This window comes from Eptesicus fuscus, chromosome 22, assembly GCF_027574615.1.
Source record: "Eptesicus fuscus isolate TK198812 chromosome 22, DD_ASM_mEF_20220401, whole genome shotgun sequence".
NCBI lineage: Eukaryota > Metazoa > Chordata > Mammalia > Chiroptera > Vespertilionidae > Eptesicus > Eptesicus fuscus.
Genome location: NC_072494.1, coordinates 29,767,644 through 29,818,368, shown reverse-complemented (window position 1 = coordinate 29,818,368; position 50,725 = coordinate 29,767,644). Strand labels below are relative to the sequence as shown.

Genomic DNA, 50,725 nt, shown 5'->3' with positions numbered 1-50,725 from the left:
AAAACCAGGGACCACAAAGATATTCTCTCTCTCTCTCTCTCTCTCTCTCTCTCTCTCTCTCTCTCTCTCTCACACACACACACACACACACACACACACACACACCAATAATACAAATGAAAATGTGATGGTGGCCTTGGGCAGTGTTCAGAGAGGAGGGGAGGTCTGAGCAGAGCGATGCAGGCTGAGCAGAGGGGATGGCATGACAGAGAAAGAGAAGGGTTTGTGAGATTAGGGGTTTGGGATGTTCACAGACAACAGACAAGTGCAATGTGCCCAGGGGGTAATGTGCTTGGGGGAGAAAGTGGGTGTGAAGAGGGTGAGAATGGCCTGAGAAAGGAGGCTGGAAATAGAGGGGAGGTCAAGACATGACGACAGGGCCAGTAATCCAGGGCTGAGGGGGATACAGAGCTGGACTCTTGGGGAGCAAAAGGGCAAGGGAAGCCAAGACTCTTCCCCTTTGCCAGTTAAAAAAACTTAAAATGTGTAATGGAGGCACGTGTCTTCCCACACATTATCCAAGTAGATGTTTTCCCACAGGTGTGCCAAGGTATTGATACCCTCATCCCAGGGGCACCTGGAGGACCAGGCCAGGCTTTGGCTGTCAGGAGCCCCATCTGGTACCTCAGTGTGCCATTCCTATGTTGGCATTTTCTACATGTGCCACGGTCTGCAAAAGGCCAGGAAGCATCTTTCTAGATATGTACATGCATGCACATAATACAGTTTGTATGTGAACTACGGGGTGCAGCAGCAGCAAGGAGCAGCATGCTCCACAAGGCTTCATTTGATGCTGACCATGGCACCCCGTTTAAATCTGGGCTGGCCTCATGACTTGCTCGTACCCAATAGAATGTGGTAGACGTTATGCCAGGGGACTTCTGAGACTCAGCCAGAAGCAGCTTCCACTTGGTTATCTAGGGACACTTGCTCTGAGTGCCCCAATTCTGCTCCTTGTTGTATCTTTCCCATTGACACTGTCATAGCCCCCAGGACCCTGCCATTATGTAATTTATGCTGGTCCAAGGAGAAATTAGAAAAATAAGAAAAAAATAGTAAATTTTTCATAAAGCTAAAAAAGCTTTTTAAAAACCTATCCTTGCCCTGGCCAGTGTTGCTCAGTGGTAGAGCATCTCGGGTTCAATTCCCAGTCAAGAGCATGTACTTGGGCTGCAGGATTGTTCCCTGGCTGGTCAAGGCATGTGCGGAAGGCAACCAATCAATGTGTCTCTCTCACATCCATGTTTCTCTCTCTCACTCTTCCCACCCTTTCCCTCACTTCCACTCTCTCTAAAAATCAATTACAAAAATATCCTTGGGTGAGGATTAACAAAATAAATAAAAATGAATAAAAACCTCTTCTTAAAAAAAACACTATCCTTTGCTTTGAGATCATGTCCTGCCTTCTGTTTAACGTTTTGTTTTGAAGTATAACATGTATACAGAAAAGTGCACAAGTTGATGCCATTTCACAAAATAACAAGCACCTGATGAACAATGAGAACATCCCCACATTCTTAGAAGTCCCCTCATTTTCTCTTTCAGTCACTATACCCAAGGGGAACCACTATCCTAACTGCTAACACCATGGATTCATTTTGTTTGTTTTTTCAACTTTATATAAATCGAATCACATAGTATATGTATTCTTTGATTTCTTTTTCTTGACATCATATTTATAAGATTTGTCTATGGTTTTTCTGGCAATAATTCATTAAAATTACAATAATTTGATCTGGCAATAATTCAATACATGATACAGTAGTCCTTTGTGTGAATATATTACAATTTATTTATTCGTTCAGCTGTTGATGGGCATTTGGTTATTTCCAGTTTGGGACTAGTAGGAAGAGTGCTGTTATGAGCATTTATATACAGATCTTTCAGTAAAAATATACGTAGACTTCTGTTGAGCATATACTTAGGAATGGAATTGAATATCTGCATATGTTCCGCTTTAGAGGATACTGCCAAGCTATTTCCCAAAGTTGGCTGTGCCATTTTACCCTCCCAGCAGGAACATCTGAGAATTCTGGTTGTTCCACACCTTTGCCAAGATTGATGTTGCTCATCTCTTTCATTTTAGCCATTCTGATGGAATATACTGCCTTTTCTTTCTTTTTAAAAAAATATATTTTATTGATTTTTTACAGAGAGGAAGGGAGAGGGATAGAGTTAGAAACATCGATGAGAGAGAAACATCTATCCGTTGCCTCCTGCATACCGCCCACTGGGGATGTGCCAGCAACCAAGGTACATGCCCTTGACCGGAATTGAACCTGGGACCTTTCAGTCCGAAGGCCGATGCTCTATCCACTGAGCCAAACCAGTTTCGGCGCCTTTTCTTTCTTTTTTCATGACAAAATATACTTTTTAAAAAATTTTAATATATTGAAAATAGTAGTTTTGCTGTAATGTCCTTAATAGGGAAAATTAAAAGTTGGCATCCAAATTAGTTTTGAAATCTCAAACATCTCCAAAATCTTAAGTCTTATTTATACTTTTTAAAGGGTTTTCATTGCAAGTGGACTTATATTTTCAAATCTTTCATATGATCCTGTTCCGGTACCTTTTGCCTTACGACAAACTACCCCAAAACTTTGTGGTTTAAAACAACAGGTTTTTTTGTTTTTATTTTACTTTTGCCCTAACTGGTTTGACTCAGTGGATAGAGTGTCGACCTGCGGACTGAAGGGTCCCAGGTTTGATTCCGGTCAAGGGCACATGCCTGGGTTGTGGGCTCAGACCCCACTGGGGGCGTGCAGGAGGCAGCCGATCAATGATTCTCTTTCATCACTGATGTTTCTATTTCCTTCTCCCTCTCCCTTCTTCTCTGAAATTAAAAAAAAAAAAAATTTTTTTTAATTTATTTTATATTTCAGTTGCTTCTACATCAGAAGTTTGGACAGGGCTCAGCTGGGCATCTGCTACCCGTGGAATCAAGTGAGCTTGATCAGTACTCTGGTCTGGAGAGTTAAAGATAGCCTCAGTCACAGATCTGACGCCTTGAGGGAAATGGCCGGAAAGTGGGACTCAGCTGGGATTATCAACAGGAATGCCTGAGTGTGGCCTCTCCAGCATGATGGTCTCGGGTGGTCAGATTGGCTTCCCTCAAAGCAAGTGTCTCAAAATACCCAAGGGTAAGCTGCTTCTGACTGAGCCTCAGAAGTCACCCCCCATAACTTCTCCCACATTCTATTGGTCACCGCCCAGATTTAAAGGGAGGGGACCTAGCCTCCACATTTTCATAGGGAAATGGCAAGATCACAATGTAAAAGAGCATGGGGGTAGGGGGTGACAATATTATTGTGGTCCTCTTTGGAAAATATAATTTGCCACCCCCCACTCCCAGCCTAACAAAGTAAACCTGGCCAGTATGTCCCTGAGAAACCCGGAAGTGTTTATGGTAGCCACCTCTATCTTTCATACTTTCCCAGTCCTGATCTCCCTCTCCTACACTCTTCCCTCTTTCCTCTTTCCACTTTATTTTTTCAAATATATTTTTATTGATTTCAGAGAAGAAGGGAGAGGGAGAGAGATAGAAACATCAATGATGAAAGAGAATCATTGATCCACTGCCTCCTGCACGCCCCCTACTGGGGATGTGCCCTTAACTGGAATCCAACCCAGGACTCTTCAGTCCACAGGCTGACACTCTATCCACTGAGCCAAACCAGTCAGGGCTCACTTTATTTTCTTAATCCCTTCTCTTTTGCCCCACTTTCAGTTAACTAAACTCACAGGGACTCCACTGCGCAGGTCTTAGCCCCTTCCTCCCCACTTCTCCCCACATATTGACAAGCTCTTTGACCCCGGACGATAGATTACTGGAGGCACCTAGAACAACAGCATGTCAGGCAGAGAAGGGTCCTGACTAATCCCTGAAGCACTTTACATATGAGGAAATTGAAGCCTAGAGAGGAGAGGGATTTTCCCAAGGTCCTACTTCAAGTAAGTAGCAGAATTCTGGCTAGCACAGCACAAAATATAGCTCACAGTGGGTCACAAAGAATGTCAACACCTGCTTTCCATTTCTGACTTCCTGAAACTAACGCCACTTGTTTCTGTTTCACATTCATTGCCTCAATATTACAATGTCCTTTTAGCCTCTTGGTCAAGGAGCAAAACCAATACAGGCAGGTTTCCTGCCCAGAGAGGCCTGCCCCAATCCTGGCCTTCAGAGATGGTATGAGGAGGGGGGATGCTTGCAGATGGAGGAATGAGCCCCTCTCCAACCATCTCACTGCACCCCAGACATAAGTAGGTCCTTTCTTTCTGATCCTGAAGTCCAAGAATTCTCTGAACTCAAGCACCAACTAGCAGCCGTTTTTTAAAATGGGGGCGGGGGGGGGGGGCGCAATGGGGGAATCCGGAGATGGTGAATTTAGTTTAGGCCGATGATGACTGAAGTCAGGCTGAGGATAAATCTGTGGTGAACACAGGGCAACAAGACAACTGTACAAACAGGCCCACAAGACAGTAATCCTGGTTATGTTAACATCTGTTTCCTTTGATAACTCCAAACAGGATGAGGCAAGGGCCCAGAGTGGGTATCCTACCAGACATCCCATCGCTATGGGGCTGGATCTTGAGGGAAAAGCAAGGGCTGGAGAAAGCACAGGGGCTGGCACATTGCTCTGGGATCTGAATAGTAATGAGATGGAGAATAGCCTGCTAAGAAGCCTCTCAGAGTTTTTGTAACCCACCAGCTCAGCGCTTTCTGTCACAAGGTATTCAGCTCTGCAAATCCATGTGCTGTCAGGGAAATCACCTTGGGTCAACAGTGAGAGTCCCCAAGGCTGTAGAAACAGCAAGAAGGGATTGAAATAATTATTTTAATTGGTATAGCCTGTAACCTCCGTTAGGGGAGTAGCCATGTCTTATTGTTTCTGGGTCCCTAGGTCTTGCCCAGAGCTTGGCACATATTAGAAGTTTCATAAAAGTTTGTTATGAAGACCTACAGACATTCCCCTGCATCTAGGCACCACGCCGCCAGGATATTCCTTCCTTCCATGTATCCCCTCCCCTGCCTCCCCGCAGCCCTCTGCCAGCTCTCACTGATGGGAGGCCCAGCACGTAGAGAGACACCACTAATGAGGTTTAGTCCCTCCTTGCCCACAGATGCCAGACTAGCACCTCCTCTTCAGCAGTCCTCTATTGGGAGTGGTAGAAACAAGTCATGAGGGTCCCATGCCTTTCTTCTTGCTGAGGTCCCTCCCTCCAGCCTGAGTGCTCCTTCTTGCCAAACAAATAAAGGAGCCATTTCTTTCCCTCCATATCCCCCCTTGGAGGAAAAATCCCCACACAATCAGCTACCAGAGTCATTTCCCAGCCTGTGGTTGGTCAGCGCCCGTGCCTGGCCCTCATCCACACAGCCTGTTGCTGCGGCTGCATCAACTTCAGTAGAAATGGTAGGAGCAGCTGCCACACCAGGCACAGTGCCAGGAAATTAGGAGCCCATCCCATGTTTCTCTCTAAGTTCTTCAATCTTCTCGTTGCATGTTATTTGGGACTGCTGTGTGTAATAACAGTGGTATCTATTGAGTGCTTCCTCTCTGGCAGCCACTATTCTAGGAACACTAAAGGGATTATTGGGTTCAGAACTTTTCCCACAACTATTTTAAGTAGGCATTATTATTCCCATTTTACAGGTGAAGAAACCAAGGCACAGACAAGTTCAAATAACTTACCCAAGGCCCCACTGGTGGAGCCAGGATTAAATCCCACTGTATCCCACAGCCCTGACCCCCACCTTGGGTTGACGCCATGGAGTGCCTGGCCTTAGAAGGTATCTGAGACTACACCTGGTGAGTGGCCAACCTACAGTCAGCTGTCAATAAACTCCATGGTTAGAACACTGGGCACGGTATCAGGTACCACCCTCTCCTCTGGCTGTGGGGACCACTCCATTTCCCTCCACTCCTCTGCAATGGGCAGCACCTTTCACTCAGGCTCAGCAGTGCCCTGGCCACTGGGGGAATGAGCTGCATGTATGGACACAGCAGTGTGTTCCTTCTAGAAAAACAACCCAAAGTTCCATCTTCCTGTCGTGTCTCACCTGGAACCACTTTAAAATCTGTCATCTGTACATCTTAGAAAGTCCCTTGACAGACCCAAGAGATGACATTCCAGGCCCCAGCAAGACACCGCAATCTAATACCAGCCTGGCAAGGAGAGACGGTAATGGTTCCTGGGAAACCACCTGGCCACAGCCTCACATTCTCTAGCTTGATCACTAACTTCCTAGATAACGAAAGTCCACACTCTAATCTAACTAGCCAGGCAATGCTTGCCCATCAACTTGCCTCTACTTACCCATCCACTCTTGTTACTTCTTACCTCTGCCTTCTCTCTCCTTTTCCTTCCTCAGGGCTCCCCTCCACATGGGCTGTGTCATCTCCCGTAAGACTCTCTGTCCCCCTTCCTTCCACCTCTCTACTCAGATCTGGGGATCCCTCCTCACCCAGTTCCTGTCACACTGAATCTAACCCTCACACATGGCACACGATGCCAATCCCCTCTCTTAGGCTCCAACACATTAAGGATAAAGCATAAGCTTCAGCACCCAGAAAAGAGAGGATCCCTTGATAGAGTTCTCAGTGGGCCCAGGGTGGGGTGTGTTCTGCAGGCCAAGGGAATGAGGGGACCACCTGTCTACAAGTCAGGGCTTTTCTCTCTCTCTCTCTCTCTCTCTCTCTCTCTCTCTCTCTCCCCCCTCCCTTCCTCCCTCCCTCTCCCTGTCTCTGTCTCTCTCAGGCTGAGGCCTTCCTCTATCACTTCCCAGGAGCACAAAAGCTGGAGCCCATTTGCATTAATTCTCTGGGTTGCTTAGACTCTGAGTCCAGAACTCCTATGGCATGCTAATTTATGCAAACTGAATGCAAATGAATAAAGAAAACTATGTGACCCTGGATTTACTGGAAATCAGAGATTCTCCTGATGGGAAGACTTAGGGAATTTCGAAATCTACTTCCCAAGAGGAATTTAAAAATAGAGTGGCCTCCAGTTGGGGGTTGGAGAGGGATGTGGCTGGAAGTCTTTCAGAGGAAGGAGCACAGTCCGAGTTCCATGTCATTTCTAAGTGACACAGCAAAAGTCAGAGGAAGAGAAAGCATCTGGCCACCAAGCCATCGCCCCTTCTCTTCTGTTGTCTCTGAGCTCTGGTTCAGCTCCGAGCTCTGCCAAAACCACTCCACAGTGTACGTGCTGGAGAGCAGAGCACCCAGGACGTCCCGCATTTTTGGAAATGGGCATTTGAGTCACATCCCACTTCCCATGGCAACACTCCGCTATACTCCTTTCCTTTTGCATCTCCTATTTTGACTGTTCTGCTTGTCCCTCGTTGTGTATACCTGGTCAAGTGAACAAGATGTTCTGGAACCTGGCCAGGGGTGCTAGGCGGTCTGGATGTTCACATAGAGAAGACCTCAGAGGCTAGCTGGCAGGTAAGTCAACCCAGGCACAAAGCCTTGGGCACCTCATTTCCAGGAGGAGGGGAGGGAAGGACCACTTCAAGAAAGGACAGGAGAGAGAAAGTTGGCCCAGAAGCAGCAGCCTAGTCTTCTGACCCTAAACTGAGATGTGATGAAAACTCCAAGAGGTAGCAACTGACCTTTTCTTCAAGATTTCAAAAGAAAATACTATTTTTTCAAAATATTTCCAAGAGTCCACCAAGTGTCATCAGAACTTTTTACCTGTATTAACATAAATGCTGAGTGCTACCATGGAAGTCATTTTCTCTGGTTCTTTCCATCAACCAGAGAACAGCTATTCCTGGCTATTATGGTAATACTCCAGCAAACCCTTAACACATGCAATGAAAAGATCTTAAGACAAACCTCCCCAAGACTGAGGGATCACCTCATCACTTCTCTGAGAGACGATCACCCAAACAGAACCCTCCACCCCCACATGATAGGGAGCATTATGTATTGATCCTTGTTCCCCTAACTAGATAGAAAACATGCTGAGGGCCAACTTTCAACCTGTCAGTATTTGGGGTTACCCAGAGGAAGAAAAAAGTGATCATTTGTACATTTAAAAGGGAAGGGCATCCTGTGTATCAAGTATGTTTTATATACTTTTTAAGTCTTACAATAGTCTCACTAGAGATGTATCATTTCCATTGGCAAATGATGAAACCAAGGCTAAGAGAGTTAAAGTCATTTGCCCAAGATCACACAGTTGATGAATGGTTGTGGAAGAACCTTCTATTACTCATCAGTATCCATTTCTCCTTTTCTATTTTTCCCCAATGATTTTTTAGAAAGAATGGAAGGGAGGGAGAGAGGGGAAAAGAAAGAGAAACATCCATTTGAGAGAGACACATTGATTGGTTGCCCCTGCAAGTGCCCTGCCTGGGGCCAGGGATAAAGCCTGCAACTAAAGTACATGTCCTTGACTAGAATCGAACCCGAGACCCTTCAGTCAGAGGGCCGATGCTCTAACCACTGAACAAAACCAGCTAGGGCTCTCCTTTTCTTTTTAGGTACGTGTTAAATGACATTTTCCAGCCTTCTTGTGTTAAAGGCCAGCCATGTGACTGAGCTCTAGCCAATGAAATAGGGGCAGGAGTGATTTTTGTCACTGCCAGGTCGGCCCATAAAAATCTTGCAAGTGGCACTTCATCTTCTTACCCATCACTATCTGGAGAACCCAGGGCACCACGAAGCCACCTGATTAAGATGGGAGGAGATTGGTCCCTGAATGACTAGGTGGAGCAGAGACCCTTCACCCTGCCCTCTGCCACCCGTGCTGGACTGTTATTTAACTCGGATGGAATAAAGCTTTACTGTGTTAAGCCACTGAGATTTTAGCTTACCCTGACTAAGAGCATAGCAAAGACAAGATCTGAAACCAAGTCCATCAAACTCCAAAAACCATCTTCTCTCCTTAAGCCATATTGCCACACAATACAACAGAAATATGTTAGCTAATCCCATAGTTCACCTCTCCCCCTCCTCCATGCTTCTCGCACAACCAAGAACTAGAGTCCTAAAGATTTTAGAGAAAATTGGGTAAACTAAAACATAAAATCAAGCGAGCAATCAACAATCAATCATACTGCCTGCTGAACATACACAACACTATTTTTGTTGTTACCTCATGTCTGGAGAAAACCTTCTATCATTCATGCCAAGAAGGGTTCTCCCTGCCACCTTCCCCTGAGACCTACCTCCACCGTGAGTGTGGGGTGACAAATGTGAAGCACGTGGACTACAGCCATGGTCATCACAAAAGCAGGCCAAGGCCATTATCAATGATTTGCAGCTCACCACTGCATCCTATCTTCTCTACCCCAAGCCAATAAGAATTGAGTCATTATCATATAAAGGATCACAGCAAAAGGAAATATATGTAATCAATCAACCTAATATAAGTTAAGATTAACCAACAGTTTTGGCATGATAGAATCAGCCCAATCCGATTTTTAAAGGAGAGGGAGGCAAAAAATTATTGGTAATTATGTGGTGTCTCTCAGAACAATCCACACCAAGGGAGAAAGGAGTAAAGGGTTTTAAATTTTTCCAATGAGATAGGGATTCCTACAAGTGTAATTTGCTGGGGCTAGAAGACTTCTCCTGTTCCCTCCCCACCCCAAACATTTCCATCAAGATTTTACACTAGAGAATTTGCTCTTGGTCTTAACACTGTCTCTTAAAATGATCTCTATGGAAGAGCAATCCACAATTGTCTGGTTAGTCAGTTATATCTAATTGTAACATGACTGGATGGGAACTGATATTTATTGAGTCCTTATCATGTGCCAGTTATGGTTCCAGGATCTTAAAGAGCATGAGTACCTGGTATACCATGGACATGGCCCCATAGCAGTGACCAAGAAATAGTAGGTACCTGCCCATGTCCAGTCACTCCTGGCACAACAGCAGCTCGGCACCAACACTCATGCCAACCAACACTCATGGCACACCTGGAGTCCCTGAACCTATGCCCCAGAGACAAGCTCTGACAAATGACTGGTTGTGGCAGGCACTATCATTGACCCACCCAACAGCCGCTGCACCCTTTTCTTGCTAACAAAACACCAAGTTTTCATTTGTTCATACATCCACCTGGCCTGAGTGGGTAGATAATTGGTCAGTCCCTGCCCCTTGTCCAGGGATTAATTTAATGCTAGACCTGTGACCAGTTCTGGCCAAAGAGACTCAAAAGAAAACTACTAGGAGCTTCTGGTAAGATTTTCCTCACTGATTGCACCCCTATCCCATTTATTCCTGCTTGAGAAGCTGCTCCATGAGAAGGAAAGCTTGGAGCAACTGCAGCCACCTTGCCACCATGAGGGGAGACAGCGGCGGCCAGGAAGAAGGCCGAGAGAAAAGGTGGAAGAGCCACACCAATCCCATAATCACCTCCCTCTCTCTCATCTGCAGTTTCCTGTGATGACTTGGCCTCTATCATTTAGTTCTTTATTCCAAGCATTTTGTTATTTGCAGCTGAAACATTCTGGTATACTGATTCACTGTTTTCCAAAATAATTACTTGTTGGAGCTAGAAGAGACCTGGGAGATCAACTACATTTGAGTCTCTTTGTAATAGAAGAATCTGATCCTCAGATGCAGAGGCAGAGCCACCAGGAGAACCTGGGGCTCCTGAGTCTTAGCTCATGACAGATTCCTAACATCATAAAGTCGGAGAACCCAGGGCAGGGGCACAGGTGGACAGCCAGGGGTCAGAGTGTGGATCCTGGCATCTGAGAGTTGTGGGCAAAAGAAGGGCAGAGTGGGCTGAGCTTGGGCAAGGCTGTAGCCAGAGATACCTGAAACACCAGAGCCTGAGGAAAGGCAAGTTGTCACCCCCAGCTTTCTGTTAGGGCACATGCACACACACACACACACACACACACGCACACGCACATGCACATACACATGCACACGCACACAGACCTTTGCCCTGGGCTCCATCTCCCAGGCTCGCCGAGTCTCTGGGACCTCCTGTTTCCCCACTGGCCTGGCAGTGAGATCCTCTTCCTCACACAGATGAGGGCTTTTTGTGGTTTTTGTTTGGTTTCATGCCCTATACTTGGACCAAAGAGATGCTGAGGAGAGGCTAGAAATGAACTCTTGTACTCTGCAAAGCTACAAAACATTGAATCAGACCTAGTGGAAACATGCATCGTGGAAAGCAACAAGTGGGCAGAGATGCCAGTGCTGTGATTTCTTCAGAGGCTTCAGAATACACCCCACCACTCCTACCCCAGCCTTGTCCCCAAGTCATACTTCCTTTGCCTGGGAAATCCATGCTAAAATCCCACCATCAGAGATACAACATAAATATTCCTGGGACACAAAATGCCCCATACTATTCTTCAAGGTGGATGAGTTTTTATGACCCTTTCAAGTTTTTATGATCCACTCTCATAAATTTTATGTGTCAACTCAGCTGGGCCATAGGGTGCCTAGATATTTGGTCAAATTGTCCCAAAAAATGTATACGTACTTTGAATAATTATTAATTCCAATGGGTTAAATCTGAAAAGAAAGAAACATCAATAGAACTATCAGAAAAAAATATGTATATATTTTTTGGGGGGGCACCCTGTATATTCTGGGTGTTTCTACAAGGGTGTCATCTCTCAATCCTCACTTTTATCCTCCAGTATCCCCATCCTGGGCTTCTCGACTTCCTATTCACTCCTAAAAGAAAAGAAATTAAAGAAACCATATTGATCCCTCTCCCCTCCACGCCTGCTCCATGGCTGAGTCTGCCCATGGAACCCCTGCTCTCAGTCCCCCAGGCACTATCTTGGATGCCTCCTCCTTCCACATCCCACATCCCTGCAGGAGCCAAGTCCAGACCAATTAACCTCAGACATTTCTCCTTCATCAGGCCTTCCCTGTGACCTTACAAGAAAGGGGGTGAGCATCGGGAACCTGGAGGAAAGTTCCTTCTCCTCTTTCTGCAGCCTCACTCAGGATCTGGCAAGAAGTGTGGACAGGTAGGAGGTAATCCACCTTCGGTCCTTCCCCCTTCAGTCTGTTTTCCTCACCCATGCCAGTATTCCCAGGGCCCAGCACATCCTGTGTTCCTGCCAAGTGTTTGTGGAATGAATGAATGAATGAATGAATGAATATAAAACCAAAGGTGCCCAGAGCAGAGACTGCTGGATTGAGGAGCTTCCAGTCTTCCTGGCTAGCACAGCAGTGAGTCAGGCGGCTCTTTACACCTCCAAGGCAGTGGTTGGCAAGTTGCGGCTCGCGTGCCACTGCGGCTTGTGAGCCTCAGTTTGCCGCTCTGTTGACTAATGAGTTTGCCGACCACTGGGATAGGGGCTTAATCACAAGGAACAACAACAGCCTGTAATTATTGGAATCGAAAGTCTAGGTCAATGGTCGGCAAACTCATTAGTCAACAGAGCGGCAAACCGTGGCTCGAGAGCCGCATGTGGCTCGCGAGCCGCAGTTTGCCTACCAGGGCTCCAAGGCAAAGCTCTGAAAACCATTAGCAGGCCATTAGCTCTGACCAAGCCCAGCTGGCAGGAAGCGGACTTTAGTTGCCAGGCTGCAGAGTTCACACACTGGGTGCCCATCCCTTGGACCAGTAGCCTCACCTCCCATACCCAATGCCCCCAGCCAGATTCAATCTCAGACTTCTGCCATTGTCCTATTTGGACAAGGGTGTGGGTGGAAGCCCCGGCAGGCGGGGACTTTGGCTCCCTGCCCATGCATCCCCAGGAAGAGGCTCACCATAGGTGGATAAATGTCAAAGGAAGGAAAATGGGGTTTTAACTGCTCATTAGGTGCCAGCATCTTGAACACATAGAAGTCATTCTGGCTGCAGAGCAGTTCTGAAAGATGGGTCCTACTCAGCCCATTTTTGCTGAGAGATGAGAAAACAAACACACACAGGCAAAGAAGTTGAGAGACTTCTTTAAGACGGCACAGCTATTTTTGTCGCAGAGACGTGGGGTTGATTCATATCGGGTCTTCTGCTCTAAAGGCCATGTTCCTTCCACCAATCATAAAAACTAAAATGAACTTGGGACCTGAAGGAGGAAACCCTGGTGCCTGGAGTCCACACAGTTATTGTTCCTCCTCTCTCTACCCCCAGGCTGAGTGGGGGAGGGTGGCAGTTCCTTCCAGGCGTCAAGGAGGCTCACTACTGAGGCCTCGCTAAGGCTGGCTCTCTGTGTCCTCTCAGATGCCCAGGATGGGGAAGGGGTACTCCTTCGGAGACATACCGGGTATGGGGAGGGTTTAATTGCCAAGGATGGGCCTCCAGGTTCTACCCCAAACCCCGAGGCCCTCTTCCCTTTACTGGAGGCCTTGGGGCCCATGGCAAACTGCCAGAGGCAAAACAGAAGCTGCACTTGGAAGGACCGAGTGTCCCACAGGTGAGGTGACAGGCAGAGCCAATGAAGCTGGCAAGGGGACACCAATTGGCACTTGACCTCAAAGCAGGTGCGTGGGTTAGGAGAATGTGCTCAGGCAGAGAATTCAGTCAAGATAGAAGCCATTGGAGGGCAGGGGAGAGGCAGGTTTACATTGGCCCACCCAGCCTCCGTGAGCATGCTCCGTTCCAACAGGCAGCTGACTCCAGTGGAGTCTAGGCTCTGCCTTCCAGAGCTCTGTGCCCTTGAGCAAGTCACTTGACCTCTCTGAGAGCCCCTTCCTCAAGGTCATCATACAGTTCAGAAACATCAAATGAGAGGTGCAAGTGAGAGAAGCACTGCCCAACAAAGCGTAGGAGACCAATGGAGAGAAGACACTCAATCACCATTTGTTAAACGGGACTGTTCTGAGTTTGCAGCTTTTATCTGATTGGATTTGGGTTACAATTCCCCCATATCGCCTCATTCTCCCTTTTGACTTGTTCTTGGTGGTTTGGGAATGAAAATGAACATTGAAGGTCTAGTATGTGCTCCATTAGTCCTTCTCTAAGTTGGGTCCCTGGGCAGACTGTAGCAAACATCTCCTGAAATGCAAATGAGAAATGCAAATTCTTGAGCCTCAGACATACTGATTTAGAAACTTTGGGCGGGACCCAGGGACTAGTATTTTTAATAACTTCTCTGGTGATGCTGATGCAAGCTAAATCCACTCAGCTAGTGTTTTACATGAATGTCTCGTTTAGTTGCATAAAAGCCCAAGGAAGTGGGGATTAACATCTCTGATGCACAGATGAGAAACGTGGGGTTTGGAGGAGTTACTTGCCCCAGGTCCTCACCTGGCAAGTGAGCCCCAGCTCTGTGTGGCCATGCACTGCTACCCTTTCCCCTCACTACTGTAATGCCTCTCAGAAGTGGGGTGGTTCTGCTCAAAGAGGGTTTCCTGCAGCATATGTGGGAGGCGGAGTAACTGGGAAAGATGCAACATCCCCCTGGGCTGATGAACACAATAGGCAGCTATTTTTACATGATTTGCAAAACCAACTGGACTGTTGTCTTTTATAAAAATAGGCAACTATTTAGTGCTAGGGCTGTCCCACTATTGAGCTGGCACTAAGAAGGCATCACTACTAGTTTGCAGGGCACCCCGAGCACCCGCCATCTGCAGCATGAGTTTGGGCAGCATTGGAATTTATTGCGGTGCCTGAGGATGATGATAGCATCAGTGATGAGCTGAGCTCCCACGGCTTGAAGACTATGTTCTAGAGGCTTTGCAGCATATTATCCACCCGGCGTCATTATGCCCTTTCACAGATGAGAAAATTGAGGTCTAGAAAGGCTCAGAGAGGCTCTGGCTTGCCCGGCTCTAACGATCATTCCTTCCATTACGCTACGCGCTGAGAAGCCAACACTCAGATCCAGGCCAATCTGGACCTGGCCTCCGCCCTCAGGTCCACTTCCCCGCTGGGCTCCCTGCCTCAGAAGAAAGCCAACCGGAGCCCACGGGCGCTGATGGGGAGGGTGCCCGGTGCTGAGCCTAAGGAACCCACGAGAGACCCGTCAGTGGCCACGAGATGGCGTTGTGGTTCAGTTCAGGGGACTTGGGGTCCTGCCAGACACCAGCACCGAGGACCGAGGGCCGGGACCCTTGGGGAATGAGACCCATCAAGTCAGAGCCTCCCTGCTCAGGACCGGACCCGAGGACGGGAAAGAGGTTGTGGAAGACGCTCTCCCCCATTCTCAACGGAATCCCTCTCCCCTTCCTCCTACCGCCAGGTCCTGGCGTGGAGGCCGCCTCAGGGAGAGCCCGGCCACCGGGACTCCGCAGCGGCTCTGTCTGCGCCCGGCAGAACCGCTTCCCCGCCCTCCCTTCCTCCCGCCCTCCCTTCCTCCTCCCCCCTCAGCTCCCGCCCCGCCCAGCCAGCCCGCGCCAGCCCTGTGCTCTTCACGTTCACAGTTAAATATTGCAAACATAAACATCAAACATGATCTCTTCGCTATAAGGCAAGCTCCTACTTTAAAACTCAGCCATCGAAGTTCCTTCTTTATGTAAAAAAAGTAAGTTACAAACAGGAGTCAGAGCCCGTGCCTGCTGTCACTCCTCTTTCCCAAAGTCCTTGCCATCACTCAAACACACACACACACACACACACACACACACACACACACACACACAGGTGTGTCTGTGCACACGCTCTCGCTCAGGCAGAACCTTGAGTTCAAATCCTGGCTCTTCCATTAAAATCGGTGGGACGCGGACCAAGGTCTCTCTAATCTCCTTGAGGCCCGCTTTTCTCATCCGTAAAAGGAGACTAATACTAGCACCCACCTTATGGGTGGTCGGAAAAATGAAATACGTATCAACCATTTAGACTAGGGCTTGTCACATAGCGAGTGCACAGTAAATGTTAACACTGTTCTTTCTTTTCCGCTGGCGCTGTGTGCACCGGTCACTTGGCATTTAATACAGGCCGCCTTTTATTTGCGGATAATTTTTCATGCAGGCCAGAGGGCTGGGTTATATGCCTCTGTGCTCAGAAGGACCCCGCACAAGCCCTCACCTGATGCACAGCAATGCGAGTGGGTCATAGTGATCACCACCAACCACACCTCTGGCGGCAGTCCTGCCTCCATCTTGTCCTCTCTCTCGGGTGGTGGGTTCTCACCTGGACCTGCTGGTGCAATGGCAGAGCGTCCCCTGCCCTTCTCTGCTGTGGGGCCGGGGGTGCCCCATTTTGAGAGACAAGAGCTTTAGCCTTATACAGTTAGTGGTTCCCCCCCTTATCTGAGGGGGGTACATTCCAAGACCCCCGTGGGTGCCTGACACCGCCAATAGTTCCAAACCCTACGTATACTGTTTGTCCTATACATACCTACCTACCGTAAAGTTTAATTTATAAACTAGGCACAGTGAGAGATTAACGACAATGACAAATAATAAGCTAGAACGACTGTAACACGAGACTGTCATAAAAGTTATGTGAATGTGGTCTCTCTCTCAGAATCCCTTTATTGAACAATTCACTCACCTTTTCACTTAAAGGAAGCACCTTATGGCTTTTCTTTGGCATTGCTGAATTGCCGGCATCACTGCTCTTGCGCTGTGGGGCCGTGAGGAAGTAAAATAGGGGTTCCTTGAGCACAGGCACAGCGACACAGCCACGGTTATCCATAACCAAGATGGCTACTGCGTGACCAACGCGGCCGGGGCGTGCAGAGCGCGGAGACGCAGGGTGTACAGCGCGGAGACGCGGGGTCTACGGCGCGGAGACGCGGGGTCTATAGCGTGGAGACGCGGGGTCTACAGCGCGGAGACGCAGGGTGTACAGCGTGGAGACGCTGACAAAGTGCTGGTTCACGTCCCAGGCGGGGGGGAATCCGAGCAAGACCACGCGAGATTTCATCATGCTACACAGAACAGCATGCAATTTAAAGCTCAGGAGCCTGGCCAGCGTGGCTCAGTGTTTGAGCTTCAACCTATGAACCCGGAGGTCACGGTTCAGTTCTGGTCAGGGCACATGCCCGGGTTGTGGGCTCGATCCCCAGTGAGGGGGCGTGCAGGAGGCAGCTGACTAATAATTTTCTCTCATCATTGATGTTTCTTTCGCTCTCTCCCTCTTCCTTCCTCTCTGAAATAAAAAATATTATTATATTTATTTTTTTTAAAACATGAATTGTTTGTTTCTGGGGTGTTTTGTTTTCTATTTTGGTTTTGTTAATCCTCACCTGAGGATTTTTCCCCCATTGATTTTTAGAGAGTGGAAGGGAGGGAGGGAGACAGACAGAGAGACAGAGAAACATTGATGTGAAGGAGACACATTGATTGGTTGTCTCCCTCATGTGCTCTGACTGGGCTGGGGATGGAGCCTGTGACTGAACCCGTGACCCTTCAGTCCCAGGGCCGACGCTCTAACCACCAGCCAGGGCTATTTCTGGGATTTTTCCATTTAATATTTTCAACCCGTGGTTGACCACAGGTAACTGAAACCTTGGAAAGTGAAACCTTGGTTAAGAGAGGACTACTGTATTCTCTCCCCTAGGCCAGGGAACTCCTTCTGCTCCCAGGGGCGAGGGGCATGTCCAGCGTGGGTGGGTGGCGGTGTCAGAGTTGTTTTCTTTCCACTCAGTGTCGGAGAGAAAGTGTGCTCCATGTGCAGGCCTGCTTGGGCAGAGGGGAAGAGCCTGGCTCCAGAACCTTGGCCAGGTTAAGGCAGCATGGAACTCTGGCCTCTACTGTGCATGGCCACAGCGGTTAGCAGGTCGGTTTATAGATGTTTGTGTCTTTGGGATTTTTATTGATGTCTTTCCTGACTTCTCCATCCCTAAGAGTCAGGTCTTTCCTTAACATGCCTCTGACTCACAGTAAAAGTGCCTGGCAAAAGGCATGGCGGGTGGTGCACAATCACTCCATGGGTGTTGACTGACTGACTGGCTGATGGGCTCTGGGGGCTCAACCAAGCGGGGTCCCAAACAGATCTTTCAAGAAGCTGCAATCCATCTCACTGGAGTCCCTCAGAGAGCCCTGTGGAAGCTGTTCACAGATCATTAGGATGTCAATAAAAAGCTAACCACATATGCAAATGAGGGTGTTAGAGGTGTGAGGGTGACTTGGGGTGGTGGAACGGGCTTCTGGTTCATCTAGGAAGTCTTCCTGATTTGGAGGTGGAGGGGCTGAAGGTTTAATTAAAACAGATGCAGTTTGCCCGAGTGAGAGGAGGGTGTGGTTTTAGGACATAACCCACCCTTTCCTGGTTCAGCTCCTCACTTGAGTCATTCCAGAGTTCCCCTGCCAGCCACTGGGGAACGTTCCAGTGTATGACATCTCTCAGGAAGCTAGCTGAGTTTCCTGGAAAACATCATCTGAAGAAAGCAAATCTACCACCTCCACCCCAAAATCTTTCTTAGAAAACCTAGGTGTCTGCAGCCAGGAATGAATGAAATGGAGGCCGAGGATTCAGCAATAACCAAATCTTGGGTTTGGGGTGCCCTGGTGACTATCTCGTTTCTAGTCAGGGCTACTTGATGGCATCGACTCTGTGGGTGAGGACACATTCACATGTGAAATGCGAGTGAAGCCAGGGGAGGGAGGTGGCTGAGGGGCTCTGGAACATCCTGATCTCTTGCTCAACTGGCAGAGTGGCCAGCTGCTCAGTGGAGTCCTCACCTTCCTGGTTTCCTCTCAGGACTCTGAGAGGGAATCTAAACCCTGAGTCTCTCATTCCTTTACTGTGACCTCATCAAGTTGTGTTTGGCCAGAGGCCTTGGATGTCTGGCAAAGAGCTTTTGGTTTGGTTTCATTTGTTTTTGTTTGGTTTTTAGTTTTGTCATGCTCTTCCTTTGAAATAGGAAGTCTGTTTTGCCAAGACTGAAATGAAAAACTGGATTTGAGGTTGGGTTAGAGCACAAGAAGAAATATGTTGCCCTCTTTTTAACTGTGAAATACAAAACACGTGTTAGCCAACATTTCATCTTGCAAATCAGGTCCTATTATTATCTCCATTTAACAAACGAGAGAGCTAAACCCAGAAGAATTGTGTTAAATGCCCAGTAAGCTGCAGGCCTAATATATACCTGCATAGTGCCAAGGGCCACAATGCTTTTGGGGGCTTTCCAAATATTTTAATTATTTTTAATCAGAAGAAAAAATGAATTTTTAGGTCGAATACAGAGCAACCTGTGTGTGACAAAGTGCTACAGAGTTTGGACTAGGTAGATTACATGAGGCTTCATGAAGGAGCTGGGATTTGAGGAGAGGGGGTTCAACATGAAAGGAGAGAGATGGGAAAGTGGAGACATTTTGAGGAATGGAGAATTCACTGGTATGGGGGAAACTGAGGCAGCTGATATAGAGGTTGTGATCATCAGTTGAAACTTAGTTCCAAACTTACTTTCGAATTTTTAACAATACATTTCACACCAAGGACCCACATTTAACTATTGAATGCCATCAGTAGGACTTAAGACCTAATTGTTACTTAACTTCACAATGATTATCCTATATAATAGAAGGGAAAATTGAACTTTTGTTTTTGTGCATACTTCTTCTCTGTTAGATATTAACAACTCTCCATTCTTTAGCAGTTAGTGTCCACCAGTAATTAGCAAATTGTCCAAAAGGTCATGAGAAATCATCTCACTTCCTTGTTTTTGCATCAGAATGACATACACACATTAGTTTTGCAGTATGGTTTCTGTGGAGCCGACTGGAGGTCTACAGTGAGGGCTTGGTCAGGATGTCTCAGGAGACAAGGGAACAGCCATGGGCTGGAGGCTTGGGGTTCTTTTCCCGGCTTTAACCTAATATATATAATATGTGAATAAAGGGCTTCTAGGAAATATTTCATTTTTATTATTTTTAAAATTTTTTATTTATTAACTGAGAGAGAGAGAGAGATTTGTTGTTCCACTTATTTATTCATTCACTGGTTGTCTCTTGTATGTGCCCTGACCCAGGATCAAACCCTCAACTTTAGTGCATCGGGATGACATTCAATCAACTAAGATACCCAGCCAGGGCAGGAATATTTCATTTTTAAAAAGGGAGTCCTTTAAAAAATACATTTGAAAATCACTGCTGTAAATACTTCAAGAAAGGTTTATAAGAACTCCAGGAACTAGTTTACTTATTTATTCTCTGCCTATTTCAAGAACAACCTAAGGTGACTTACAAAAATAGGTATGACACAGCAATATATATATCCTAATAAAAGAGAAACATGCAAATTAACCATCACTCCGCTATGCCCACAGCCAATCAGAGTGAGTATGCAAATTAACCCAACAAAGATGGAGGTTAATTTGCATATGCAGGCGCAAGGCCAAGCGGAGTGAAGCCTGCTATAAGGGGAAGGGGGGCGGCAGAGGGAGCTACTGGAGTGGTGCTCCAGACAGAAGCAAGGACTTCCTGGCTCAGGGCAGGCCGGGAGCAAGATTCACACTGCTCTCTCTCTACCTCACTTTTTCTGAATTGCTGAGATGACCCCGAGGAGTAACTTATAAAAAAATCACTTGGGCTTCAGAATGTACTAAGTCCTCGCCATTCAAAGTCTGGCCCACGGGCCAGCAGCATTGGCATCACGGGGCAGCTTGTGAGAAATGTAGACGCTTTGGGCCCTATCTCCTGGGCCAGGATCTGCAACTCAGCAAAATCCCCAGGTGCTTCCGGTGCACAGGAGAGTTGGACATTATCTTCCTGGGCAGAGACCTTCCTTGCAGAGTTTTGCTCCCAGTGATGCTAGCAGAGACTGGTCCTTTCTGAGCATGTGTCTTGTCCTGGGGGTGGCCAGCCCTGGACCTTGTTGAGGGTGGAGGGAGCCCTGAGAGAAAAGATCACAGATGGGGGTGGGTGCATGTCTTGACCTTGGCAACTGGCCTCCAGGTCAAGAGGAGCAATGAGGGGGAAGACGCCTAGAAATCAGGCTCTTCCAGGGAACCATGGGTGGCACAGGTGACGGTTTGGACCCTGTAAGGGGAAGCACCTGTCTTGATGCAGGAGGTAGGAAAGGAAGAGAGAAGGGAAGGGTCAGCAAGTGGTCCACAGGGTCCTATTTCAGCCCAGCCCACAGCGGGCTGAGGAAGGGTCAAAGGCCAGAAAACGGGCTGAGATGAGAGCTGGACTCAGACCCAATTCAGAGGCCCTGGCCCGTCTGCTCTGACTTGTGCTGAGATTAGGAGAGACAAAGGCTGTGTCCCGTGGACAAGGCGGTAACAGCTGGCCTGCCGAGCCTCCAGCTGATAGACCAGAGGAAGACAAGGGGGAGTGGGGCTGGCACTGATTTAAGACAAGTCACGCCAACTGCTGCACAGGAAGACTTATGTAACTCTCTCCGGACAGGCCCCGAACCCACAGGATGAGCGCAGGCAGCAGCCACGCTCCCTCTCTCCCTGGAGGCGGAAAAGACTGCAGTCAGCATTTCTCTCCCCTCCGCATTTCCCAGGCAGAAGTCACACGCCAGCTGGCTGCGTCCCCCAGACCACAGGGACATAGATCAGCCCTTTGGGTTACCTGCTGAACTCCTCTTCCTCGACTTTCAGGCAGTGGTTCTCAACCTTTCTGATGCCGCGACCCTTTAATACAGTTCCTCATGTTGTGGTGACCCCCAACCATAAAATTATTTTCGTTGCTACTTTCATAACTGTAATTTTGCTACTGTTAATGAATCGTAATGTAAATATCTGTGTTTTCCGATGGTCTTAGGCGACCCTGCTAGCGGTCGAGACCCACAGGTTGAGAACCGCTGCTGTAGTTCATTTATTAGTTCTCTTCATGTCCTCCCCCCTCCAATGCCAAGGGCCCCACAGCATTTTCTTTGGAATGTAGCATTTTCTGTAACTCGCATTTTCTTTGGAATGAGGCACGTCCTGTAACTTGACAGCTGAGTCAAAACTTCAACATTACATCTGTGGTATGTGTCATAGAAAAAAAATACTGGGAAAACCCTAAGTGTTTATCAATACTGATTCAGTCAATTGTAGAGTATTCATTCATGAAATAGTATGCAGTGTGTTGTTTTTTTAAAAAAATATGTGGCCCTGGCCAGTTTGTCTCAGTGGACAGAGTGTCAGCCTGCGGACTGAAGGGTCCCGGGTTCGATTCTGGTTGGGGCACATGCCCAGATTGCAGGCTTGATCCTCAGTTGGGGGTGTGCAGGAGGCAGCCAATCAATGATTATCCCTCATCATTGATGTTTCTAGCTCTCTCTCTCTCCCTTCCTCTCTCAAATAAATAAAGGAATATCCTATATAATAAAAGGGTAATATGCAAATAGACCAAACGGCAGAACAACTGAACAACTGGTCGCTATGATGTGCGCTGACCACCAGGGGTGTGCATGGAACATGGAAGGCATCGGCAACAGGTGGCAGAGCACGGAACATGATGGGCATCAGCCGCAGCGGGATGGTGGAGCAGGTGAGTGGGAGCGCCAGACCAAGATGGGGCACCAGTTGCTGTCATCAGGGCGAGCCTCTGGTGGTTACTGAAAATTCTTTGCTCCCACGTGCCGTGGTCCCACCCAGCCCTCACACCCGCTGCCAGTGCCAGCACCCCAGAGCTTCTCCACCTCCCCCTGCTCCTGAGGGGCAATGAGGGCCAGCAGCCGCCTCTCGCACCCGCTGCCAGCACCGGAGTCGCCACTCACACACACTGCCAGCGCCAGCCCTGCTTGCACCTGCTGCCGGCACCCGGCGCCAGTCCTGGTCACTCTGCGCTGTCAGCGGGCCCAGTGCCATCAGCGAATGGGAGCGGGGCTGCTGGCAGACAGGGGGCCAGGGTGGTGGCAGGTGGGGCCGGGTGGGGGTGTGAAGGATGGGCCGAGACCCGCCCCTGTGCCCACTGCAGCCATAGTTCCTTCCAAGGTGCATGAATTCGTGCACTGGGCCCCTAGTTTTTTTTTTAATAAAAGAAAGAATAATGTGTGAACTTGAGGTGGTATCCAAGATACATTATGTGAAAAAAGCAAGCATCTAACTAATATTGTTACACTTGTGTCTAAAAGGAGAGGGAATAATGTTCACATTTATGTCTTTATGTGCATAGACTATTTCTGGACCTACATACTAGAAATTGGATTGTCCACTGCTTCTAAGCAAGGCAGCCGAAAGGTCAGAGTTTGGGGGAGAGACTTAGCTTTTGGTGTGTACTACTTGGTATTTCTGACATTTTTTACTATGAGTATATATTACATTTTTCATTTCCAACGCATTATCGAGCCATTTACAATGGTGATTATGAAAATCAATGTAGCAACATGGGAACTTTTGTGATGTAATGTTAAGTGAACAAAGCAAAAGCCAAAGTCATTATGTAAAGACAAGCAAATAAAGGGAGATGATGAAAATGAACAAAAATTCAGAGTACTTATGCAATAGTGCTGGGATTTGAAAAAAATTAAATTCCTTTATGATAAAAAAAATCTCAACAAATTAAGAATAGATGTGAACGTCTTCAACTTGAAAAATGGAAATTCTGAAAAAAACTACAGCTAACAACGTACCTAATGGTTTAAAAAACACGAAAATAACCACAAAAAAACTGAATGCTTTCCTCTAAGATAGGGAACACACAATAAAATGATGACTTTAATAGATGTGTTAATGCTCTTAACACATCTATTAAATATTATGCTGCAGCCCTTAGCCAGTGTGTAAAACAAAAACAAAACAAAAAAGAAATCAAAGGCACAAGGTTTGGAAAGGAAAAACCAAAACCTTCTCTGTTTACAGGCAAGGGGATTGTCTACATTGAAAATCCCAAGGAATTCAAAATAAACCCAACCAGACTAAAACTGATAAGTAAATTTAGCAAGGTTAAAGTATATAAGATCATACAAAACAAACACACACACACACACACACACACACACACACACACAATATACCAGCAACAAATAATTAGAAAATTATAATCTTATAAATCCTACTTACAATAACATCAGAAAGCATAATATATTTAGGGATAAATTTATTGAAAGATGAGAGACCTCTACACTGAATATTATAATGCACTGAATATATGTAAAACACTATATTAGCTGAGATAAATTAAATCACATTCAAATAAATAAATAGATATGTCACATGAATGCATTGGAAGACTCACTATTATTAAAATGTCAGTTCTCCCTAAATTGATCTATAGAGTCAATGCAATTCTATTTGAAAAGAGCTGTGGTCTTTAGACTTGGACAAAATAATTCTAAACTTACATGAAATTTTAAAATTAATACAATGAATCTAAAATAGAATAAAATAAGACCAATGCTGCAACAGAAACACATACAAGATTCTACCACAGCACAGAAGAAAGAATCTCTCTCACTAGGTAACTCAGAGGAGGCTCCTTAAACAAGATGCCATTTGAACTGGGAGTTGAAAGATGATTAAGTACTTACCACGTAGAGACATTCATGAAGGGTATTGATTTACTTAGGTTTTGGGATCATAAGGAACTAAAACTCACTGCATTCGTCACATGATGGGATCGCATGTGGAACTGTCCAGGAGATAAAGTCCCATGGAAATCTTCGGTGAAACCTCACAAATGCTGGGCCTCAAGGGGAGTTCTGGATCTGGGGCCCCTCTCCTGGCCTCCGCAGCCGAAGCCCTGAAGGCTATCTCTCGTCTGTGTCCATCTTCTCACCTCTTACCAACTGCTTTATTCCCTCTGTACTTTGAGAGATGAAGCTGGAGGGCTAGGTTAGAACCAGATGGTAAAAGATCTTTGGCCAGGCAGGTTGGCTTTTATCATTGAAGCCACTGAAGGTTTTTAAGCAGGAGAAAGAAATGATCAGATTTGACTTTGAGGCAGATCATTCTGATAGTGTGTGGAGAGACCAGAGGCAGGCAGACCAGGGAGTAAGGTAGATTAGTAAGAGATAATGAAGGTCAAATCCAGTGGAACTTAGTGAATATGGAGATTAGTTTGTAGCAAAATACATCCTACCCTGGTCAAATTTTTAAAATATCCCCTTGGGAAAACCAGGGAAGGAGAGTTAAAGCATATGCATTTTGAAAAAAACAAAAAACTCCCCGGTTAATCCTGGTTGAGAACTACTGGTCTAAACAAAGTGATGCCGATGGAAATAGAAAAATGAGAATAGATAGAAGGTAGGGATGGATTTGGGGACCAACTGGACTTGATGGAAGAACTTCAGGTACCTCTGTGATTTTTAGCTGGGGAAGCTGGGTAGATATGGTTTCTTTTCTTTTTTTTTTTTTTTCAGGATTTGTGAAATAAAGAGAAGTGTAAGTGTATATATGCGTGTGGGAATGAGAGAGGTTGAGAGGAAAATTATGTCTACACACGCCCAGAGAGCTCAGGAATTCAGTCCCACTGAATGCACACCCAGCAGGCAGAGAGCTAGAGATGGACTCCAGTCCTCCCTTTAGTTTTTGCTTCTATGGGGCAGACCCTGCTGGTGAGAAAGATATTCTCTGGGCATTAATTAGTTGGGTAGATGCTGCGTTCTAGGGCTCTGAATAAGTATAAAGCAATTCTCTTCATGGTTTCACTGGCAATGGGAACGTCATTTAACATGGACTTTGTTGGCCCCTAGCCAACTGGCCTTTAGTTTAGAACGCCGGAACAAATTTGACCCATATTGGTCAGGATCCAGGATTCCACTCTGATGGTTCTACTGAAGAGCTTTTACAGAGAGAATTTACAGGGATATGGGCAGGCTTAAGGGAACCAATCAAGGATGTTGAGGCACCCAAGGGATATCAACAGTGGGGCGCTGTTACCATCTAGTCCTGAAAAGGCAGAGGGAGAGGATGGCACTACTGGGGCCCAGAGGAAATGAGCTGGGAGCGGGGGCTGCAACAATCACTGAGGAATGCAGCCCCTACCAGAACCCAGGCTGCAAATCAGGAAGGGACAGGCAAGAAACCCTGGGCTGACCTCTCCCTCCTCTCACCCTCCAGCCTCCTCTGGCTCCCTTTGGCTAATGCTGATTGGAAACCAGCCATCGGGGGGGCACAGAATGGAGTATGTACGGGTTGGCCTCGTGACACAGAGCGAGGCAGAGCATGGATCAGGTGTGTGGGTTTACAGGCAATCACACCCTGGAACACAGCCGGTGTGAGGCGGTGACACGGATGTGAAATGGCAGAAAAGCCAACCCCAGGAAGTCGAGATGCTTGGATTCCTGACAGGTCTGATGCCCACCTCACACCGACCGTCTTGAGGGCACAACACTGGCATTCGGGGCCTTGACCGCTTCAGCTGTAAAATGAGTAGGTTGGATGGACCACGTGACCTTCTCAGGCTTCCGGGGTAAGATCCCTTGACCGAGCTGTCAATGGGCTTCCCCTCCTGCCCAAGCACAGACTGGGCTGGGCGCTGTGCTCGCTGCTCCAGGGCCCCCACCCCATGCCATCGGGTCCTGCGCCCGACAAAGGAGAACCCTGGCCTGGCCAGCATCTGGGACCAGACCAGGAGCTCCTTCCTTCCTTCCAGCGAACTCTGGGACGTGCAGAGTCAACCAGGGGCTTTCTTGAATGTATTTTTCACTCCAGGAGGCACATTCAAAAGGAAAGCGAGCACATTCATTTCCAGAGAGCAACAGCCTCACAGACCTGGAGCTGTTGCAGCTCCAAGTCCTGGCCCTCCCGCTCAGTTCCTGCTAACTGAAGATGAAACTTGAACAGCAAAAGGGAAGTCTCCTGTCTCCTACAGGGTATCAAATCCTGTTTCTAGACAGTTTCAGTTCTGAATGACACAGGATTCCATATTTTCTCACCCAATAAGCTAGAAGGCAAAGAACCGCCCGTGACCACCAACCACATTTGCAGGGACCTGGGGTGAAATGGAAGTGAACCGCAAAGCCTTTCTGAAATCCGGGTTTGAAAGGGGGGCCTGGATATTTCTGAAATGCATCATCATCTTTCTCCTTATTAATGTAAAGAATTGGTCTGGTAAGTGCACAGATTTGCTTCAGTCTCATCTGAGGCCCAGAGAGCCTCTCATACTTTTACTTTTGTAGCTTCCTATGGGCGTCGGATGACTCAGAAATATGAGCCTCCTCGTTTGCTTTTGGAAGTGGGAAGATCTGTGCATGCTGGCCTCAGGGTCACTCCACGGGTGGCCTCAGGGAATGCCTACTCCTTTGTTGTGACCAGGAAGCGTCCTAGGCCACTGGAGAGCAACCCCAAGGACTTCACTGCCTTCAAAGCATTTATTTGCAAGTACAGGTTCGGTTATGTGTTATTAGTTGTGTGGGCTCTGTCATTTATTACAAAGGGTAAGAGAGGGAACAAAGACAAAGAAAGAAAATGTGAAAAAGAAAAAGGTGGAACAGGTGTTAGTAAGGGTTTCCAAGCATGTGAAAATACACAATAAACAGGTGTTAGTAAGGGTTTCCATGCATGTGAAAATACACAATAAAGAGAAAAAGGTGATGCGTCCACTGAACAGCGGAAGGGGAGATGTTTCTGTTTGGGTCCACCAAGTTTTCCCACTGACGTCAGACACCAGCACAGGTGGATACCAGGTGCTGCAGGATCTTTCACATCAGGATCCATTCATCGGCGTTTTAGTTATTTAAACGAGCAATAACAATAGAACGGGGTGTATGCTATGACTCACACACCAAGTCAAAAGGAAGTGCACAGTAAGAGCACCTAAAGCAATGTGTCAGGGATCACCGAAGGCTGCTAGAGAAAGTGACATTTGGCCTGTGATGTAAAGGATGCTTAGGAGATGGAGGAGGAGCAGCAGCAGATATGAGGACCTAACTCAGGATAACACAGCCCAGGACAGCAGAGCAGGAGACAGGACCCCAGAGGCTCTGCTCCTTGGCGGTGACACTCAATGACACGGCCTGGCTTTCTCCAGGTCCCCAACAACACTGAGATCATTTCACCCGGTTTAAAAGAAATTTCAAAAAAAGGGCCAAATCAAAGCTGTTATTCAAATATGAAATTAACAGGTATTACAAATATTTACTTATTAAAAGTTAAATAAGATCATGAAGACTAAAGGTAAGATCAATAGGAGACCTGAGTGTTTATATCCAGTTTAAAACAGAATTCAAAGAACAGGCATATTTCTAGATTTGGAATGTTGAAATGAATGTGAAACTGGAGCCAAACTGTTTTTTTCCAGGGAAAGAGAGGGTGGAGAGTAAATTGACCTTTTATGGTCAAGACATAAATTTTGTGTCTGTGACTACACATTATTATTATTATTATTATTATTATTATTATTGATTATTAAGAGAGAGGAAGGGAGGGAGAGAGAGAGAGAGAGAAACATTGATTGGTTGCCTCCTGTATGCGCCTGGACCGGGAGGATCAAATCTGAAACCTAAGTATGTGCCCTGACCAGGAATCAACACCCAACCTTTTGGTGTATGGGACAATGGTCCAACCAACTGAGCCACCCAGCCAGGGTTATAGCTACAAATTACTTTGTATTGATATCAAGTAGCTACAATTTACAGAGTTGTAAAATGGCTCAAAGTCACTGAAAGACTGTAATTGGCCTCTAGACAACACATCCTTTTCCCATGAACTTTTTCCTTGCAAGACCAACCCATTCAATTCCATTCTTTTTCCCTCTCCAGACCAGGCCACTGGTGATTCGGGTATGAACTCCTCAGTGAACACATGGTGAGTTAAGTAACCCTAAGCAAATATTAAAGACAAATAGTAATGACCATAGAAAAAATAAAAATATAACTCTATTCACAACGCTTAAATAAAATTGAAGACAGTGACTGAAGCGATGTGTTTCCTGTCCATTTCCTACCCCCTGCCTCCACCTTATCATCATCAGCCTATTGTCACTTTCGACTCGTGTTGCAGGGCCTCTATGAAGCAACGTCACTGATGACTTATGGGAATCCCTCATTTACAACAGGCAGACTGACCCAGATGAAGAATTACAGGAACAAAGGAAGTAGGTCAGGTCCATGCTCTTAAATGGGGAAACCACAATGAGGAATTCACATCATATATAGAGTAATATTAAGTGATTTTTAGAGGGTTGGAAGGGGGTGAGGGACTGAACTGAGATGAAGACTAGGGAAGGAGTAGCCATTCGTTCAATCAGTCATTCAAACAGACACTTTTAGTGCTAGTCACCTGTGGTAGGTGCTGTGGTTAGCAACCAGAGATAAATGGGTAAGTAAAACAGGATCCCTGTCTTGTGGTTGTTTAAAATTTAGGTAGGAGTGTTGGTTGATTCATCCAGATGAAAAATATCATGAAATTTCTTCTGCTCAAACTGAGACAGGTCTAGAGGTGAGATTTTAGAAGTTATATGATAAGCTGGCCCTTTAAGGGGTGTGTGTGTGTGTGTGTGTGTGTGTGTGTGTGTGTGTGTTGGGGGGTCTTCCCTTGCTGGTCCTGCTCCCTGCGACACTCACAATGGATATATCACTGCAGATTGTTTGAACACTACCTAATTAGTAAGTTAGTAATTACAACAAACGATTAATAAATTATCTTATCATTTTAAACTACATACTTATTATTTATTTTTATAAATAAATGTATTGGTTTATTGCCAGAATAAATAAATAATTGGTTAAAATAGGGAGTTAACTACTAGTAAGTTCTGTAATAATTAACGAATCATTAGCAAATTCCCTGCCACAGTTCAAGAACTGCTGTGAGGTGCATTCGCTGGTTCTTTCCACCCTTGAAACTCTGGATGCTGGCCTCCACTGGTGGGTCTCAAACTCTCTCACTTCCTCAGTGTCAAAAAAGCACTGCCAGGCAAATTGAGCCTTCTGTGGGTTTACAACATTTGGGAAGGTGCTTTTTTTTTTTTTTACCTTGCCTCCCTCCTGTAGAGGAAAGATTGCAAGGAAGCTTGGTGAACGCCGGGATGCTCAGAAAACAGCCCTGCTCTCCGGGCCCCGGAGCCCTGGCACCTGTGCTGTCCATGAACCGGTCACCCTGGATTTGTAGCGAAAGCTGACGCCCTGCCCACGGTGGCTGAGAACTTAAACTAGTGCAAGACAAGTCTCGATTAACAGACAATAGATAAAATAGTGGGTTATTAAGGGAAATCAGGGAAGTTCCGAGGGCACCTCTGGCATTTAAGGACGGTGTCTTCAAATGCAAACACTGGACTCTCCCTCACTTTCCCGCAGCGTTGTGGCTGGAATTCTGGGCTAGTGGCCTTTTGTCTGATCTGTGATGACATTTCTGATCTTCATGAGAATATTGAACCAGAAAAGGTCATGCTGAGCACCCAAAAGAGCAGATGCGCTGCTCCGGGGCAGAGTCTGCCTTGAACACAGCCCCAGATTTAGGACACAAGCTCTTCCAGCATGCCATGCCACACACACCGGCACCAGCTGATGGTGATGATGTCCATGGCGACAAAGTAACCACATGGATCTCCTTTGTCCCAAATGGTTGAGCAGGGAGGGGGGGCGGCGGCGGGGAGGACAATTCCATCAAGGTGGTCCATTTCCAAGTGGGTGATCCAAGAATGTTTCCCGACTCTAAGCATAGAGCAGTTTCCAGAGATTCTGGCCTTGGCTGCCTCCACCTCTCACACCCCAAGAGATGTGGCCTGACTGGGGAGGGGCTTTCAAATAACATACCCTCCTGGGGACTCCGCATAACTTCCCCAGGAGCAGGGATGGTTTCGGTTCTGAGCTCAAGGATCCCCATCACCTTCTTCCCTTTCTCCTGCTCTTTCCCTTCTTCCTCCCCTTCGTTCTCTCTCCTTTCCATTCTTCTTTCCTTCTGCTCCCTGGCCTTCTATTATGAGCCTTCTTGCTGTGTCATGAATGACTCTGCCAGATCCTCCAGGGGGAGGGAAGACATGTCAGTGAGATTCGGGGCTGCCCCTTTTCGTCTAGCTCCTGCCAGGGCAGAGCCCTCGGCCCTGGTAAGTCCACGGGACTGTGGAAACCGGAGCATTGATGGGAAAGAAGAGAGGGGCTTTTGGGTCTCTCACTTTCCTGTCATTAGAGTCATCATTTTCAGCCAAGGTTTGGGGTGAAAATTGGGGCCTGATTGGAAATCCCAGACTTCAAGGCTGGGCTGGTGCAAGGCAAGGGCAGGATTGCGGACAGGAAGTGGTGTAGCTGCGTGGGTGTGAAGGACGGGCTTCCTCCCTGGCTGACACTTTCTCAGCCTCCCGCCCCTCCCCGCCCCCAACAAACAGCCAAGGCAGACGCCGCTGTGCACCGGGGCTGGCACACAGCTGAAAGAGCTCTCTTCCTGAAACAGCCCTAGGGGAGCTGAAGGAGCCCTAAGGTTAAGGGGAGCTTGATAAGAATATTTCTTCGCAGCCAAGCTCAGGGAACACTTGGTTTTCAGAACTCTCGTCGCCTCTCCAGTTGTCTTGGAGGGGACTTGGCCCCAGCACCATGACTCACACCCTGGGCTACCCTAGTTTTGGTTCCCTGACTCCAAATGTACTGTTTTCGCATCAAAAGTGAAGGTCCGCCCTAGCTGGTTTGGCTCAGTGGATGGAGCGTCGGCCTGCGGACTGAGGGGCACATGCCTGGGTTGCGGGCTTGATGCCCCGGGGCGGGGGGGGGCGTGCAGGAGGCAGCTGATCAATGATTCTCTCTCATCATTGATGTTTCTATCTCTCTATCCCTCTCCCTTCCTCTCTAAAAATCAATAAAATATATATATTTTTTTAAAAAAAGCGAAGGTCTAACTGTCCCTAAATGTGAGCTCAACCTCAATGAATGCACAACTTAGGGAGGCGACCCCCAGTGTTCAACAGCTAATTTAAATCAAGTTCTCGATAGCAGACCAGGCCATCGGCACACTGGAGCAACGTGGCTGGACCTGGGGGCCGGGGGCATTAAGAACTTGGAGGAATCACATAGGATGTGGAATGAATGCTCAGAAAGCCGCCCCGCTCTCTGGGCACCTCGGCACCTGCGCTGTCCATCCACCTGACCAGGTGAGTGATGGAGCCCTTTATAAAACAGGTGAAAACAGACTGAGAAGCACGTTTGAAGGAAAGACGATGGGGTCCTGGGTACAGCTCTGAACGTGTTGAGCGGATGCGCTTGTGAGACTCACGATGGGAAGCTGCACATACAGGTCGCCTGCAGGAGAGAGCTGGGTTCTGGGCACGGAAGGGGAGGTATCAGTCGAGGAAGAGATGGGGACTGAGGCCCCAAGAAGAGGAGCCCCTTTATACTGAGAAGCACGGAGAGAGGAAGAAACGCAGAAGCCAATATCCTAGGCTGTCGGGAAGTTAAGGAGCTTGCTGGGACCTCGGAGTGGGCAGTTTCAGGGAGGTGGCAGGGGCAACGGCTGTACCTTCTAAGGCAGAGACTAAGTCATGAGATCCAGTTCCTCCATCCTGAGCATGAAGCCAAATTTCATTTCCCGACCTCCCCTGTAGCTGGGTGAGGCTGTGGGATTGAGGTCTGGCCCATGGAGTGTGAGCAGAAAATGATTCACTATCACCTCCGAGAGGTAGCCTCTCCCCACCCGCCTCCATGGACCCTTCCTCCCAAGTCTCCCAGGCAGAGTAGAGGATTGGGGGGGAGGGGGGGGCGCTGCAATGCCTTGCGGGTACAGAGTAACTAACTGGAAGGAGATTGGTCCCCAAGTTATTATGTGGAGCCAGGGGGCTCGGGCCAGTGGGGCCAGCAGGTGCAGACACGCAGGGGTTAGCAGCGGAGTGGGTGAGCAGCCAGCTGGACAGCCGTGGCAATAGGGATCAGAGCAGATCAGCAGTCAGGAAAGCTAAACGGGTCTAGCTGTGACCCAGCTGGGGTGGCAGGGAAGTCCCTTTGGCCTTTGCTCTGTAGCCCCCCCAAGTTGCCTTCCCATCCAGCTTGGATGAGGCTGCAGGGGAGATGACCAGGAGGGGGAAGCAAGGCCCATGAGGAGACAGCGGACACCCCTTCAGGAAGAGAAAATATATGATGTCTCTAACTTCCAAGAACTTGCCCAGCCAGTGTGGCTCAGTGGTTGAGCTTCGACCCATGCACCAAGAGGCTGCTGGTTGGATTCCCCATTAGGGCACATGCTTCCGTTGTGGGCTGGTTCCCCAGGAGGGGGTGTGCGTGCAAGAGGCAGCCGATCAATATTCCTCTCACTGATGTTTCTATCTCTTCCCTTCTTCCTTCCTCTCTCTAAAATCAACAACAGCAACAAATTAAAAATAAATTCCAAGAACTTGGCAAAAAAGAGAAACAATAACTATCTTTATTGCCCAATTCTAGAGAAAACGGTTCTGCACAAAGGCAGAACCTCGTAGCTGCCATAGTGGAAGTGAAGTGAGCCGTGAGGGTGGTCTCCCAACCTGGGTGACCTGGATCCGCTCCAGGCGCTGAGAGTCAGGTGCCGGCGGGCATGGCCCAGAGCTCCGAGGAGGAGGCCTGGCAAGGGGCCTCCCCATCTAACACGGACCTGGCTGTGGGGGAGACGACCAAGACCCCATGAGCCACGAAACAACCCGAGGAGATAGGACACGGCCTCTTCGGGAAGAGGAACCGGTGGAGGAGGCCCAGCCACAGGTCCCCTGGATGCGGAGGCAACCCCGCTCACAGGTATGAAAAGGACCAGGCTCCTCGCTGCCCTTCACCGGGGCAGGCAGCCGGCCACGGGGTCCGGCCGCAGCACCGGCACGAAGTTCATGGGGCACAGCAGCAGCGGGCACATCTTCTCGTGCTCCTTCAGCGCCTCGCTCAGGTGCTTCAGCTCCTCCGTCAGCTTCCCGATCTCCCGCCGCAGCACCGTGTTTTCTTGCTCCAGGCACTCATATTCCTGGGGGAGAGGGAATGAGCAACTTCATTTCTTCCCCGTCCTCCTGGCAGATCTAACCCGCGCTGTGATGCTCGTCTCCTTTCCACGAAAACCTTCTCATTAACCTGCCCGCCCTCTACCACTCAGACGTGTTTGTGCACTGGCTTACTCTGTCTCCTCCGGCCACGAGGAAAGGGTCAGGGGGGCAGGCCTTTGTCCAAAAAAACTCCAGGAGGTGTAATTTACAGAAAACAAAACACACCTATCTTATGTGTATGATTCAGTGAGTTTTTGACAAAGGTAAATAACGATGTGGATCAAGACAGAATGCTTCCATCACTCCGGAAAGTTCCCTAGTGCCCCTGTGAGCCTCCTCTTCCCCCAACTGCTGATCTGTTTTCTAAAGGTCTCTGCTGGGTCCACTGCTATGGCCCCAGCACCTGGACCAGTGCCTCGAACATAACACGTGTTTGCTGAGGACTGAGTAAATGAACGAGAATACCCCTGGCTTCGGCTTTGCTCCAATACTCATGTGTTAATTTTCCTCTACCTCCGAGTTTACAGGGGCTTAGAACTAGAGGGGATCATAGAGACCCCTTAGCGGCTAAGGTCGCTTTAATAAGGTCTCTCTCAAACCCACACGATGTAGAAACACCGTCCCTGTGTGATTCTAGCTCAGACGCCCACAGCTTGGGCTGAGCATTCTCTCTTTCAAAGCACAGTCCCTGCCATTTCTGAGCTGCTCTAGGAGGAAGCTCCTCGTTGCACTGATCCAAAAACTCTCTCTCCTTCAAACCCACCTATTGGGCTTGGTTCCACCTTAGGGAACCACACAGAGTAAATGCAATACTTTTTTCAACATCACAGTTCTTGAAATGTTAGGAGGCAGCCCCATACCACTTCCCTTTAGGTATTCTCTGAGCTCAACGGTCGCAGGTCCTTTGGGCTCCTTGGGTTGTGGGACTCCTGGTCCCTTTGTACCCTTGGATGCCATCCAACACATGCTCCCGTTTGCCAGGGGCTCTGAGAGAGTATCCTTCCCAGCATGCAGTGCATGGTTCCAGGGATGGCCTGACCATGCAGAAGGCAGATGGTGCGTGCAGGTGATCTGCACTGGGCTGAACCCAAGCCACAGCCACCCCGCTCCGGGGACTCCCCCCTGAGCATGCAGAGAAGTGCAAGCGTTGTCTGCATCTGCTGCTTCTTTGTCTATACTTCAAGGACGATTGATCTTTTGGAGCTTAAGGATGGGCCTCACACCCGCCGCTACTGCATTTCACCCTGTTCCCTTGAGCATCTTCCAGCCTAGCAAATCCTTCAGGATCTTGGTTGTGTCGGCCCCTGGATCGGTGAGACCAAAGGCTTTAAGCTGTCCACGAGCTTGGGAAGCAGGCCAAGCAGGTCTTCCTTCCTCTCCTCCAAGTCAGGAATAAGTTCTGCAGGACTTGGCCAGTGGCAGAGGCCCTCTTAAGGCTGACAACCTTAGCTAAGTCTTGCTGAAATGTTGTTTACAGTCATTTCTAGGTTGAGTCACACTACTGGGCTTTGTTGTGCCAGGCGCACCGTGTTTCCTGAGCAGAGGGCCCAACCTTATTATCTATCACAACTTTTCTTTTACTAGTCATTTTTAAGAAATACCACTAAAAAATATATATATATATCTGATCTTGCAGGCTACGAAGGCGCATGCAAATTCTCAACTCTGCCCCTGGACTGCCTTCCTCTTTTTCTCTGTGGGCCCAGTTCAAGCCCACCACCTCCAGGAAGGCTTCCATGATCATAGCACCTAAGGGAAACATCTCTTAGTATGTGTGTCTTATTCAGTCTTGTATCATATTCAATCATACTTAAATAAGGTGTCTCTCCAAAGATCAGAAATGTATACAGCACATGGGGCCTCTGCTACCTTCTCCTGTACCCCACCTGACAGGCCCCAGTGCTCAGGGTCCCCTCAGCCCTCTGTCTCCCTCTCTCACCCCCTTCCCTCCCTCCCTCCCCTATAGGCATCTTCCTCCCTCTAAGAACAAGGGGCCCAGAGGGGCTGATCTGCTCTGATCCCTACTGCCTCCTGCCTTTCCTAGGCAGGCTCTCAGGATGGTCTGGAATACTCCGCAAGGCAGCAGGCCTCACCCCTTCTCCCCACAGGTTGTCCTGGGTCAGTCCGGCATCACTAGTACATTGGCCCTGTTCTGCCTTCAGCCCTCCTCCAACTCCTCATGCTCTCCTCTGGCCTCTGACAAGCTGCGGTCCCAGAGTCAGAATTCAGTCTACAAACACAGCAACCACGCCCTCCGTGAGCAAGGGGAGAGTCTGGATGGGAGGATGGCGGTGGGAGCCTAGGCATCCGGAAGCCTGCCTGCAGCAGAGGGGTGAGAGGCTCTCTCTCTCTCTCTCTCTCTCTCTCTCTCTCTCTCTCTCTCTCTCTTACACACACACACACACACACACACACACACACACACACACACACACCTGGAAATGCTCCCCACTTCCAAGTAAACAGAGAATAGATATGAATGGTTCCAACGAGCTAACGTTTAAACAGGATTCCAAAGAACAGGAAACTCTCCTCTTGTGGCAAATATTCCAAACTGACTTTCCATATTTACTGCATTTTGTGGCGAGACGCTGTGAGCTTCTGAGCTTTGTCTCTGGAAGCCACACGGAGTCGTGCTGCTTAAGGGACCACTGCTCTCCCCCAAACCCCAGCACAGAAGGGCCCAGAGCTGCCCGCACAGGCACCCAGCAGGCCCCTCGCCTGCCTTCTCCGAGGGGACTTTCTCCTCGGAGATTTAAGTTTTACTCACAAATATGCTGAGGGACTTTTATCGAGCTGAGTGAATAAAAAAGAGAGAAGAAGTAAAAAGTCCTCTTCAGGTGAGACCAGTTCTACCAAAATAAAAGAAGGGGAGGAGGCAGAGGGGAGAGCACACTGAGAGGGGACACAGGGGAAAGAGTAAGACCCCCTTCACACCGAGAAGAAATTCCCTGGACTTCGCAGACATGAAAAATAATCAAGAACATGAGACCCTTTGCTATTTCCAAAGAGATGCTCTGTTTAGCTCAACGACTGGTGTTGGCGGTGAATGAGTAAGTCCTTTGCCTCAGGAGGGTTTGAGATTACTGGGCTGCCTGCCTGGGTATCTGCCAGGGTGTGGTCAAAAGGCCAAGACCTACAAATTAGAGGTGGTGAGGTCACTGCAAGTCCCCGTTCTGCTCAGAAATTGAGCTGTCGAGGGCAGTGATTCTCAAGGGGGACAATATGTCAGTCCCCGGGGACACCTAGAGTATCTGGAGACAGTCTGGGGGAGGGGTGCTACTGCATCTAGAGGGTGGAGGCCAGGGATGCTGCTTAAGGTTCTACAGTGCACAGGACAGCTCCCCCCCGCCCCCCCACACTCCCACAACAAGGAATTATCTGACCCCAAGGTTGAGCAAGCCTGGTCTGGGCATCTAAGAGAGATTGACTGGGGGCTGGGGGCTGTCTGGGATATTCAGGGTCCAGGAGGCCTCTGAGGCAGAGGGAAGGATCAGGACTGGTAAAAAAGACAATGTGGGTACCAGGGACCAGAAGTGATAACTAAGGCAGGAACGGACAGGAGGGAGAGGAAATGGCCATCAGGAGAACACAGCCACACACAGACCCCATTTCCCAAGCAAGAAACTGAGAGGCCTGGTGACTTTTCCAAGGTCATATAGACTGGAGCCTGACCACCGATTTCAAGGTCAACTGCAATGCTTATTCAGTGACAGCAATTCAACCTTCACGTGGCCGTGCCTGGAAGACTCAAATTTCCCCATGGTGGTTACCAGCAGAAAAGGGCTGTAAGCACTCAGGATTTTACAATAAGTCTATTCCCAAACCTTACACGGATCCCCTTCCCAGCAGAGACATGTGTCACCAGCAAGGGCTGTAAAATTTAGTGTCATCATCAGTTTCTAAACCAAGTGGGGAGTAACACAAAGCATTCTCTTAGAAAACGCAATTATCTGAAACAACCGTGGCAACACATACCACAACCACATTACTCAAGAAATGTGTCCGTTTATGACATTTGGGGCTCCGAAGGATGGCATCGCTGCCTTCCTTTTCTGACTCAAAGGTCTTTCTCAGTCTTACACCTTTCAGTGCCTAGCTCCAACCAGTCTGACCCACTTCTGAAAGGAGTGTCTTTCAGCCTCTGCCTTGGGGCGCTGGACTGTTCACTTAGTTCCTATTTGTGAATGTGGACTCAGGCGTGTGCCTAATGTCCAGAGATGAATAGGGGTCAAAATCCCCATGAGAGGTGTCAATGTCTTGAAGGGATGCTTTGAAAAGCCACAGAGAGCACTGAGGTCCACAGATCCACATGGGGAACTGCTTCTCATCACTGCAGTCCAGCTTCCAGCAACCCTACCCTGAGGGGAAAGCTCTCCCCTGGTTTGGCCTGTCCTGGCTTTTTCCCACGCCACCCCCCGCCCCCCGCCCTCCAAGACGGGGCCCGCCTGGAGGGACAGTCCTCTGGCTTTGGCAATGGAGAACTGGGAGGGGAGGGAGGTGGCTGAGAGACTTAGATGAGCTGGGACTGGAGGAGGTGAGTGAGTGAGGTGGGCAGAGGAAAAAGGTGGGAATTGTAAACGTCTTGCTCTAAATATTCCCCTTCTGGGTATTCAAGAAAGGCAAATAAAGATCTCGAGTGACTCTGATATGTTTAGCAGCGCTACCCAGAGTCTAGAATAGAGCATCTATGGGACAGGGACTTTTCTCAAATCTCTGTAGGGAGTAGCGCGCAGCCACGGCTGTCAGGTGGCTGCTTCCTGCCCCTGGGTATCTCCCAGTGAGCTGGCCCCTCCACACACTGTGTCCCCTCTCACTTTCCCATCCTACCTGTGGCCTGGGAGCCCCAGGGGGCCTGAGGGGCTTTCTGCCGTGGCTGACAGCAGTATGTTAGGTGCTCCGCGCTCAACTCACCACATTTTTTTATCAGATGCCCTATCCCCAATACGAAGATTTTTTTCAATGTTTAAAATACAGTCTATCTACACTAATAAAAGAGAAACATGCAAATTGACCATCACTCCGCTACACCCACCAGCCAATCAGGAGGGAATATGCAAATTAGAAGGTCAAAGATGGCGGCCGCCCAGCTGCTCCAGGCCCGGAGTGGCAGGGCAGGGCAGGACGCCTGCTAAGAAAGGGAGAGGGGGGGGGGAGGGGGGGCGGGGGGCGGACGCGCAAAGGGATCTATAGGAGTGGCACTCCGGCCACAGCAAAGACAAAGACTGCAGACTCTGGCCAGAGCCTGCAGCAAAGACAAAGAAGGCAGACTCTGGTCGGAGCGAAGGCCTGGGTCCCGGGTGCCTGAGGAAAACCGGTGCTGGAAGCCAAGGGAAAGAAGGCCTATTGCACAAATCTCTTTGTGCAACGGGCCGCTAGTTTTTACTATATTTACTTTTATTTTATTTTATTTTTTTACTATGTTGGCCATAGATCCCCAAAACTCCTGGAAGGAGGCAAGGAATGAAGAAGGAGGGATTATTCAAGTGGGCCAGAGATGCCGCTCCTCGTCTTCTACTGAAGGATTGGATATTTCCATATTCCTGAGCCCACCACCAGCTCCCTCACACCCTCTGTGACCAATGACGTGGGTATGGTTAGTGACAGCTGACGGCCTCCAGCTTTGGGTCTGTAGACGGATGGAGCCACTGTCCTGGCCTCCCGGACACTGTGTTTCTCAACCAAACTGGACTCACTGAGGGGATCTGCCATGTGCACAGTCCTCATGCATTCTTCTAGCTCCACAGAGGAAGGCGAAAAGGGAGTGTCCTTCCATGGAAGGACCGGCTTTCAGATGGACCAGCCCCATTTCTGGAAAAGACACCTGGCAGAATCAGTCCTGTCTGTGAACAGCAGAACAGGCTAGGAACCCCCGCAGAAGGGCCCTCCACCGGCGGTTCTAAGAGGGAGCATGTGGGAGTACGTGTGGCACCACCTCTAAGTTTCCCAGGCACTTGGTTCATTTGGTCATTGACTCACTCAGTGACAGAAATTGAGAGAGACCTGTCTGAACTCTGTAGTAAATTAGTTCTGTTGCTTTCTGTGATAGAATAACAGCCCCCCCAAAGATGTTTATATCCACTCTTTGGAACCTGTGAATATGTTACTTTAAGTGGCATCAGGAACTTTGCAGATGTGATTAAGTCAAGAATCTTAAAATGGGGAGAGTAACCTGGATTATGCAGGTGCACCCAATTAATCACAAGGGTCTTTTTTAAGGAATCAGAAAAGGAGATGTGACCATGGGGGAAGCGTCAGAGCAATGCAGCATAAGAGAGACTCAACTGGCCAGATGGCTTTGAAAATGGAAAAGGACCACAAGCCAAGGGACACAGAAGCTTCTAGAAGCTGGAAAAAGCAAGGAAACGGATTCTAATCCAGAGCCTCCAGAAAGAACGCAAGCCCTGTCGACACCTTGATGTTAGCCCTGTGAGATCCATTTCAGACACCTGACCTCCAAAACTGTCAGATAATAAATCTGTGTTGTTTTCAGCCACCAAGTTTGTTCTGATTTGTTACAGCAGCCACAGGAAACTAATACACATTCCCCGGAAATTCCTGTGCTTCCCAAGGACAGGAATAAGACCTTACTCCTTCCTTTGTGGCCCAATGACAATGCCTTGCTCACAGCAGTGCTTAATAAATATTTGTGAGGTGCATCTACTTGACCTTTCTCTATGAAAGATCTTGTTCAAGTCATTCAGTCGCCTCTACACACATAATCGCTCGGGACCTAAAGCTGAGTGTCCTCTTGTGTTTTTTATATTAATGTACCTGCCTTGGACTAGAAGCTTCTTGAGGGGAAAGACCCGAGCTGTCCAACTGGCATGTGTTCTAACACTGGGCCATCCACTGTGAGCCCCAGGTTCCCTCCAGGGGTTACTTGGTGACATGAGGCTAGAAGCTGGATAGCTTTAGGAGCAAGGCGGGAAGGAGAAAAGAGGCAGAGGGCATTGCAGTTCTTCTGAGGAAAGGTTATGGGACTAATAAAAGCTGGGAAGGACCTTCCCTGACCCCAGTCTGAAGAGCCCAGAGCCCAGCCTTCCTACTGCCACGCTGGGAAGCTGTATCAGTGGGTCTCCTCTTCCTGGAGTATGTACATTCTAACTCGGTTCTCTCTTCACTGTTAAAGGGTTTTCAGAGATTGTCATTCCCCCTCAAAACACCCCGGTCTCCTCTGCCGTCAACGCCCCCAGACTGGATTGCTGAGACAATCTATGGCAAGAAAGCTTGGCAGCAGAGGGTTCAACTAAAATTGTAATTATTCACACCCACTCTGTGCAAAGATGAGAGCTTGGAATTGGCCCCCACTCCCTGGATAGACTGTTGGATGCCTTTGAGGCCAGTTCCTGATAGAGAGCAGTTCCCATGTCTGGCTGCGAGATAATGTGGGGTTATGCACAGGGGTCGAGGAAAATGGAAGAGTTTAGGATAAATCCCAGGTTCCAGATTTGGGTGATGGGAAAGATGGTTAGCTCCATTAAGTACAAATGGAAGACAGTGAGAACAGACTGTCTCAGGGTCAGTAGGCCCTCTATTATGACCATCTGCATGTGAGGAGCCTGCAGCAGACCCATTGGGAAACTGGAGATGTGGGGTTATGGCTAGAACAGAGGTCTTTCCCAGAGTGATTGATGTTGGGAAAACAGATTTATAGATTAAATTTTCCAGGGTGAGAGTCTGATCAACAACATTTAAGAAAACAGACAGAGACAGACAATCTAACAAGGAAATTGAGAAAAAGGTGGTTAAGAGGGTCAGGAGAAGTAGGCGATGTGGGTTTTGTTTTATTTTGTTTTGTTTTATTAGAAACTAAAGACCTTGAAAAGGTTTTTAAAAAGGGGAAGGTCAATGGTGTCAAATAGTCCACAAGGTCAAGGATGATGAGACTAGTAGTCTCAGCAGGAGCAGCTTCTATAGGAAGTGTGTGTGTGTGTGTGTGTGTGTGAGAGAGAGAGAGAGAGAGAGAGAGAGAGGGAGAAAGTGAGAGAGAGAGAGAGAATATGTTGAGTGGGGAGGAGGGCAGAAACAAAATCAGAGGACTGGGCAATAAATGGGAACTGAGGCCATGGAGCCAGCATGTCTCTCTTTAAGAAGCAGAAAAGTGAGGGAAGGAAAGGAAAGGGCGCTAGCTAAAAAGGGAATCGGGCTCAAAAGGGGGTCTTTTTTGTTTTATAACGAAAGAAACTTGGGTGTGAGATGCAGCCAGTGGATGAGGGGAAATGAAGAGGCCCATGAGCAAAGAACCAGAACACTGGGCTGGAAGCACAGAGCAGCATCAGACGTGCATGTGGCCAAATGGGTGATGACCAGGACGTGACCTCAGGGCCACCGCCACATGCAAGGGTCTCCATGGCCCCAGCGTGGCTCTGCTCCGACCACAGCCTCACCTCATGGAGTTTGTCAGCCTTCTGGGTCTGCTTCTTCCGACTTCTCTGAGCAGCAACGCGGTTTTTCTCTCTCCTTCGGACCTTCCTGTCATCATCCTCAGGGCTCTGGGGGAAGACATGTATGTGGTCAGGAGTGACGTGGAGGCCCCTCACCTCCCCCTGCCTGCCCTCTCTCCTCACGCAGCATGGCTCCCTGCCTGCGCGGTCTCACCTGCAGCCACAGCAGGGCTTGTGGCTGCATCAATAGGAGGAACACTCCCCAGGTGCTATGGCTGCGCTTAGCGGCGAATCCCCACGGCGACCCTGAGAAATGCGTGGTGTGACCGCCATTTAAAGGATGAGGAATTAGAAACTCGGAGAGGTTAAGAAACTTGGCTCCAGGTACCACAGCCAGTGAGTGGGTGAACGGGAAGTGGAACTCAGGTCTGTTTGGACTCCACCAACGTTCATCAACCTCTACCCTGCAGGGCGTGTGCCGGGAAGAGCTGTGGTGTGGTGGCACTCATCTGAGAATGGAAAGGACAGGAAGCATCCTGAAACTATCTGGAACTTGCCGTGTGCCAGGCCTGACACCACCACACACAAACAGGGGCTTTTGATACTCCGCGCAGATCACGATTGCTCTTACAACGCATTGCACCCACAAACCTCTACCAGCACACCCAATGATCTTAAACACCACGGACAGCAGGCCCACGCGAACCATGCTCCACTGACATTCTGTTTCCCAGGTCAGAGCCAATCAGAAAGCAAACTGATGATGTGTCTCGGGAGCCCTTAGCTGTATCTGAGATTTAACCAAACCTAGTCAAATCCTCCAAGAGTTTTCATGAAACGGGCAGGCAGAACAATCAATGTACCTACCATGGTAAAAACACTTCATTCAGTTACAGAAAACATGGAGATGAGAGCATTTGCTTTCAGGACCCTGTGAGAGGACACCAAGGGGTGGGGGTGGGGGCGGGGGCGGAAGCTACCTTTAAAGAGTTCAAAAGTCAAGAGGTTAGTGGGCTACATACACAGGAAAGCTACTCAATCATCCATGTGAATTGAAAGCAAATACTGATAATGCAATGAATGTGTTCAGTGATCATTTTATTTGGCCTTGTAATTCCAAATAGAGACACATACCATCTCCCCAAGTAATGGGGATAAAGAATTTTTAGCATATGCAAGAATAAAGAAAAAGAATTAAAATACATATATATATAATATATATATATATGGCATAAGAAGAAGAAGAGGCCTGGGGCTTAAGGAAACAGACACAAGGTGTTAAAATGTAGTTCTTTTGAGGCAAAGAAGTCTTGGTACACAAAACCAGAACACCACAGGGGGCGCGGAATGTGGTGTAGAGGACAGAACTTTCGCTTTAGAAATGCACAGCTTCTGGGTGTTGTTTTTTGGGTTTTTTTCCCTCCTACTGTCGATATGGTCTTGGGGACCCTATTCTCTGAATTTTCGGTTTTCTCGTTTATTGTAAGTGTGATTCATTCGGTTCTTTCAATAGTGTTAACTGAGTACCTGCCATGTGCCAGGCATTGTCCCAGGCCCTTGGAGACACATAGCCAGAACCGCAGCTTGAGGCCGGCGTGAGATAAAACAAGATTTTTTTTTTTTTTATCTTACAGCTCCCAGCACACAGTATGCCCGCCACAACCTGTGCTGAGGTTGCTGCTATTTGGTATCCAGTCAGCGGGTCCCCTCTTGTGCCTGTCACCCAATCATGCCTCTTTGTTCTTCAGAACCCCCAAAGTCATAGGGCGAGAAGAAGCTGGCCGCAGCCTGCCCTCCAGACACCCACACTCTTAACCTGGGTTATCAGCTCCCTTACGGTCACACCTGACAGCCCCGAAGGAACCTTTATCAAGGCAGAAAGAGGGGAGCAGAGCGTGCAGAAATTCCTATATTAGTAACCATAGCTCAGCGAAGTCCTCCCAGAAATCATTAGAGGCTGAAATTATTATATGTTACTCCTATTGCAGGCGGGGGAACAGCGCAGACCGAAGGGGTTAATAAAATTGCCGATGGCCGTCCAGCCTGCGTGGCAAAGCCAGGATCAAACTCAGACCTGTGCGGCGGCGACTCTCTAGCATCAGCCAATGACACTAAGTGCCAACACGGAGGTGAGAAGAGGGGTGCGCGGGGGGGGGGGGCATAATGATGAAAAGACTCAGTCCTACAGCAGCTGATGGACAGTCTCCCAGGGCCGTCCCCGTCCCCGCAGGCAGCCTGGTGTCAGGTGTCTGAGGACGCAGCTGTCCGTGTTGCGGGACAGCGCGGAGGGGGTTCCAGCAGCGCTGGGGGTGGAGCCGCCCGCCCTCTGCAGGCCCCCCGCCCCGCGCCCCTGGGCTGACCGCTCCGAGTTCCCCATTCCGGCGGCGGCCGGGGACGGGTAGATGTCGGGAGCGCCCGGGCACGAGCTGCCCCTGCGGGCTGAGTTCCCCCTCTCCGGGCAGGGCCACGCGCGGCACCGGAGGAGCGCGGACCCCACGTGCGGGGCGGGGGGGGGGGGGGGGGGGGTGGACCGTGCGCCTCCCAGGCAGGCGGCGCCGCCCTCGGGTCACCACGCTGTGCGCCGCGGGTCCTCGCACGCGCCCCTGGACCACCCTCGCACCCCAGTCCCCCAGGCCCCCAGCCAGCCGTCAGCACCCCGGAACCCCCGCACCACCTCCCCGCGCCTCCCCGCCGCCCTCCCCAGCCTCTGGCTCCCTCACTACCTGCGGCTGCGACTGGTTCCCGGGCGCCGCGACGTTCCTCTGCGGGACGCTGCCGGCGGCCGGGAGCCCCTGCGACATGCCGGGCGCTCGTCGGCCCCGCCGCCCAGCCGCGCAGCCTTGCGGAGGAGCGGCCGCGCGGCCCGCCGCGCCCTGCACGCGGGGCGCTGCCTACCGGCGCTCTCCCGCCCCCCGCATCCCCGCCGGCACCTGCCGGCCCCCCGCTCCGCCCCGCCCCTCGGGCTTCCCGCTCGCCCCGCTCTAGCAGCTTCTGCGCGCCGCCCGGGCTTCCCCACCCCCGTCCCCGCCGCGGTCCTTCCCGTCCCCGAGTCTGCCCGCCCCCTCCGGCTCCCATCCCGCCTCGTTTCCTCCTCTGGGGCCGCACCTCGGGGTCCCAGATCCCACCCCGGTCGCGGCTTCCCGCCGCCCCTCCCCCCGCGCTTTCATGGAAGTCACGTGGCGGTCCCGAAACCCCGAGGGGAGGCGAAGCCCACCCACCGGAGACGGCGCCGGGGCGGGCGGGGGCCGGGGAGGGGCGAGGCACCCGCCCGTGTGGGGTCCCTCGGCCGCTCTCAGGGAATCGGGGTGAGAAACACAAGTGGGTGGTTTGGGGTGGGTGGTTTTTTCCCGGTCCCATCGCGGCATCTCCCTGCGCGTCGGCCCCGCCTCCCCCAGCGCAAGGGTCGCACAGTCTTGGGGGACTTTCTCCGTGGCCATCAGTCCCCCGGGCGGGCGCCACTCTCACTCCTTCCAGCCGCCCTGGGCGCCCCCGCCCGGGAGGCTCAGGCCCCGGGAGGGGACCGCCGGCTTTCCCGAGCCCACCGCGCGCCCCGAGAGCCAGGGGCGCCCCAGGTCCCAGGTCCCAGGTCTGCTGGGCTGCGGGGCGGCCCCGGGATGAATTCCCTCGGAGGGGGCGGGGGGTGGGGAGGAGGGTGCCCTGGAGAGCGGCTCTGGCCCGGCTCCCCTGAGAGCGAACCTCTCGCGGTGGACGTCACCGCCGACAGGTTCGGGGACCTGGACCTCAGACCGTTTTTTTCAAGGTTAAAGCGGCAGCCGCTCTGCCTAGGCGTTCAGAGGGGTGACCTCACGCTAAGCCGGGGCCGGGGTAGAGACGCCGCACGTTCCCCTCCACCTGCCCGCCCGTTGAGAGTTGCAAAGTCAGGCAGTGTTGTACAAGGTCCCAGAAAGAAGAAGAAAAAAAAAAACAAAAAACACGAGCGGTTAGGGTTTGTGGTCTGCAGACTGTGAGCACCGGGCGAGAAAGATCACCCGGAACCTGTGTGGGCGGGTGGGGACCAGGACCAAGGGTCAGACGTGGCGGCCCAGTGCGGTCGCTCAAGTTTTCAGGCTCCTGGGCTGCAGCGGGGGATGGAGGCCGGCACTTCCGACTCCCAATCTAGCGCCCGGATCCCGGCTCTTTGCAAAAAGCTGGGAGGCGCGGCTGGCGGCTGAGGCTCAGCGGGAGAGCTAGGGGAGAATCCTGTCTGTGCGCAGGGGCTGTGACCAGCTGCGCGGAGGCTGGAGCTGCCAGGCTGGGGAGCACAGGAGGCGGACACAGGCCTTTATGGTGACCCTGCGGACCCCTCACCATCTATGCTGCACCGCGGAGCCAGCTCTACACCGGGTTGTCCGCCTAGACTTATCTTCTCATCTCCCTTCGATCCTTGTCTTCACTGGGCATAACTCGTGGTCGCCGGGAGCCTTTACTTTGGGTCCTACACGGGCACACACAATGTGCTCAGGACTCGGTAAATCTATTGCAGGAGGTCAACGGACAGCCCTCACTCTTGGCAAATGAAAAAGGACTCTATAACAAGACAGGAAGACCTCTGGGTCAAGCCGTCATGTTTATGAAGGAAAAGGGGTGAAAACAGTGGACATTAGGTGCAGTCCCACACTTCATTCCGGTAGTCTCCCCTTTTCTGTTCTCACTGAGCCCCTTACCGCTCCTAGTCCGTTGGGGCTATAGCTTCCACGGAGCCTGGGACCGTGCCCAGCACACAAGGACTTCTCCTATGACATAGGCCCGCTGTCCTAGTCATTCAAGGGTTCCTTCAACTATCTTTCAAGGAGGAGGCTTGGTTAACTAGTTAGCATTTAAGGAACAGATCAGTTTGACCTACACCTCATCCATCAAAATGAATGGATGAAATAATTAGGTGTAGAAAATAAAACTAGGAAGGTAAAACAGAATCAAATCCTATATCAAATCAAAAAAATACCATGGAGAGGATTTTCTGAGACAACCTGGGACAGGAGAAATCACATTGGAAAGATGGAAGCCACAAAAGAATGTTAAATTGCTTTAGATGACAGTTGTGACCGAAGATTTAAAAACAAACAGATGGGGGAAATATTCATGGTAAGTCTGATAAAGGGTTAAAATTCCTAGTGTATGTACGGTCCATGAAAAGGTACAGAAAAAGTACTGAGGTAACCTTCCAAAAGTAAATGGCACAAGTGGCATGAACTGGCACTTCCCAACAGAATAAAGTAGATATAAAAAATATGTATTAAAATGAGAAACCTTTAAAAATATTAAATTAACAAAAACCAAGGCTGTATCAAATGCCAGTGACAGCGGTCAAATTAGAACTGTCATATTTCACTGGCATCATGATAAATTGGTACAAACCAACTGGAAAACAATTTTGTTGTAATTTTTAAGAACCAGGCAAGAGTCGTTGCTTCTTACTTTGTTTTCCCTAGAAAACTTCCAGAAAAATCAAGCTGGGAAGAGCATCGAAAATACTAAAGAGAGGAGACTTGGGAACCAAGATGGCGGCATAGTTAAACAACTAATCTGCTGCCTCACACAACAATTTCAAAAACACAACTAAAAGACAAAAACGTCTACCACCCAGAACCACGGGAAAGCTGGCTGAGTGGAAGATTTACAGCTGAGAAGAGAAAGGAGCACAATCGCTGAAAAGCTGAGGTACGGAGGCACGCGAATCGGGCGGCGGCGGGCGGCTGGGTGCGAGGCTTTTCTTCAACCCGCAGGGAGACAAGCTCCCGATCACTCTGAAATCCAGTTTCTGGGGACACTCGGGGACCCAGACGCCTACGGGGAGAAGCTGGACTCTCGGCCATCGGGTCGGAAAGTGAGAGTGACTTTTTTGCAGAGGTGCGCCCAGCAATCATTGTTTACTGCGCTGGAGCGCGGGGCGCAGGGACTTGGAAACTTGGAAAGGCAGAGATGGCTGACGGCAGCCATTGCCGTTGGCCACGCCCCAGCCTAGTGACGCCCTGAGACCCCGCCCTGCCCTGAGGCCCCGCCCTGAGGCCCCGTCCCGCACATCCTACAAACCCGCCCCGGCTCCACTCAGCGGCTTTTGCATATAAATGGCCTTGTTCTGTGGCAGCTTAACCAACTGCAGCTCCAGACTGCTCCAAAACCGCCCAAGCAAAGGAGGAGAAAACTAGCCCTTGCTGTAGCTCCTGCTGGGGAACACACAGTACACAAGGGTACACCAAGAGTGTCCACCTCAGGTAACTGGGAGGCTGACTCGTTGAACCAATAGGACACCTAGTAGACAAAACTACCCTACCAACTCAGGGAAGCAGAGAATATGAGAAGGCAAGGAAACAGATCACAAACCAAAGAAATGGAGGAGAATAAGCGACTGGACATAGAGTTCAAAACCACTGTTATAAGGTTTTTCAAGAATTTCATGGAAAAGGCCGATAAATTCAATGAGACCCTTGAGGATATGAAAAAGGACCAACTAGAAATTAAACATACACTGACTGAGATAAAAAATATTATACAGAGACCCAAAAGCAGACTAGAGGATTGCAAGAATCAACTCAAAGATTTGGAATACAAAGAGGCCAAGGACACTCCTCCAGAGAAGCATGAAGTGAAGAGAATTCAGAAAGTTGAAGATAGTGTAAGAAGTCTCTGGGACAACTTCAAGCGAACCAACATCAGAATTATGGGGGTACCAGAAGAAGAGAGAGAGCAAGATGCTGAAAACCTATTTGAAGAAATAATGAACGAAAACTTCCCCCACCTGATGAAAGAAATAGACTTACGAGTCCAGGAAGCGCACAGAACCCCAAACAAAAGGGATCCAAAGAGGACCACACCAAGACACATCATAATTAAAATGCCAAGAGCAAAAGACAAAGAGAGAATCTTACAAGCAGCAAGAGAAAAACAGTTACCTACAAGGGAGCTCCCATACGATTATCAGCTAATTTCTCAACAGAAACCATGCAGGCCAGACGGGAGTGGCAAGAAATATTCAAAGTGATGAATAGCAGGAACCTACAACCAAGACTACTCTACCCAGCAAAGTTATCATTCAGAATTGAAGGGCAGATAAAGAGCTTCACAGATAAGAAAAAGCTAAAGAGTTCATCACCACCAAACCAGCATTATATGAAATGCTGAAAGGCATTCTTTAAAAAGAGGAAAAAGAAGAAGAAAGATAAAAATTATGAACAACAAATACATATATATCAACAAGTGAATCTAAACGTCAAGTGAATTCAAAATCTGAGGAACAGAATAAACTGGTGAACTTAATAGAATCAGAGGCATAGAATGGGAGTGGATTGATAATTCTCAGGGGGAAAGGGGTGTCTGTGTGGGGAGTATGGGAAGAGACTGGACAAAAATCATACACCTATGGATAAGGACAGCGGGGGGGGGGAGGTAAGGGAAGAGGGGGGGGGTAGGAACTGGGTGGTGGGGAGATATGTGGGGAAAAAGGAGAAACAATTGTAATCTGAACAATAAAGATTCATTAAATTAAAAAAAATAAAAATAAAATAAAAATAAAAATAAAAAAAAAAAGAAAATACTAAAGAGAAAAATACTATATGCACTAAAAGTTCATAACATTTGAAGAATGAACATTTGTAAGCAGCACAAATGTCCAGTGATAGGTGAATGGTTCAATAACATGTCATAGTCATGGAATGAAATATTATGCATCTTCAAAATTACAAGCATCAGACAAATTTGCCACATGGAAGATTTATTTGATATGAGGTACAGTGAGAAAAATATCAGGATACATTAAGTACAAATAGAACATGTATGTAAAAATGTATGCACAACTCTACTGTCCACTTAAAAATGATGAAGGTGGTAAATTTTATGTTGTGTGTTTTATACCACAATGAGAAAGTATAGGTATATGAAGATAAAATTAGAATATATAAAAAAATCCTAGCTTTTCTGTGGTGGTGGAGAAATTATAAATCATTACTTTTACTTGTCTTCTTTAACTTTTTGAAAAATATTTTATTGTGTTAACATCTAAAAATATTTTGTATTTACAAGCAGTATTGTCTTCCTGGCACTAAGGGCTGGATACCAAGAGGGGATGTCAGGTGACTAAGTTCATTGTCACACCAGAATGCCAACACCTCATTGACCAAGATGGATGCTCTAATAAAAGCCTGTGGTTTTTGTTTTTTTTTTTTTCATTTTCCTGTAACATTTTTTGATTCATTTTATTCTAAGTCATAAGGGGAAAGAAAAATGAAAAGAGATAAACAAGAACAAACATTTCAAATGTTGACGTTTTTTTCCTTAGAACTTGGAAAAGAAATTATATTACATGATTTGGCAATTTCCTATTACTACCACGATAACCCTGTATTACATCTTTGGGGACAGGGGAGGAGGTGTAGGAGGTCAGTGATCAAATCCTCTGGTGAGTCACTTCACAAGAAGACGGTTCGTTGTAAACACCACTTGCTCAAATGCTAGAAAACCCGGTCACTCTGTCACCTTTGCTCTTCCCTTTTTAGGGAAACCGGCCTTCCAGTAAGTGCACTTTCACTGATCTTTCTCAGAAGGTGATCCTGTGGGCTTCCGGTGGGGCTAGAAAAAGGAAAGTTTAAGGCAAAGGCACCAGCGTTGACCGGAAATCAGTCATGTGTCAGGCACTGTTGTAGGCACTGGGACACAGCAGTGAACAGAACAAAGACCTGCACCTCGTGGAGCTCACGTTCTGGAGAAGGGAGACAGACAATCACAACACATAGTATTTATTTATTCTTATATATTTTTATTGATTTCAGAGAGGAA

The 50,725-nt window shown here is 48.8% G+C and overlaps 1 protein-coding gene across 2 annotated transcripts; it reads right to left on the bottom strand.

Annotated features, from left to right (window-relative positions):
- Positions 1-20,496: 20,496 nt before the first annotated feature.
- Positions 20,497-44,866, bottom strand: BATF3 (basic leucine zipper ATF-like transcription factor 3). Of its 2 annotated transcripts, none has more exons than XM_054711667.1 (3): positions 44,680-44,866; positions 41,960-42,064; positions 20,497-20,661 (listed from the first exon to the last, which is right to left on the bottom strand). In XM_054711667.1, the coding sequence occupies exons 1-3, from the start codon at positions 44,755-44,757 to the stop codon at positions 20,530-20,532; spliced, it is 315 nt and encodes a 104-aa protein (XP_054567642.1). In that variant the 5' UTR covers positions 44,758-44,866; the 3' UTR covers positions 20,497-20,529. The 2 variants fall into 2 exon arrangements, with proteins under 2 accessions (XP_054567642.1, XP_054567641.1); XM_054711666.1 differs by lacking the exon at positions 20,497-20,661 and adding an exon at positions 32,972-33,553.
- Between the last annotated feature and the right edge of the window lie 5,859 nt (positions 44,867-50,725).

Bases quoted from the DNA above. Each gene is read 5' to 3' on its own strand.
- BATF3 (XM_054711666.1), bottom strand. From the start codon at position 44,757: ATGTCGCAGGGGCTCCCGGCCGCCGGCAGCGTCCCGCAGAGGAACGTC. The intron at 42,065-44,679 runs GTAGTGAGGGAG...GTCTTCCCCCAG, and splicing joins GGAACCAGTCGCAGCCGCAG to AGCCCTGAGGATGATGACAG. The intron at 33,554-41,959 runs GTGAGGCTGTGG...CCTCTCCCCCAG, and splicing joins AGGCTGACAAACTCCATGAG to GAATATGAGTGCCTGGAGCA.